Below are 64,879 nucleotides of genomic sequence, written 5' to 3' on the forward strand. Positions count from 1 at the left end.
TAGCTCTTATATTCTAATATATGTGCATGTTTGGTTGTTTGGTTCTTTTTTCTTGGAGACATAGGTTAAAAATATAAGGCCTCAAGTATTTATTGCCCCGATACAACGGACACATTTTTTTTGCATTAATATCATGGTTTACAGTTCTTAATTTTGGTAAAAAGTACACCTACTGGCAGTAGCTAATGAAAACTACTGATTAGCTCATTTAGTAGGTCACTACTCCCTATTTATAGTCAAACGTACTATTTTGCCCAACATGAACATTTTATTCAATAAGATGGAAATTACATGTAATTTATGTTTTAACATTTATAATTTGTATTGAGTGACATACTTATTCCAGTGTATGCTGGAGGGATAATTAATTAAAAACCATATGTATTTGATTTAAAATGTGGGGGTTTTTTTGTGTCTTTTTTAATATGAATAAAAAATAATACAGATTATTCAATTCTAAGCTAAGGAAGTGTCTTCTAACAATTGTCTTGCATTAGAATTATATATTAAAGTTCTCTTTGAATATGTAAACCTGTCAGTCACAATTAAGGTCAAATTGTATGGCATGATTTTTCTTTCAGATTAATAGATTTAGCTGTTGACACTTACAAGCGAGCCATTGAACTTCAACCAAATTTTCCAGATGCTTACTGCAATTTAGCCAATGCACTTAAGGAAAAAGGACAGGTAATGATCATAAATGTATGACTATTACTCTTAATAACATTGGATTAAGAATTGAACCTGATAATTCTTTTTACGTTCCTGATTGTCAAACATAATTGCATTCAATTTATTTTTCCAAGTGTATAACTATTACAATCAAACTTCCTTCAAAGATTTAATTCACAATACGAGGGAAATCCCCATTCTTCTGTTCAGCTTTTTCTGTTAGTAGCTGAGGGAATTCTTATATTTTATGACCATCAATTTTTAAAAAAGTATGTGTGCATGTTATTTTAATAAAGAATATCATTTACTGATTCAGCATCAACAGTCAACATAAACAGTTATTTTATTAATTTTAAACAAATTTTAAAAAAAAAAAAAATGTAAAATATTATATTTTTTTGCTATTCAAGTTGCAGAGATTCTAAAATGTTGACGTTGCTAATATTAATTGAAAATTGATTGGCAATGAAATTTTTTAAAACAAAATGTTCCCTGCAATAGAATGGCATTTTTTCCTGTCCTGACGTATGATCAAATTTTCACTAGTTGCTTGTGGTTGCTGTGTTGGTTGATTTGTTGATGGGAATCTTTAAGTTGAAGCACATTCCTTTTGATTCTGTCATTTTTTTCACTCTTACAAGATCTGTATCATTAAACTGAAAACTTCTTAATTTAATACAAATGTATGTTTTCCTTTATGTGCTTGATGACAGTCATTATGTGTGTGTTGCAGGTGGAGGAAGCTGAAGAGTGTTACAACACCGCCCTCCATCTTTGTCCCACCCACGCAGACTCTCTGAACAACTTGGCCAACATCAAAAGGGAGCAGGGAAACACTGAAGAAGCAGTGAAATTATACTTGAAGGCTTTGGAGGTTAAAACAAAGTTTTACACTTGAATTTCATTAACACAGTATTTATACTACTCAAAAGAATTTAAAGGTCGGACGATATTTTCGACATTATTTTCTGAATGTCAATTATATTAGCTAGACCATAATGTCACGCATGGTATTGTTCCATTTTGACGAAAGTGGGTCTAAGCAACCCATAAATGAATTAAAATCCACTGTCATTGACACTGTCGACTAGTTCTAATGGCGAAAATATGCTTACATTTGCACGTAAATTAGGGCGAAAGCGAAAGGTCTGCTAAGTGCCCATAACTTGCTTTTTCACAAAGCGCTTCATTTGCACGCTTTGCACGTGTATTCCATGTTCCCAATGCTGAATTTCTGTATAATTGGAGCTTGCGTTCGTGTATGGTGCACACTCCAAATTCGACAATGGTACGACTTCAACTGACTATCGAAGATCGAGGAAGGGCTATTGCTTGGCTTCAGGATGGCAATACGCAAAGAAATGTTGCTCTGAGACTTGGTGTCAGTCAGAGTGTCGTTGGCCGACTGTGGCAACGGTACCAAGCAACGAATTCTGTTCGAAATCGCCCACGTTCGGGAAGACCCCGAAGCACTACAAATAGAGAGGACCGCTACATCACCAATATGGCTCTACGTCAACGCACAACCACTGCACGCCGATTACGTGACAATCTGCGGACTGCGACTGGAACTCGAGTGTCTGATCAAACCATACTCAATCGTCTGAGAGCCAATAATCTACGCTGCCGTCGCCAGGCTGTTCGACCACCACTCCTACCACGTCACAGAACGGCCAGACGTCACTGGTGCATGCTTCATCTGCGGTGGCAACGTGTTCAGTGGGGTCGAGTGATGTTCACTGATGAGTCCAGGTTTAGTCTCCAGTTCAACGACGGTCGGGTTCGTGTCTACAGATGTCCTGGGGAGCACTTCGCTGACGTTAACGTTGGACAACGTCACCGGTTCGGTGGTGGCAGCGTCATGGTGTGGGGCGGCATCTCTATCCACCACAGGACCCCCCTCTATGTAGTGGATGGCAATCTGAATGGAATCCGCTATCTGAATGAGATTATCCGGCCGTTGGTTCTCCCAGGCCTTCAGCAGATTGGCGGCGGGGCAGTTCTGCAGGATGACAATGCCAGACCCCACTGCGCCAGGGTGGTAACGGACTTTCTCAGACAACAAGGTATCGCCAGGATGGATTGGCCAGCATATTCGCCTGACTTGGCCCCAATAGAGCACGCCTGGGACGAATTCGGCAGGAGAGTTCGGGATAACCATGCCCCTCCGGCCAACCTTCATGATCTGGGTCAACTTCTTATGGCAGAGTGGCAGGCCATTACCCAAGAGTTCTTCAGACGTCTGATCAACAGCATGAGGCAACGATGTGTCGAGTGTATTCGCGCCAGGGGTGGATTCACACACTATTAAACGAATGTTCTAATGTGTAAAATCCATGTTTGACAACCTTCAACTTTGACAGCATGTCATGTGACTTTCTTGTATACAGTGACGTTTATTTGTTGTTTTTTTTTTAATATGGAACAATAAATAAAAAATTTGGTGTAGTTTACATCATCAATCTAATACACTCTGAAACTTATTTGGTTATAAATTTTTGACCCTTAAATTCTTTTGAGTAGTATATATAAAAAAAAAAATTAATACAGTCGTAATTAATGTTTATTTGTGTTGCATTTAGAATAATAGTGTTTTGTTTGTGAAAGAAAAAAAACCTACAAAAATTGTGTTATTGTTTTGGTATTGCTAACTTTAAATGTAAGTGAGTGTCCTGTTACTACATTGGTAATGGTGTGGAATTCCAAGAGTACGTTTAATAAAAATGCATGAGATCTTGAGCAGCATCTTTAATTTTAAAACATCTTGACTTAGGTGTATCCCGAGTTTGCTGTTGCACATTCCAACCTTGCCAGTGTTCTGCAACAACAAGGAAAGCTGCATGAAGCATTAATGCATTACAAAGAAGCAATAAGGTTTGTTGAAATTAAATTCTGTCAAAAAATATTTGTTAAATACTTTAAAACTTGACTGTGGAATCTGAAAAACCCACTCAAATTCCTCCAAAAACTAGAAATTAGTGGGTACATACATCATAGCAATTTCTATATTGGATTTTTTTTTGTTATTCGTTGTCTTTGGTTGATTTTGTCACCTATTTTACTGTAGCTGTACAAATGTAAAAAAGTTTGTTATGTGGTCTTCACATATATTGCTAGTAAATAATACAACAGCTTGTGTTGTTTCTTATAGAATCTCGCCCACATTTGCCGATGCATACTCCAACATGGGCAATACACTGAAGGAAATGCAGGACATACAGGGAGCATTGCAATGTTACACACGAGCCATACAGATCAATCCAGCTTTTGCTGATGCCCACAGCAACTTGGCTTCAATACATAAAGACTCGGGCAATATTCCTGAGGCAATAGCTTCTTACAGAACAGCTCTTAAACTGAAACCAGACTTTCCAGATGCATATTGTAATCTTGCACATTGTTTGCAGGTAAGTACCGGATAATTTAATCACCATCACCATAATAATTTTAGTTAATTAATGGCAAATAAGCTTTTTGTTAATTGATTTTTTTTCTCTCTTTTCTAATAGCTTTACAGACCATATAAAATATTTTTGTAAGCAGTTGAAAATGAAAATGAAATTCTATTTTTATTATTCCCATCAGTTGGTTTCAAATAATGCCAGTAACAGACATTGTTTTCTGGTGATATATTTATAGTACTTGAAGTGTATTCTCCAATTATTTGGCGGATTATTTTCTTAGTGAATGGACTATTAAAGATGATTTCTTGCTCCAGCCAGTGCACTACGACTGGTACATCAAAGGCCGTGGTATGTGCTGTCCTGTCTGGGATGGTGCATATAAAAGATCCCTTGCTGCTATCGAAAAGAGTAGTCCATGAAGTGGCGCCAGTGCTGGCACCCTACTTGTGTTATTCCACTAGTATTGTTTTGCATGTATGATTTTGGATGTTCCTTTGTATTTACCAAATGTATACTTGTTTCATGACTAAGATCATTCTGTAGATTGTTTGTGACTGGACTGACTACAACAACCGCATGAAGCGTCTTGTGCAGATTGTTCAGGAACAGCTGGAAAAGAACCGTCTTCCTTCAGTCCATCCACACCACAGTATGCTTTATCCATTGTCTCACTCGATGCGAAAAGCCATTGCCGCCCGTCATGCCAGTCTTTGTCTGGAAAAAGTAAGTTCTGAAGTCGGTTACCATTTAAAATAATCCAGTGATATTCATCTAGACAGTGGTGTGCAAAGTTTATAGAGGTGTTAGAGACATACTCCCTCAGAAACTTTTATTTGAAAAAAGAAAATTTGTTTGAGCAGTTGTGGGTTTTGACCCCCGAATCCCCTACACACACATACCTGAATGTAATGGAAAATGTGCTAAGAATGATGTGGTAAAAAAGGTATTCATATTCCTCGTATGAATAACTTTCAAGTGCATTCTCCCACTTAATCCATTATTCATTAAATGTTTTGATATGACAGTCAAATTAACTACTATTTTATATTTTTTAATTAAAACATTTGCTTAAGTGGCTAAGAAAATTTTGAAAATTAATAACCAAAACTGACATAATCCTTCCGAACTTGACCTGAATGATTCGGCTAGTAAATTTTGGTACTGGATAGCTGGCATTATGCTTGAAATGTGTGCTAAATGTGTAATCTTTGATTTCTGATTTAGTATTTAAGTCTTTGTTGTATCCATCTGAATACATTTTACCCACTAATATTGTGTTTATAAGGCTTAAATTACAGGTTCATTCAATTATGCAAATTTGTGGTCTCATGGGCTAAAGCATTGAGCTTGTTTAGAGTACAAGTTCATTGACTTGGATGTTTGAATCCCTGACATGAATGCACACATTGTTCAGTTTGCATTGTTCACAACTGTAGATTCTTAAAAAATAAACTAGTTGGAACAATAGTGCTTTAACAAAAATGGTGCTTTTAATTTCTATTTTTTTAAATGTTCATTTTAGATGTCATTAAGTGAATTTGTTTAGTTTTTTTCCTCCATTGAGAATGTCTTGTTAGTAATCATATTTACAAATGTAGATTGGACTAATTTCACAATAATTTATATTAAGCAGTCAGCTGCAGTTGTTTTATAAACAGATTGTAAAATGTTTACTACACAAAACTATTTACAGATAAATGTGCTGCACAAACCACTCTATGACCACCCCAAGTCGATAACTTCCAGTGATGGTAGACTTCGTATTGGCTATGTCAGTTCTGACTTCGGCAACCACCCAACATCACACTTAATGCAGAGTATTCCAGGAAAACACGACATGGATAAAGTAGAAGTAAGTTTTTCAGTCTCTTAATTCAAATGACAGTTTATGATCAGCTTAGTATTTTTGTTTCCTATTTTCTATCCTTTGAAAATTATCACATTTTATGTATCTTGTTGATGGTTAAATGATGTTTTTTAAAACATCTACTATTGGGTGGCTTTACATTAAAAAAAAATGTTTGAATATAATGTAGTTGTAACAGTTAAGTACTTGAAAGTATGTCCTCGGTCATATTTCTTTTAAAAAGTAAGATCAATATGTCAATGGTGTATTTCAGATTTTCTGCTACTCCTTGAGCCCTGACGATGGAACAAAATTCCGATGCAAAATTGGACGTGAAGCAGAACATTTTATAGATCTCTCACAAGTAAGTTTGATACTTTTTTGCACATTATTACAGAACACCATACCTTTAGATGTATGATAACTTATTTAAATTGTTAAACTGTTGCTCAGCAAGTACCTTACACATTATTCTGACTCTAGATTGTCCAAATAAAAAGCAAAAAGAACTAGAAAATTGTACTGTATCTTGCTTTGTAAGATCTATTATCAGATGACAAAAAAAATAGATAACACAATCTTAAGTATAATTAATCATCAAATAACATTTCCTTGGAACATGGATTAAAAAGAATATTGCACGATGGTTAGGTGTTTTTTTTACATTTCTTTATAATCTATTTCACAAATTTATTTTGCACTGTTTTTTTTTTTTTTTTTTTTTTTTGACATTTCTTTATAATCTCACAAATTCATTGTTTATATTGCAGATTCCTTGTAATGGGAAAGCAGCTGATCGCATTCATGCTGATGGGATCCATATTCTTGTCAACATGAATGGATACACCAAAGGAGCCCGCAATGAATTATTTGCTTTGAGGCCTGCTCCAGTCCAGGTAGGTCGGACAGCCAAAACACCCTACATTGCATTGATAGTCTATTGTAATTTGATTATGATCATAAATGTGTTACTGAAAAAATATATGTACTAACAAAAATATTATGGTAATGATTATGAATGGTAAACATTTTTACTTATAAATATTTTTTATGTTAATTTATTTTTTGTATTACTACTTTTGACACTTGACTATACTAATGTAATTCTTTGTTGTTAGGCTATGTGGCTGGGTTACCCTGGAACAAGTGGCGCTTCCTTTATGGATTACATCATCACAGACAAAATTACATCTCCTGTTGGTTTTGAAGAACAATATTCCGAGACGCTGGCTTACATGAAGGACACTTTCTTTATTGGCGACCACAGTAACATGTTTCCTCATATGACCGAGAAGGTGATAGTCCAGTACCAGGACACACATGGAAAGGAGGTCAATTACATTATCAATGGAGTTGACTTGGAACTCATTCGAAACATGGCCTCAAGTATTCAGGCAAGTATTTCACAATAGACTTAATGCTGTACAAATAGCAATGGGTTTTTTTCATGTCTAAATCTTCAGGGCTGACACTGGTATGGATTTTCTTTGAGCCAACATTCAGATATAGTACACTATTTCCTTGAAAATGGTTCAAATGTTGTTAATTTAAGATATATTTTATCAGCCAAAGACTAAATATTGCAGCCACTTTATATAAAAATGAGCAGTTGGCTAATTTGGCAAACGTAGAGGGTGAGCCCTAGGCTTTGTATAGTGAAAAGTTTGTAGTAGTATTAGTTGGTTGCTTGATCGATCTTTGTTTTCTGGTTTTGTTATGGTCGTTAATGCTGTGTATACATATGTTAAACACCAAAGATCCATAGTAAATAAATGCTGTGGTGTTGTTAAATATTACTTTCCTTCTATTTTTCATCCATTGTTCCTGATTTAATTAAAATAACACCCTAGTACAAACTGATTTTTTCAACAGTTTACTTACGTAAAATGTATTTCAATTTCAATTTCAATATTTTTTTTTTCAGCTGGTGACGCAGCAGGCTCTCCATGGTACGACAACGGACGACGAATCTGGCCAAGCAGCTGTAGTGAAGACAGAGTACGCGATTCTTCCACATCCAGCCATTCAGTCTATGGTGACCATGGTCCAGCAGGGCCTGCCACACATTTCTATTGATGAAATCGTCGTTCAGAATGGACTCACGACTAGTCAGGTATGCCACAGTCTGTTGTTAATTTATTAGCCCCCTACTGGTCCAACTAGAGGAGACTTGGTTTCATCTCCATCCTTTGTCTGTCTGTGTTCATGCATCCCACATATAGCTTTCCAAATGTTTTTTCAACAATGCTTTAAGATATTGAGTTGAAATGTTGTGTATAGCTTTATTATGTACTGTTACAGATGAAATTTAACTTTCATGGCCATTTATTTATTTTTGTCAGTTATGACCCTTGAACTTAGGAGTTTGGAAAGTATGTTTTTTGGTAATGCCTCAAAACATCAAGTTGAAATTTTGTGTATGGCTTTATCGTGTTCTGTTACAGATCAAATTTTATAGCAATTTACCCATTTTTGCCAGAGTTATGGCCTTTGAATTTAGGAGATATGAAAATTTGATGGGCCCGCTAGGGGACATGTATTGCTTGTTTCATTTATAAATTTAAATTAGTTTGTAAAGATAACTTACTTGTAAAGAAAATACATTCTTCTGCAATAATACTAGGCAAGCATTCACATGAAGTTTAATTTTTTTTTTTTTAAATTGCAATGCGATCAATTGCAGCTCTTGTACAACTTTTCAGGAGAGAGTGCAGGGGGCGTAAGTGATCACACTACTTTGCAGCCTAAGTCTGATATTCAAGTAGATTTTTTGGTTTTGATTGCAGGTATAGCATGAGGTAGATTCTATGTTTGTGTTTCGTCTTCATTGTATGGTTAACATTGTCATATGTTTATATTGTGACTTGATATTTTTAGACGAATAACAAAGCTGCTACTGGTGAGGAGATCCCTAATGGCCTGATTCTGACGACACGACAGCAGTACGGACTGCCTGATGATGCCATTGTGTTCTGTAACTTCAACCAGCTGTACAAGATCGACCCCAACACGCTGGAGATGTGGGTGGACATCCTAAAGAATGTACCCAACAGTGTGCTCTGGCTCCTGCGGTTCCCAGCGGTCGGCGAGCCCAACATCATCCAGTCAGCCACCAATATGGGCCTGGAATCGGGACGCATTGTGTTTTCTAATGTTGCCCCCAAGGTATCAACAGTTTCTCTCGAGTGTCTTTTGTACATCTCAATTTTTTTTTTAATGATTTAAATTCAGCTGTTATTATAATGGTTGGTTGTTTTAAAATTAAAATTGTTTAATTTTATTAATACTGCCCAATCACTACATTATACATAACTGTCTCATATGGCCAGTCCTATCAGATTTTGTTTAATAACGGATTTCTAGAAACCGAACAATCGGTTACCACAAAATCTGAATTTGGTTTTTGATTTATACATTTTCAGTCAGTATGAAAGTTGGACTGTGTTTTTGTTGTAGCAGCCAATTAGTGTTATCTCACAGTGAATTTAATTTTTTTATATATTATTATTTTTGTTTTTAGGAAGAACATGTTCGTCGTGGCCAGCTGGCTGATGTCTGTCTGGACACGCCACTGTGTAATGGACACACCACAGGAATGGATGTTCTGTGGGCTGGAATTCCAATGGTTACTTTACCTGGTGAGACCGATTTTACTACAAGCATTTATTTTTGTTCTTTTAATTCTTAACCTTTAGTTTACCCGGTGGATAGTAACCTCTTGTATGTGCTGATAAACTGAAAATTTGTTTACATGCATGCAATATTTTATGGAAACGTAATTGGCCATATTAACGAAGCTTGTTTTTATCTTATATTCTTGAAACGAAATGTTTTCACAATGCTTAAACACCTTTGTAAATTCATCCCAATATTTTTCATCAAATCAGTTTTGTATTTAATATGTTATTGTCATCCAGACAAACTTATTATTTTAATTACAGTGATAGTGCTCTAAACCAGACACCCATTGGCCTAAATAGAAAACGCCCATTGGCCTTAATAAAAGGTCCTGTTTTTAGAGATATTCAGTTTAGAGAGGTCATTTTGTCATTCATTGAAATGTTTACAGTATGTACCATCATCTCGTGGAGAGGGATTTATATAGGCTTACCCGCCTGTATGCCGATCCACTTCATTTAGTTGAAAAAATATTGTTTAAAAAAAAAAGAGGTTCTCTTTTGTATTGATATTTAAAAAGGTATCATGAAAAACGTCCTGTTATGAGGATAATTCTAGTTTACAGAGGGTCAGATTTTGAGATTATGCACTACATAATACTTGTTTTCTTATTGTTTTTAAAAAGAACATATTCGTTATGGCCAGCTATTTGTTGGTGCGTAGCAGGGTGTTTTTCCCAGTGTAAAGTTTTGTATGTATTTTGCAGAGGAGACTTTGGCATCGAGAGTGGCCTCATCTCAACTCCACTCTTTGGGCTGTCCAGAATTGGTGGCTAAAAACAGTGAAGACTATGTCAACATCGCAGTTCGTCTGGGAACTGATCGGGGATAGTGAGTATTTCTCTCCTGGCTGTTAAATAACTTCGAAACCAGAGGCAGTTCAAGAATTGTACCAAAGTCAAGACTATAAACATTGTGCCTGTGTATACTGACGTCCAAAAAAACCTTTACAAGGCTTGAAATTGTATTATAGAAAACCAATAAATGGTACGGTGGGATATGAAAGTATCGTGCAGTTCAACATCTAAATGTTGGTGCACTTTGTCATGCATGTAAAGTGTTTATACGGTGGTTTCTAAATTGGTTCTATTCGATTAGCAAATATTAATATTGGTCAGATTATTAAAATTTTATGTATGTAAAGTTTCTTTTGGACGTCAGTATATTTACCCAGTGTGTCACTCAATAGTAATATCTGTAGTGTTATGGTTGGTCTTTAAAATTTAAAGTGTTTTGAACATCTGGGTCCTGCTGTGGAGACTATAAACACTGTCCAAATTAAATACAAACATGCAGACATCAAAACCACCAATATGTTATGCTTAATTAGATTCAGATAACTTGAAATGCATTTTAGAAGATCAACCACTCTTCAGCAGTTAAAGGGACATTCCTGAGTTTGCTGCATTGTAAGATGTTTCCGACTAATAAAATATTTTTACGATTAAACTTACATATTAAATATATTTTCTTGTTTAGAATATCGGTGTCTGTATATTCAATGTGTTTCTGGTCGTCTTAATATTTGTAAGAAGCCCAAACTGAAGTTTGTCTTCAAATAATTTCGTAGTACGAAAAAACAATATTATAGGAAATAAGATGAAATTTAACCTAGTACAAATATTAGAACGATCAGAAACACGTTTAATATACAGCCACTAATATTTTATGCAGAAAAAATATATTTGATATGTAATTACAATCGTTAAAAAGTCTGTTAGTTGATAACATCTTAACAAGTGCAGCAAACTCTGGAATGTCCCTTCAATATTACGGTGTTACAAAGACCTTGCTGTGTGAAGAAAAAAACCCCAAAAAATTCCAGTTTTGCCCAAGTTAGCGAAATCTAAAATCCTGTGGATTACATATACTTCCATTTCAATCATTTTACTACTTACCTTACTTATTTTGACTAGTTCACATGGGTAGAAATATTCATATACTTAATGATAAACATTTTGCTGAATTAAATTGATTACTTTATCATTTTCATTACAGCCTGAAAGCCATGACTGCTAAAGTTTGGCATGCCAGAAAGTCCAGTCCACTGTTTAACACGAAGATCTATGCCACCAACCTGGAGAATCTTTATCAACGAATGTGGCATGCTTATGAAAAAGAACTTCCAGTAGTTCATTCTTTGGAAAGTTGAATGCAGTGTTTCAGCTTAAGGGGGGAAAAAAACATTTATTTGAATCAAGTAAAAAGGCAACCATTGGTGTAAAGTTTTATTTTACTCCTTTATTGCTTTTCTTTGTTACCTGCCATTAGTTTATTTTAGTGCTTGAACAGTTTCAATTTTGTTAGCTTGCCTGTTTGAAAAGTATGTGAGCTTGGATGTGTTAGTTTCGTGTTGGTGCAAGTTTGCATTTCTTCATTATCTCTTCCATAATCATGCTTGGTTATGATTGTAGAAAATGTCTTTTTAATCACTGGATGAAGGAATATACCTTTTTTATTTTATGAGAGGTGGAAATTTACCTAATAACACTTGCAGAAAGGTTATGGACATGAAATAAGTGGATGCTTTTGCTTGGATAATTCGAGTACTTTACACATGGGTGATATGTATTGCCAGTTTTTACAACTATATTAATAGTAGACCAGTCTCCCCATATTTTATGCCAGTATTTGGCGCCAAGCATTAAAGTAGTTCACTTGTAAAGACCCCAATTCTGCAAACCTAAAACTGTATATAGATTAACCTTGGTACTACACCAGTGTACTGAACATATTCTTTGTTTCCTGTATATTTAATGCTCAAACTTTCTCTTTGACATGTTTGGTGACAAACTGTTGATTGGTAGCTGTCCTGTCTGTGTCCATTTTTAGGACACTTGTAAAGTATTTATTTGTAGTAGTGAGGCAGGTAAATGTGGTATTTGTAAAGCCATCTTGCCACAGTCTTGCATAATAGTGACCATCCATTGAGTATGCAATACATGTAAATAGTTCTAGATGCTAATCTCAATGTTTGTTGTTGTCTATAATTGTGCATTTTTCTGCTGTGTAACTGTGTTCAGAATTTTGACCCATCAACCCTCATTTGTGGATGTTTTATTCTGTATGGTTTATGATCAAACCCAAAATGTTAAGAATTCACAAATAAAAACTAGTGATTGTTTCTACTTTGGTTTGTGTTGTCTACTTTAGAGCAAATTGTAGGCTTAATTGTTCTGAATATCATACATGCGTGTGTGATACTGAATCAAAAAAGAAACTTAAGGTAAGTGATGGCAGATATTTGGAAAGGTTAAAAACAAACCAAAATATGTTTATATATTTGTTCTGTGGTGCATTTGTTTGGAAAATAAATGGCCCAAATTTTAAGATGGAAGAATTTATTCATAAAATATGGTAGGGATCATAAACAAAAATCACAAATTAATATCGGGTATGGCCATCTTGCAAATTTACTGCTTTAAATCGCTTTGCATGGAACTAACAAGTGTTTATTTCTACCTGGGGGTGGGACTTTGCCAAGTAGTAAGGAACTCGCTTGATGTGCTGTCCGTTTAGGATATATCCCAGTTAGTGGGCCCATTGGACTATCTCTCATTCTAGCCCCTGCACCACGACTGGTATATCAAAAGCTGTGGTATGTCCTATCCTGTCTGTGGGTGATGCATATAAAAGATCTCTTGCTACAAATGGAAAAATGTAGCAGGTTTCCTCTGAGGTTACATGTCAAAATTACCATGTTTGACATCCAATAGCCAATGATTAATAAATCGATGTGCTCTAGTGGTGTTGATTTAGTTTTCAATGTAATTTGCTTTATCCCTAGGCACGAGAGGTGTCAAAGTGTGCCAAGTCATATTCCTTTTAAATCCAATTTGTTTACTCCTTGACAGGGTGAGGGAGATTTAAAAATGTTTTCCCCACTATAGGGCGTTTTTGTTTAAAAAGTGGTCTTTGTCTCGTACACTCGGTATTACTGACAGTAGTGGTCGAAGGGGAATCATGACGCTAAAAATGGACTGGCTTATTTTTCTGACCTAATGCAAAAACACTAACGCTCCCTTAAGTTGATTTCAAAGTATAGAATAGGACCCCACCCATGTGTTAGACAAATGCACTAGTGTAAGAGAGAAATCCCACCCACCAATCCAATATGATTGGATACCATTGTATTAGATGAGACGATATGAGATTTATACAGGTTTTAAAACAATGTAGACAAAGCAACTACCAACCAGTCAAAAACCTCTAGGATGTGATATCACTGTTTATTAATAAAGATAGGCTTAAATGTAGCGATTTTTGTCCATACCCATGACCAATAATTATATAAGTTGTTGATTGTATACACGCGTAGTAGCTTTATGAAGTTCCATTATATGCTTCTAGCATAACATTGCCATTGAAGGAAGAAAACTATATGCGGAAACATGGTGAACACGTCTTATTAACTAGGTAACAAAACACCAGTCGGAATGTCCCGTACATGAACAGGTAGCAGCAGCCATCTACCTCCTAAAGACTGGCGTCGTGGTTAGCCATCGGTCTACAGGCTGGTAGGTACTGGGTTCGGATCCCAGTCGAGCCATGGTTTTTTTTTAAATCCAGATACCGATTCCAAACCCTGAGTGAGTGCTCCGCAAGACTTAATGGGTAGGTGTAAACTACTTTCACCGACCAGTGATCCATAACTGATTCAACAAAGGCCATAGTTTGTGCTATCCTGCCTGTGGGAAGCACAAATAAAAGATCCCTTGCTGCCTGTCGTAAAAGAGTACCCTATATGCGCGCTAGATGGTTGTTCTAAACGGCTTTCTGGCACTTTTCTTCTGGTTGACTGAACTAGAAGTAAAGCGGCAGAGAAGATGAAGAAAGGAAAATATTAATTTACCAGCTCCTATAGTGTTATACAATTACTATACTGTTATACAATGTTAGAACTGTTTAAGACTTTTGTTAATTGCAACAGAAAGATTAGCAAATGTATCGGTATGCTTCTTTCTAGTGGGCGGGACGTAGCCCCGCGGTAAAGCGCTCGTTCGATACGCGGTCGGTCTGGGATCGATCCCCGTCGGTGGGCCCATTGGGCTATTTCTCGTTCCAGCCAGTGCACCACGACTGATATCAAATGCTGTGGTATGTACTACCCTGTGTGAGATGGTGCATGTAAAAGAACCCTTGCAGGGCTTGACCTTAGCAGTAGCCCGGGGTGCTTTGGCTACCGATTTATTTCTTGGGCTACCAGATGTCTAACCCCAATAGTCTGCCGGGCTACTAGATCTTTTTGGCATCCAGTTACTCCACAATCAACAAGATACTTAAACACCTAAAAAAAAACCCCACCTGATACATGTTTAACTAAAAATAAATGATTTTGCTTTTTTTTTCTCTTAAATTTATAAAAATTACAGGGCTACCGATTTCTACTGAAGGCTACCAGATTTTATAACCTGGTAGCCCGTTGGGGCTACCACTGAAAAAAGTTAAGGGCATGGCTTGCCTTGCTGCTAATTGAAGAGAGTAGTCCATGATGACGTGACGACGGCGGGTTTTCTATCTCAATATCTGTGTGGGTCCTTAACCATATGGCATGTGTCCGACGCTATATAACCGTAAATAAAATGTGTCGAGTGCCGTCGTTAAATAAAACATGTCTTTCTTTCTTTCTTTTGCTTCTTAGTAGTGTTCTTAAACCAAGTAATGGCCAATGTTGACTAGTACGGTTGGTTTTTTTCTCCATCGCTATTGGTGTCTTACTATTGTTATTTTTTCTTCATCCTGTCCGGTGTTTTATGAATGGTACATCGAGGGATGTTGCATATTATATTATGGGGAAGTGAATTAAATAGATCCTTTACTGGTATTGGGAAGAAGTAACCTTTGAGTTTATTTTATGTTAAGGTTTCTTTTCCGGTTTGGAAAGCAATGATTGTCCGACACCGGCTGTCGGGAGGAAGGGTGGGGGGAGTGTGTGAGGGGAATAGGAAAGGTTATTTAATGACGCATGGTTATTTCATGTCTCGCTAACAATTTTAAAGTTCTGAAAACATTTAGATTTTTATACAGTTTTAAAATACACTTTGATATTCGTATTGTATAACAGTTTTATTTTTAATTTAATCCTATTCATATACTTTGTTTTAATCCCAATAGCAGATTATTTTTGTGCTGGGGTGTCAAAACATTCATTCCATCTCTCTGTCTCATCAACATACTCTCAAATCAATTGGTCCTACAACCCATCGCTGGTAAAGCGCTCGCTCGATGTACTGTCAGTCTGGAATCAATGCCCGTAGGTGGACCCAGTGGGCTATTTCTCGTTCAGGCGAGTGTAGCCCCGAGTACTCGGACTAAGAAAGCATATCGAATGTCCGTCTAGCTCTCTTACAGTCAAAGAAAAAAAAGAAGTTTTATTTAACAACGCACTCGACACATTTTATTTACGGTTATATGGCGTCAAACATATGGTTAAGGACCACACAGATTTTGAGAGGAAACCCACTGTCGCGCTTCCCACAGGCAGGATAGCACAAACCATGGCCTTTGTTGAACCAGTTATGGATCACTGGTCGGTGCAAGTGGTTTACACCTACCCATTGAGCCGTGCGGAGCATTCACTCAGGGTTTGGAGTCAGTATCTGGATAAAAAATCCGATGCCTCGACTGGGATCCGAACCCAGTACCTACCAGCCTGTTGACCGATGGCATAACCACGACGCCACCGAGGCCGGTTCTTACAAAGAGTACTCGGGCTATCTGACTGTAAGATAGCTAGACGGACATTTGGATATTTTACAGAGTACTAGGGTTGAGGTGCGTGCATCATAACTGGTATATCAAAGGCCGTGGTATGTGATATCCTGTCTGTGGGATGGTGCATATAAACGATCCCTTTAACTGCTACTAATAGAAAAACCACCGTGTGCTACCGACCCTGGTCGGGATGCTGCTGCTCTCTTGCACTTGCCAGCGCGACCGGTCCCTCCTCCCACTCAAACCTTTTCCTGTCCTGGACGGAGGGGTCGACACCTGCGCTCATGACAGGCGTGCGCTACAACAGCTTGTTCTGAATGTGCATGTTAAGCTCTATGACCTGACCTAATAGAAAAATGTAGCGAGTTTCCTCTCTAAGACTGTCAGAATTACGAAATGTTTGACATCCAATAGCCAATGATGAATAAATCAATGTGCTCTATTGGTAACTGGTGTCGTTAAACAAAACAAACCAATTTTGCTGAACCACGACCCACCCCATAGCTAGTGTGTGTTCTTAAACACTAGGTCTAGCGGGGGAATATTTGGAGATAACAGCACATATTACAGCCTACGATTCATTTCATTTCAACTTATGTTCGTGCTTGCATCCAATTAAGATTCAAGCATGCTGTCCAGGACTGTGGTTAGTGAGAGAAGAGGGTGTAGTGGTCTTACACCTATCCACCGAGTCGTTAAAACTCGCTCTTGGTAGGAGCCCGTAACGGATTGCGAACACTGTAGGCCTACCTACCAGCCTTATGTCCGATAGCTTAACCACACCACCGAGGCCGTTGCGAATGCGAATGCGAATAATGTTTACATGCTCATATACCACTAGAGTTTCGAGCATGTCCGTCCCGGGGCCCGTCTCTGGATAGCCAGGGGATTGTCCCGGGACAGAAAAAAATTAAGCGGACAATTTTGAAATTTACATCCAAAAATTAAATAGTGAGCCTTTAAAATTTTGATGCGCATCTCTAATATAATTAATAAAGAAAATTCTACTCATTAAATTTGGTCGCTAGATTAGATCGGGTGGTCAAAAAGAAATTAGATAAGATGGGAGGGGGGAGTTGAAAATGGGCAGAATTTTGAAATAGCAATTTAAAAAGTTAATAGAATTTAAAAAAAAAGAAAAAAAAAGTTATACGCCAAAAATAAATAAAAAATCGACTGCTCGGTCAAATATTTATATAATTTGGAGCATTTTAGAAGGACAGTCCAAAAATAAATAAGAGAAAGAAGAGGATCGGACTATTTAATATTAAAAAAAGAAAGTAATTTCGACAAACTTTTGAACGAAGGTCTAAAAGTTTAAAGTCCGATCTATATGTCCACGTGAGTGGCCTCGTTAAGGACGTTAGGGTGCACAGCTTGTAGGGACGAGGTGGGTTGCACAGCTTGTAGGGACGAGGTGGGTTGCAACCCGTCAAGAAAACCCCTAGATTGACAGTCAATAGACGTTTAAGGCGTAGTGCTGTGCTGAAATACAGATCTTGAGAAGCCGGATCCGTCTGAACGAGAGAGAGAATCAGACTAGGGTATAGTCCAGTCGTCATAGGTTGGTATAGTGGTGCGGACGGGCCCGACTTCGGAGGATACGAGATGGTATCACAATAAAACAAAGTAAAGTCTAGAAAATAGTAGTAGGGGCCGACCCCGCTTCCTATTCCTTCTTAGAGTGAGGCGGTCAATCGTCCAGTGCTGCTAGGACGGGCTCGGACATGTAGAGACTAAACGTGAACAACCGTGGCGTTCAGCAGAATGGCCGTCATACGAGTCACGAGAAAAGAAAGTCAACATAGTCAGACGGAGAAATGACGTGGAGGCAAGGAATCTTGCTAAAAAAGAATGCAACCTGGTGGTGCAGACTGTCGAAACGAGAAGCGTTCCAGTGTTCAATCAGTTCCAATGGCCGCATACATCCCAGTAGAAAACTTCACTTCGCTGATAAAAACAACAAAAGTGAAGGATCCCCAAGTCGAGCCGCGAAAGCACGTGCAGAGTGCACAACACGTCTTACCACAACGAACTCCAGACTGGGAATGAGGCCGTTGCCTACGATTCACAAACACCGGCAAAATGGGGAAATAACTCTGTAGATCTAGTCGGGGTGATTAATCACGATATCAGTGTGAACTCACGCTCTGCCTCTAAATGGGGATGAGGAAAAATCCACTACATCTGTAGACAAACGTTTTTACGAAGAAACAATATTAACGTACATGAACTAGACAGTGTTGTAGTTAACACAATTTGTATGTTTGTAAAACACAAGGATGCAGAGGAAATGTGGCCTAATGCGTCCGGCTCACGTCATTTGATAAGCAAGAATGAAGTTGACATACAAATCTACATGCAAAACCACCTCAAAAAATTGGATAAAACACACAACAAAAATGTGGTCAATAATATATTTTCCATGAAAACAAACACTTGTCAAGGAAACGTGTTTATGTTGAAACCTGACAATATGCTATAATTTAGTTACTGAACGTAATTACAAAAAGCACGAGTAGGTTAATAAATAACTACAGTAATGGATGAGTGCAGATACTCCTCAAGTATTTTGGTTTTAATAAAAATTAAAAAATTATACTCCTCAGAAAATTATAGTGCTGCCGATGTACAATTCTGTCCATCATATGTATTTGACATTTTTACACTAGTGGTGGAATAAGCTGCATTAAAAAAAAAAGAAATAAAAAGATATAAATGTGCAATCTTGCATATTATGAACTGCACTTTAATAAATTTATAAAATTTAGAAGTATAAAGAGATTAATGCATTTTTCCATGGGCAACTAAATAGTTTCCTCACATTCTGTTACATAATTATGAAATGTTTTTTTTTTTTCCCCCATACAGAAATACTATTTCAGTATGTTATTAAAATTCACACATCATGAAGTAAATATTAAGGTTATTTCCATATATTTACACAACCCTTTACCAAAATAGATAAAAAAAAAAGAAAAAGAAAAAAGAAGTCTGAATTGTCTTCTCTATAAAGTAGGATGAGAATAAAGTTAGGATTCCATGTGCACAATTGTGGCGAGCTTATGTGGCATTCTTATGCAGTATCCAGTTTATTAGATCCCATATATATGGTAAGCAATGCGTTTTTATATTCATTTCACACAAAGTTCTAAACATGGCTCCAAACATGTCAAAAATGTGAATGGATCAATTTTAGTTTTTTTGAGGAACCGTATTATCATTATAGCCACTGCATATAAAGTATTGCAGCTCAAGGGGCAAGGGGGTGCATGTGCTCCCCACTTTTCAGATATTTTGCTTTATATTTGCTTTATGATAGTGTAAGAGTAAGTGTGTAAATATACAAGTGTGCACCCCATCCACTTTTTCGCACATTCCTACGCCACTGTTGACGCATAACCAACAGCACAAGTCTCCGGACACATGAAATCATACTCATCTATAGTACACCCCATCAGTCTATAAACATGTTTTTTTTGGGGTAAATATCAGTTTGGTTTGACGTAAGAAGAAAAGTAAGTGTTTTAAAAAAACAAAACCCTAACTTTTGTGTACAATTTACAAATCAGTCGGTTCAGAAATCTACAACTTGTAGTAAATTTCATAGTATGAAAACAGGCATTCCCTGTTGGATGGACTAGTTAAATTTGTAAACAGTTTTCTGCCTAATGGGCAAGTCTGCCACAATGTTTGCCGTACACATGGAATCCTATCTTAACTAAAAGTTGCGTTAAAGTGTCAGACCCTAGTTTTTAAACACTAAGCAGATTTTTAAAAACTCTTTGAGACGTTTTTGATAACTGAAATCAAACATTACTTAGATTTTAACGTTTAGATTATTAATTTCTGTAAACCCAAAATGTTTCTGATCATCTTGGTGTTTTTAATATCACAAAATGCATTTTACTGATTTCTAAAAATGCACATGCATCTGAGAAGCAACGATTATAGTTGAGTTTTAGTTTATTTTAAAGGTATTTCCCCATTTGAATGTCACATACTCTTGTTTCACTCTCTTGTAATTATTAACTAAACTTAGTGTCCATTTTCACAGCCTGAAACTTGGGTCTGTGCCTTTGATCTGTAGATTTGTATACAACATAATATGCATTCATTTGAGATTTTACAAATATTTTTACTCAAGCCAGAGTTCTGTCCAAATTGAATTATAATGTTACGCGTAAATAGATGTACCTTGCAATCCAAAAGAAATAATATTGAAAGTGTTGGGGCGAATTCTCCCTGCTAAGTGATAAATTATATGCGGTTGAATATTTGGTTTTGTCCAAAATTAATTATGCAAATGTTACAACCTTTCAACCCCAAAGAATAATATTAAGTGTGTTGCGGAGAATTCTGCTTGCTATGGGTAATATTATATACAATACTGGCACCATCTTTTTATTACAGACTTCATGGCAATATTTGGCTGTACATGGCAATTCACCTATGCATGCATATTAATTGAATAAACATTCAAATAAATTTTGAAAAATCTCAACATCAAGAGGAATATGTACCAGCCATGTCGAGGGTTTCTGCCAGAGAGTAAAATTATGTAACCTAAAATCTTGAAAATTAATGGATATGTTTTTATAATTTGTAGTCTGGTGTGCGATGATAAGGGTACTGATGTTTAAAATTTGTCAAAGGGCATGACATGCAGTGTTCCAATTTCAAACCATTTCAAACCCATAACCATCCATTAGGGGCACTTATGGTCCCTTTATTTTTATTAGATATGTTAAAATTATTGTCCCTTTATTTTTATTAGATATGTTAAAATTATTTTCTGGCAGTAAGCCTGATGTCCAATTACTTTGTAATGCACATGCAAAAAAATCTATCTAGATTAATCAGGAACACGAAAGCTATGCACCTTTTACCCAAGGCTCAGGTTCATTCAAATTGATTTTGAAAGGCATTTTTGTATGTTATATTAATTTAAAAAAATATAAGAACTATTTCCTGAATGGGTATGACAAGAAATGATAGTGTGGTATTTTTTCTTTTACTAATTCTAAAATCTCAAGACTGAGAAAACATTTTCATGCTTGAGCTTTGTATAAATAGTCCTACAGTGCAAATTGCGAGTGTACACACTAGTTATTGTATCAATAGTCCTACAGTGCAAATAGCAAGTGTACACACTGCAGTTATTGTATGAATAGTCCTACAGTGCAAATTGCGAGTGTACACACTAGTTATTGTATCAATAGTCCTACAGTGCAAATTGCGAGTGTACACACACCAGTTATTGTATGAATAGTCCTACAGTGCAAATTGAATGTGTACACACTACAGAAATTGTATGAATAGTCCTACAGTATAAATTGAATGTGTACACACTAGTTATTGTATGAACAGTCCTACAGTGCAAATTGAATGTGTACACACTACAGTTATTGTATGAATAGTCCTACAGTACAAATTGCGAGTGTACACACCACATAATTATGACTGAATTGCATGGAAACCTATTTTGAATTCAAAATGACAAGAATATTGATGATGTGGAACTATCAAAATATTACTGTTTACATAAAATGTTGTTCATGCAGTCCAAATTGAATCCTAATAGTAAAAAATCTGTTTACAGAAAAAAAGAAGAAAGAAAAAAGTTGACATCACAAAAATATCTTGTGAATTAACATCGAACAAGAGTAAATGAACTCTGGGGTTATGAAAACTAACAAACCATACTTAAAAAATGGTAAACAGTTGTTTTGAACAACATAACTTAATGCATCTTTCTACATATATAATACTAATTTTCTTATAAAGAAAATTAAATTTCAATAAAAATTTAATTTAAAAATACTTAATAAACATAGAATTTTGTGTACCATACTTATGGGAAACAAAAAACCTTTCCGATTAATACATGCAAGAACAGTAAGTGACAAAATAAATTTCACATTTATTGCAAGAAGGCCAATTTGTTCAATGTGCTAAAATCACTTGACTTATGAGTTTTTGCTCCTTTTTGATTACTTTGGGTTCATTAATAAAAGAAATTAATACGTAGTGGTTCTAGCAAACCATTATCTCCAAAAATATGGCCTAGCCCATTAGTTCCGAGACTCTATAAGTTAAAAATGACAGAATAAAATTGAGAGCAATGTGTTAATTTTTTAACAAATTAACATCCAAGTATCAAAACAGATGTTTTTTTTAATTTGTTTATTTTCAAATAAACTGTGCAGAGTTCCAAAGACTGACAGAATATACACATCAAAGATGATCGTGAGTGATGAATGGCAAGACTAATGGCATAAACATTTCACATTTTTGGTCCTTTATATTTTACCTTTTAGACTGGACAAGGAATTTGCATAAAGATTGAACTACACAGCCAACATGCTTTTAATTACATGCAGTAGAATAGAACAATTTCAGTAGCACTTGCTGTTACTTTCTTAAAGCAAAATCCCATATCAAAAATCGTCTTGCAGTTTAACGTACAAGGATTATTGTAGAGGATTATTTGACACTTTTTATGGCAGTCTACCAGACCTGTCAACCCTTCTCTTAATCGATAGTCTCCTTTGTTCCTGCCCAGATGAATTTCTCTCCTATGGGATCTTACTCTTACTGTAAAATTCAATTATGAAACATACATCTACTTATACATGAAACAATGTTCAAAATCTTTTATTTATTGTGTAAAAAAAACAACTATCTCCTCTTTTCTTTGGAAGGTGTGTGTGTGTGTGTGTGTGTGTGCGCGCGCGTGTGTGTGTGTTACAAAAAAACCCAAATTGCTGGTTGACAGGTCTGCTGTCGACTTTAAGACTGATATTAAACTACTCGTTTGAAAAACTAAATGTGAATATACAAGTGCAGTATACTACATAACACTTGTGTGCACGTGTTAATAAATGTAGTCTGCAAGTGAAATAATCCAAGGAGTATCATACAGGTACTTAATTACATTTTGTTTCAGACTTTGGTCAGCAAGATAACTGCCAACTGTTAAAGAACTGAAGTATGAATTGGCGATTTTCAAAGATTAAATGGTCTAGTCTTAACGTCACAATATCTCCCCAAGCAAGCAAGTCACCAATATATAGTATAAAGCTTCTATAAAGCCATCAAAATGAGGTGGAACTGTATATTTTTCAGTGACCAACATATCCAGTACTAAAATCAATCTAGTGTCTTCAAATGTTGCAAAAGAGTTTTATTATTATTATATCTGTAATGTCAGTGGAAAACAAGCCCAATGCCATCCTCCTTAAAAAAAACCCACCTACTTATGATTGTCTTTTAGGTAGGATAAGCCTAATGCCCCTATTTTTAGCAAGAGAAAACTTGTTTTTAATAAAATGGCAATACATTATCACCACATTGATTGAAGAGACTGAACCGAATAGCTCACGGTAACGATGGTTCGAGATGAATGTAATTGTAGTAGTCGGGCTCACAAGATAACCGAGATACACATAATGACATTTGACTGTACTAGTTTAATTACTGAAAGAAAATGCAAAATGGATCACAGTATACAGTCACCTTTGTTGTAGTCTTAGGATTTCTTAATGGCAACTATTCTATTGAAAATAGTCCAGTGAAAAATGTATTTCATCAGACTTGTAAAGCTGGAATAATGGACAATTAAATACAGTAACCACACTAACGTAATTTTTTAAAAGATATTTGTGTCATTTTCTTTCTTCAATATATGGAACCCCCCTCCCCCCCACCAAAAAAAAAAAGAAGAAGAAAAATGAAGAAATAAGGACTAAAACACGAGTTATACTCACAGATGGACAAACTCAACAGATGTTATAGTTTTTAATAGAAGCTAAAAAAACCCAACAGCTTTTAGTATGTCAGCATAGCACAACAAACATGCTTCAGATTATATTTTTTAAATTTAATCCCATCCCTGGATCTGTTCATATTAAAATAGGATTTAAATTATGAATATGTTTTACATGTTTATGACATGACTGAAGATAATAAATGCCCAATATAATGAATACAATGTTAACTTTAATAAATAACGACGTGCATGAATGCTGAAAGCTCAGTTAACTTTGGAACAGTGGGTTTCACGCATTATTTATAAGCCACAAGGTCAAAAGGATTACATAATGCGACAAGATCCGACAACCCTCATGAATGGATCAACAGTAAGATCTTATAGCAGGGCTAGCTCTGGGTGAGCAAAACATTTAGCAAAATTGTCTATTAAAATTCAAAAATGGAAAAACTCAGCAGATATTTTTCTTTAAAATGTCAATTATTACCCGAAATTATTTCTCCAAATTAAAATAAAATTTGCCAACTGCTTTCAAAATTCACAATTGGCGAATTTGGCGGGTGCCAGAGCTAGCCCTATATAGCATGACCTTGACCGATGTCAGATTATTAACTTTTTAAAGTACATTGTACTGGAACCAATGGAGAGCTGACAACCAGAATTTATTATGTCCAAAGTAAAATTACATTACTTTTTAAATGTTTCAAAACTGATTTCTGATAACAATATTTTGAACACAAGACATTTCTACTTGTCAGGCCTCACAATATGTTAACGAACGAGCCGAGTCATTGAGGTATGCTAACTCCCGACCCCAGATGGTGTTAACGTTTGGTCCCAAATTAATAACATCTTTCTTAAAGGGACAGTCAACTCAAACAAGAGCCTTTAATAACTTACTGGGACTACAGCATTTTCCAAAGATCAACTACTGCCACTGGAAGATTTTAAGCCATCCCATTGGCTGTTCGGATGTTCGGACCAGTCTACTAACATAGGGGTAAAAAAGCAATTTGTTGAGGTCAGGCCAAGTTGAAAAGAAGAGATAGACTGCTGGTGTTCTGTGACCTTAACTATCACTACTTGACTAGAGATGTTCCTTTCTCCACGTCGAGTGTTGTTACATTCGGTTTCTTTTGCACTTTATAGCTTTGGAATGACCCAAGTTAAATACATATAGACTTGAATGCAACACAGAAATTAATAGATTCTGCATTGGCAAAAAGCACTAAGATGAATAACTACCATGATCAAAATGTGGTTCAGCTAGCACTTAAAATATCATTAAAAAAACCTCAACCCATAGTTAGACGTAATAACTTAACATATTTGAACACAGTGATCACTGTTACTGCAAGTTGGGTAAGTAACACCTATGACTTAAGTTACTGTAACTTACAGTATAGGTTTAGCAAAAGCAAAAACTCTAAGCAGAAAAACTAACAATAAACGTTAATATATTTTGAAGTGATGTGCGTATCCAGGGCAATATAATGAGAGAAAAAAAAAAAAAAAAAAAGGGGAAAAAAATGTGTCTTGAAACTGATGAACAATTCAGGAAACCAGTACATGTTTTTTTTTGCTCTGTCAGTTTACAGATACGACAAATATTTCACGACAACTTTAACAAAGCAATATCCTAGAGCCGTGACTCACAGCAACATTAACAAGTCATAACAACATGGAACCTTGTTATAACCACTCAACTTTGTTTGTTTTGCAGTTTCCTTGTCTACGTGATGAAATAACACTGCACCATTACAACTATTAACAAGCTAATATACAGTAGATCAATGGACCAGTTAACAAATAGTCTGCCGTTTCCTCTAAGTAATTCTCCGAAGGTGTCAATTTTGAATCTTCAGCTTACATGTATAATTCACAACAAACAGTTTTGTTCAGAAATTCAAAATCCTATTGCAGTGTTCATCAATCGACATCCATGTCGGGTTTGACGGTTTCCGACTGGCTGGCATTCTGCTCTGTGTTTTCGCCATCACCTTTCTCTCCATTACCAGAACCTTTCTGTCCTTCTTCTTTCTTTTCCTCCTTGGGGGGTTCCACTTTTGGTTTTGGTTTTGTCATAACTGGATTGGCCAATGTTTCTAGTGCCTAAAAAAATTCCAAAAAAGAGAAGAGGATGATGATACATTAATAAGAAAAAATTTTTTTCCAAAAAATTAATAAATCTTTAGAAACTAATGCAAACTGAACAGCAGGCAACAACATGTCAACAAAAACAAGCAGAATGCATTAACCAATCAGATTTGATCAACTATCACCTGAACATTTCTGTTCCTCCTTTTAATAATCTTCCATCGGATATTCGACATTTGGTTTAGGTATTGTCATAATGGGAATAACCAGTGTCTCTAGTTCCTAAAACATAAAATGTCTCTTATAATTGTAAACCTCAACTTAAACTTTGAGATTTACTAATTTTAAAAAAGATTTTTCAGCATTTATTATTAGATATATGAATTCTGTAGAATTAAACATGTTGCCTTTCTTAAAACAATCTGGTTTTACTCACAGTGGTACCCATTCATGATCAATTCTATGAATGTTAAAAAAAAAAGAGTCACTTTCAGTATGACTAGGTTATTTATTGATCATAACAAATCTTATAAAACTGTTGCCACAAAATGTGGCAAATTAACTGATACAGTTGTGAATGTAAATTAATCCTCTTTGTCAACAAAACAAGTTTTATGTTCACAGCCCTTGAGTTTTGCAATCATTAGTGCCACCACAAAACGTTGCAAAATTGATCTGCAAAGGCATTTTTATCATTGTGAATTTTCTTTGTTATTATTTGTATAAAATAGCCATAGCAAAGTTATCTGAATTTCGAGGGCCATGTTCAGGAGATTGCTAGCTCTTGATTGCTAACTAGACTGGTTTCTATACCCATATATTAAATACATATGATAATAAGATAGGATATATATAAATATATAAATCAAATACAGGGCTCGAACTTAATGACTGCACTGAAGGCAAATGCCGTCTTTGAGATATAAATAAAAATTACTGCCAACAGTAAAACTCAACAGCAGCAAAATGTATACACCTGGTGTATATTATCTGCCAGTATTGAACATTTATATATTTGAAATAGGTCTTCATACAGCAAAATAACCTTTCGTTCATGTTTCTTTGCTGAAAAAGAAGCTAAAAAAAAATCAAATTGACACAGGCAGGCTCAAAATTGCCGTCGGTAGGCCGTTTTACTAATGGCAACAATAATTTGTTTTTTTTTAAATGCCATGGGTCACAAATTTGTAAGTTTGAGTCCTGCAGTATAAATTTTCTAAAGTGCACCACTGGTCCTGTCCTTTTAGAAACACATATCCTGGTTGTTTTTTGTTTTGTTTTTTAAATCTATTTCAAGGTTTTCATTTGGATCAAAAACACACACAAATAACAGCTTACCTGTCTCTGCTGCATGATTTGTGATGCCAACACCACAGGAGTGTCATAAGGTTTAGCGTTTGATGTTTGGTTTAAGCTGCGTTCGTACCATTCCGTCTTCTCAGCTAGAGCTTTCTGCACTTTCTCCACATCCTTCTTGTCTATGTGGTTGTACTGCTCATCCTACAAAACAACAGTGTCACCATGGGGTAAGGACGGCAAAGCGAACAGTACTGTTCCACATGACTACCATAAAACCAGAAAAAGAAATGGGTACTCAAACCCCACCCTACTCACAATTTATGACACTTTAAAAGCACCTATGAATGTTCATGGTTCATACAGCCACTCACCACTAAAATTCAAGGCCTTTTTAAGGCTTTTTCAAGTCAGCAAAAACTTTTTTCAAGGCTCCTTCTGGGTTCATATACTTAAAACATTTTAATTTTCCAGGACTTTTAAGCACCATTTTGGTTCATTTTCCAGGACTTTTTTTAATTTTTCCAGGAGTCTGAATGCATTACCTGGAAATGATTTTTTTAACGACTCCCCATTAATCTGTTTATTCAGTGATTGTTATGTCTCAAACATAAGCTACACTTTATCTAGATATATCTCATGGATGCTAAAGTTGTAAAAATACATAAATAAAACAAATATTGTAGTATTTTTTGACTGTGTGTGTGTGTGCATGCATCTGTGTCTCACTGCTGGATCTTACAGCAAAACACTCCATAGCCATAATACATATTTAGCCACAATGTGGAAATTTTTTTGAGGCATTCAATTATTTTTGGTCAAGATCCATTTAATTTTGGTCAAGATTCAGAATTATATAACTTTATATAGATGGGACTTTTAGATTGCACCAAAGTCGAGGCAATAAACATTGTGCCTAAAATATATATGCCTAAAACAAGCAAGCCCAAACTGAGTATAAACAATGTTATATGCTAACCTCAAAAATATTTTACTTCAATACCATTACAATAATAAACTTAATTTGACCGATATAACTTGAAATGCATTTCAGCAACATCTTTACCAGCTGTTAATAACATTACTATATTAACAAGATCTAAGAGTGCTCTAACAGACAAAAAACCAGTTGTGCCCAAATTAATGAGATTTAAAACCCTGATAGAATAATAATCCATCAAAGTATTTTTTTTTAAACTTGTAATTCACTTACAAATAAACAATCAATAAACAATGTACTGGGGTGTTGTTATATAAAAAATAAATAAATAAAATGTTATGTTTAATTTATATTATCCAGATTTTTTAAAGTTTAAAAAAAAACCTCACTCTTCTAACCAAAACTATGAAAAAAAGAAAAAGAGTAATGTTTAAATACTGGTATTATCCAGATCTATTATTTAAAAAAAAAATTCAAAAAAATTCACTAGTCACAAAACGTCTAAACATTAATTAATACATTTACGGTATTACGTTTATAGGTCAGTGCTTATAGAGTACATGTACTTTAAATCATATATTTATTTGTAGCTTTTGAAAAGTACCTAATTACAAAATTACATAAATCATATAAATGTTTTATTTTCATTAATAATTATTTTAAACTCATTAGTGACATTGTGTTTCAAATACGAAATTTACCGGAATTATACCCGTTTCCGTGAGTAACTAAATGTCAATCACATTATTCATTGATAGCACACAAATAATCTCTTGAAGTATAGACGGGTTTATTGCCAGTGACATCAAAGTACTGTGCGTGGCAATGTTTATAATCACGTGATCGGTCCGCCATTAAGGGAGTAAAATTCGCACAATAATAACATGTGGAGGCATTGCATCTGGGCGCATTTTCAGTATTTATTACCATTTTAGTACATTTTGTGAAAGCAAAACCAGTATGTCGAATAATACAACCTCATTTAAAGATTGTAGATTCACATCAAAGTTGGTGGAAAAAAGGTATTAATCATTAAAAACGTAAATAATAAAGCATGTATATAGTCCATACACGCGAATATAAAAGCATAACGAATAATTTAAACTTATGCAAGCAAATATAATTTCCCTGGACACTTGTATAGCCTAATGTATTGAACATTAAAACAATATTTTAGCCTCGGCGGACGAGGGTATAAGATGACTATTAATAGTAACAGCTAAACGTTGACATCTACTCTAGATCTAAGGTCAGTCTATCTTTTTTCCAAAATGGTACACCACGTTTTTTTTACAAATGTACATAATTGAAATACGTTTCTATATTTTAGGATGCATTCAATGAAGTTTCACTTAATAACCATCACAATTATTCACACTTGCGTGTGTTTAATTTATTCGCTATGCTTTTGTATTGGAGTGTATAGGTGCTTTATTATATATGTTTTTAATCATTCACAGATTTCCACCGATATTGATATGAATATACAATCTTTAAATGAGCTTGAATTATCCAAAAGACTGGTTTTGCTTTTGCAAAACGTTCCAAAAGTCATAAAACCTGAAATTGCACCCAGCTGCAATGCTGTCACATGTTATTGTTGCGTGAATTTCACTCCCTTAATGGTGGCCGTACGGTTACGCCATCTATCGACAACGTCATAAACTGCTGGGCGACAATCAGAAAAAAATCCGTCTATACTCTTTGTTACCACCAATTTATATCACAAACACTCAAAACTAACCCATAAAATGATTGTTTATTTACTTAATTGGTCGTGTCATTGACATTTTGGAAGGCGCTGGTTACAGCTATCTACTAAATTATTTATCTTTGACAGTAGTTTCTAACTCACAAACAAGACTGCTGACAGTTACATAATTTATTCAACCAATCACAAGTTGTGTTCATTTATGTCCACGCCTTCTTACTGTGTATGTATTTTAACAGTTGACCAATGGCAGTCATGTGCTCTTAATGTGCACGTAAAGCCCCATGACTTGACCTAATGGCAGTCAACCTTTTATAATTACTGTTGCGTGAAGGATATAGTTTGGAAACCGGACGTCAAACGTGATTCTTTATAAACATATTTTCCAAATAATATTATTAAATAATTCCAATCTCTAAAAATCCCTTTATTATAAACCCTTGGATTGGTTAAATTCGTATCACGTGATGATAAAAAATGGCATTCATAGCACCATGAATCTCAGTTTAGCACTATTTTTGGCTATATAGCCAGAACTACTTTATGAATTATGTCAACAAAGGAATCCCCGAGGAATTTCCTTGAGATTCTATTTTTAGACATCAAACAGTAATCGTCTGCCGTCAAACTTGTAAACATCTAAAAATCTTCACATATAAATTATACCATACAAAATAGGTCGCTTCAGACATTTTTTATTAATGGTTAAAAGTTATTGAAATTACTTACGTTACATGTTTATAGTGAATTCAAAATCCCACAGCTAAAAATCTATTTTGTCGATCCAAAAAAAGTGTATAATTCCAATGGAATTTGGTCTTTTACAAAAGCGATTTCAAAAACTAAATTCAGTCAGTTCATGCCAACCATTAGCAGTAACGCGCATTCAACGGCATTGTAGTATGACGTACACGGTACACAACACATAGCCACTGCGATCCAATCTTTAAACGACTCGGGTTTTGAAACTAGGCATATCATGTACATGTCGGGACACAGGAACGAAGCTTCAATTCGAAGCTACAACAGAGAATGTTCCACTTTCCAAAAACGAAACATCAGCATGGCACTGTTAAATGTCACGAATACTTGATCGCACCACTTGAAGTCACACATGCCAAAACCATCCTGTGTTGCCACTTCCACAATTACAAGGCCAGTAAACACAGAAACTCGCGACACACCTGTTTCAGCCATTTCCGGAAACATTGAAACCACTTTCTCCATGTCAAATCTATCAACACATGGAATTTTCACGCACTCAAATATTTTATAACTGTAATTTCAACGTCGTAATTGGTAAATCTGGACAGTAATCAAAAAAAGGCGCCCATCCACAGTTCGTAGTTAAATATTCATACACCAACCGCTTCACATATAAATTATACCATACAAAATAGATCGCTTCAGACATTTTTATTACAGGTTAAAAGTTATTAAAATTACTTACGTTATATGTTTCTAGTGAATTCAAAATGTTTCTACTTGGTATTGACATTTAATGCAAAAAATTAATATGAATTGTATTAATAATTGTAACATTGTCATTCTCTCATTCGGCTATTGACGGAAAAAGCCGAAACTACCATAGGCATTCCGCTAATGTTGAGTATGAATTTCGTGTTAATAAAATAGTAAATAGTTGGAAAATAGAGTGCACTTTTTATTTTAAAGAGGTTTACATTAATAACATGGTTATGTGTTTGGAATTATAAGAATTGAACGTGAATATTTTTGAGTTTCATGCTAGTATGAACGCAAAACCGCTTTACACACTGTATGAATGGCGTAGCGCGAAGCCATTCATACTAAATTTCACGTTCAATTCTTAAATGATTTTTTTTTTTTTAAATATAAAATAATAAAATTCCAGGACTTTCCAGGGAGTTAATTCATTTTCCCCAGGAGCTTTAAGCACTTTCCAGGATGAAAATAAAATTGAGCCCTTTCAGGGTTTTCCAGGATGCGTGTAAACCCTGTCTTACAAGTTACATGTACATGTTGTTGTAAAAATGCATTGCCGCCATTTGCATACATACTTTCGGCATGTTACGGCATGGAAATTACCGACTGTCAAAGGGAAATAACTCTTCATTTTATACCGTGATCGATTTTAAAGTAATTTTCCATAGCTAAAAACTGTTTATTTGTGGATTATTATTTTTAAATATATCAAATAATATTAATAATAAGTTTATTAAAATATATAATTCACTACATATGATTATCTGCTAAATTCAAGGCCTTTTCAAGGCCAAACTACAATATTCAAGGCCTTTTCAAGGCAATTTTCAGTTTCAAGACCTTTTCAAGACTGCACCTCAAATTCAAGGGCTTTTCAAGCCTGTGCAAACCTTGATGTTGCAAATTTAAAATTTGGTTCAGACGCCCATTCACCCACCCCTATTATCCCATCCATCAATAACATTCAGGTGACTCTCACACCATTAACCCTCCCAAAAAACAAACCAAACCAAACCCCCCAAAATACCCCCCCCTCCCCACAAAAAACATTGTTAAAATTAATGATGCAATGAATGCATGCTTGATTTAATTGCCATCACCATTATAATAAACATTTTAAAAAGTCTGTGAAGCCAACAGGATGAACCAGGTATTACAAATAGAATAATACATGAGTGGCCGTTGGATATCATTGATCTCACAAGTTGTTTTAAAATGTATCTAGCGAAAGTGAGTTTGATACGGTTTTAAACGAGTTGTGAGATAAATGGTATCTAACGGACACAAATGTATTACCGTATATCTTCGCCTATAAGTCAAATTTTTTTTACCCAAAAATTATTTTATAACTTGGGAGAGGGGGTCGACTTATCAGAGGGTAAAAAAATTTCACCCAAAAATATTACAGTTTTGGGGTTTATTTTATAAGTTTTATTGTTGAAGTATGCCCTGTATTTATACTCAAAAGTATGTTAATTTGACACATTTATTTTTTTAAAACCTTTTTTTTTTTGGCATTGTAACGATTTTGGTTATTTGAAAAGGCATGTGATCTCACTCACATGCCAAGACAACAGTCCACTTAGTTAAAATAACAGTCGTCACTAATAGCAAAAATGTAAACAATACTAACTACCTGTTGCCCGAGTTTATTTTGAAATCTGGTCACTGGCATTAATGGTTGTTCAAACAATGTTTTGTCTGTGATTAACTTCATGAATGTTACTGAGCTTTCCCTTAAAATAGACTGATCTCTGCAGTTCACTAGAGCAATAGGGACACATCATTTGGTACAAAAACCAGTGTACTTTCCAGAGTTATCCTCCTTACATGTATTAATATGGCGGAAAAACAAGTGATTAACCGATGATACATGTACTTTCAGTTTTATTGTAGTGATCTGTTGTCAGTGTTTATAAATAAAGTTGTTGTTTTTGCACAAAACCATGCTGTATAGTGCCATACAGTAACAGTCAAACAGCTTTCACTCTCTACTAAGGGAATATTTCGTTTTGATGCTATGTAGTTTTATTGCGATGTACAAAACGTGAAAAACGAAGTTTGTAAAATAATTTTCTTTTGTTCAGATATTGTACATTTTTGTTCTCATGTGCTGAAAATAAGAAATACTTCAATATTTATACGTTGTTTATCATGGGTCGACTTATAAACGGGTCAATAAAAAAATGTTTTCAGGGCTTGAAATTAGGGACTCTACTTATAGCCGAGATCGACTTACAGGCGAAGATATACGGTATTCTATTTCTTACATATCCTCAAAAACCAGGTTTTAAGCCAATTTTAACATCTTTTTCGACTAAAGGTTATTTACAGCTGTTGCACTTGTAGCTGACTTATGCGTCACAGACTCATGATTGTCAGGTTAACTATACATCAGTGTCTAATCGATTTCCATCACGCTGGGTTTTTTATTGAATGTATGGCATTGGTGACCTGGTCATTACCTAGAAGCAGCCAGTCGTATGTCTCGAAATTGTTAAAACACGTACATGTGTTAACAAACAAGTATGTCTAATAAATAACACATGGTGTTCTCACCATTGGGTGTGTAAGAAATATGGTACTTACATTTTGACTCCACTGATCAATGAACTTTCGGACGTGTTGAATTGCAGATCCAAGCAAATTGAAGGCTTCTGGCCTCTCTTGAGCTTCTCTATACCTATCTGCGATCGGCTGACCTAATTTCTAAAAATAAGTCAACACACTAATATATAAAACATTGACATACTATTTATTATATATATATATATATATATTTTTTTTATCTCAATCTCAATTATTTCTAAATCTACAGGAAGAAACAAAATTATATTCTTCATTCTTCAAAATGCTTACCCAACCAACCAAAACATAGCTACCAGCAACTTAATGGGTCTAGGAAACTTCATACAAATCATACCAGAATACAATCCATAATAAATGCACAAGGCAAATATATATTTTAAACCCCCCAAAAAAACCCCAATTAATTCCCTGCTGAAGACAATTAAAGTAGAATCTCATTGGCTCGAACACTGTCGGTGCATCAAAGTCTGTTCGACCCATCGGGTAGTTCGAACCATGCATTCGGCCGTTGTCGGGTGCTTCTGTAACACAAAGATCAATCAAGACAACCTCACATATTTCCGTAAAACCGGATTGGTCGAGATGGTCCAATTGACTCATGAGTTGGTTAGTGTTACTTGCAAAGTTCATTCATCTAACGATTACCGCATTACAATTGTCTGTACCTGAAAGATAATTACCGATAGGTGCTAAATAAACAACATGATAAGTGTGAAAGGGTTGACGAAAACATTATACATAAATTATTTTTTATATTTCTTCGGATAGATGTAGCCGTTTGAGCTAAATATATTTAATTTTACAGTTTGGACCAATAAACTGGTTCGAGAAAGCTTCTGTTCGATCCCAGGAGTATTCGACCAATCAGCACCAAAATAAAAGGGTTTGATAGAGACAAAAATCGGGACATTGTTCTTGGTTCTAGAACACCGGTAGGTTCGACCGTTGGGCGTTCGAGCCAATGAGATTCTATTGTACCTTACAAGATATTTGAATATTCTTTATTTCAAAGAGGAAAAATATCAAAAGTCTGAGGTTTTCCTGTTCAATACTGGGTGTAATAATGTTGGACTTTTGAACTACAGTAATGATCCATTTTTTTCTTTAACTAATTTGATTACTCACCTTCAGCTGGGCAAGTTTGTCTACGTAGACTTGTTTTGACTGATCATCCCCGTCACCGTACAACCAATCCTCCGTCTCCATTAGCAGCTGATTGAAGGTATTGCGTTCCTAACAACACAAACATCATCATTAAATAAGCATTCTGAGAGTACTGCTAAAGCAATACATGTCCACTACATGACCCAACACAATTTTGTATCTTCTAAGTTCAATGGCCATAACTCTGTCAAAATAGGTAAATCGCTATGAGTCAAATGAGCTATACACAAACTTTCAGCTCAATATATTGAGGCATTGCAAAAAACAGTTAGGAATTTTTTTTTTTAGCATCTGCTAAATTAATTTAAGGGCCATAATTGTGTCAAAAATTGGTAAATCGCCATGAAAAAAAAAGAGTTTGTTTTATTGAACGACGCCACTAGAGCACATTGATTTTTTTTTATCTTATCGGCTATAAATCGCCATGAAAGTCAAACTTGATCCAGGTACACAAGGCATTGTCAAAGACACATCTGGAGAACTATTTGTGAGACAGACTGACTAAGAGAGAGAGAGAGACAGAAGGATGGAGATGAAACCTATAGTCCCTTCAGGTTGGACCGGTAGCCGACTGACAACAGAATGCAAGGAAAGAAAGAAATGTTTTATTTGACGATGCACTCAACACATTTTATTTATGGTTATATGGCTTCAGACATATGATTAAGGACCACATAGATATTGAGAGAGGAAACCTGCTGTCGCTACTTCATGGGCTACTTTTTTCGAATAGCAGCAAGGGATCTTTTATATGCACCATCCCACTGACAGGATAGTACATACCATGGCCTTTGTTACACCAGCTGTGGAGCACTGGCTATAACGAGAAATAGCCCAATGGGTCCACGGACAAGGATCGATCCTGGACCGACCGCACATCAAGTGAATGCTTTACCACTGGGCTACGTCCCGCCCCAGAATGCAAGGATGGCAACAACTTTACAAAAGTTCAATTTACAATTGCTCCCGATATTCGGCCCTATTACCAAAGAAACGAGATCTAGCTCAGTGAAAACACTCGCATGAGGTGCTTACATCGTAGGATCAAACCACCTCAGTGGATCCATTATCTTTTTTTTGTTACACCACCAACAACTAGTGTATCAAAGGCTGTGGTATGTACCGTCCTCTCTATGAGAAAGTGCATATAAAAGAACATTTGCTGCTAATGGGAAAATGTTGCAGGTTTCCTCTAAGACCTCCAATTTTAGACACCACGACTGGTGTATCAAAGGCCGTGGTATGTGCTATCCTGTCTGTGGGATGGTGCATATAAAAGATCCCTTGCCACTAATGGAAACATGTAGCGGGTTTCCTCTCAGACTAGATGTCACAATTACCAAATGTTTGACATCCAATAGCTGATGATTAATAAATCAATGTGCTCTAGTGGTGTCGTTAAACAAAAGCCTCCTAATTTTAGACTTGCTTATTTTTGGTAAAAGTATTATGGGCACTTGTATTGCCTCATGCTTGGTGCAACAGGGTTCATAGCCTTAAAGACCAAACCAATTCAAAGACTTTCAAAGACTTTTACCTGCCATTTTCAAAGACTTTTACACAGCGGACAACGGCAATAAAATGTGATAAAAATACCAAATCAGTTTGTTTACATTGCTGTCCATGGCAAAAACTAGCTTTTTTACATGCATCATGACAGATTAAACCTTGTAACTGGAAAATATCAAGTGCATGCAGCTGTAAAAGATATCACCATTACTTTGGCTAAGATTTATGAGAATGTAAAGACTTTTATTACAATTCAAAGACCTAAAAATATATATTTTTAAATTCATAGACTTTCAATGAATTTAAAGACTGCTACGAACCTGTGCAATCTAATGTCCAGTGTGTCAGAAATCAAGTTCTACTGATCAAATTATCAACTGGTTCTATATTCAGAATAACCACAGCTGGTCGCAAGTTGACTTAAAAACGTTCTACTGATCAAATTATTAACTGGTTCTATATTCAGAATAACCACAGCTGGATGCAAGTTGACTTAAAAAAATTGTTTTGTTAATGACACCACTAGAGCACATTGATCTACTAATCATCGGCTATTGGATGTCAAATATTTGGTAATTTTTACATATAGTCTTAGAGAGGAAACCCGCTACATTTTTTCATTAGTAGTAAGGGTTCTTTTATATACACAATCCCACAGACAGGATAGCACATACCACGGCCTTTGATATACCAGTCGTGGTGCGCTGGCTGGAACGAGAAATAGTCCAATCGGCCCACCGATGGAGATCGATCTCAGACCGCCCATGCATCAAGCGAGTACTTGACCACTGGACTACGTCCCGTCCCTGCAAGTTGACTTAACCCGTTCCACCAATAAACACGTACCGCCTCGGAGGCGAACTTCTCGTAAGGACCCCCAAGTTTATCTCGCATGTCGTACACATATTCCTCCACTGTATTCTTCGCATCGGCTCTCTCTTTCTCCAACTTGTCCTGCATCATCATCTCATTCTACAAGGGGAAACAAAATCAGTTTTACAACAGATTAACTTTAAACTATTTTAATATTAACACTAGGGTTAATGTTGCACAATAGTTTCAAATGACCCCCGCCCCCCTTCACAATGCGTGTAGAGTAGCTGCCGAAACCATACAGTGAATTTTTGATGAATAATATGCAATTTTTTTGGATAAACTGATGGAACCCCCCCCCCCCCCCCCCCCGAAACACTGTCCAGATGATTAAAATTCCAGAGAACTGTCGTCACTGCATCTATTAAATAACAGGCAATAAATATCAAATTTTCTTTAGTGACCTTAGTTTAAAAACAACAACATAATAATGATAATGATAAAATACAAAAAACACACAACATAACACCCCAAAATGACACAAAACAACTCTCATTTTTAAAAACCATACCTCTTTTTCAATCAATATATTGAGTTCATTCTTTGTTAACTGAGGTACACACTCATCTATGGGGAGATCTATTTGTCGAATGGTCTTCTTTGGTTTCTTTGGTTCTTTTCCTTTTGGTGTCGTCTTCTTTTCAGCTTCCTGACGACAACAACAACAGAAAATGTAACCTGCTAAAAGTAACAACTATGCAAACTCTTATTATTATTCAAATGCCCTCACAGGTCTTCCCAACTCCACGCCACTTCTGTTAGTATGAGTTTTGAATTAAAGCTGCAGTGTCTGGAATATGTTTATTATTTAAGCATTTAGAATAGATGATCCAGTTCTGTTTGGTACATAAAAGGCCCACCACATCACTATAGTTTCGCAATGCTCGCTTATCTACATTATCTAGGTCAACTGCAAACCCAATGGCCAGCTTGTTTTTCTTCAATTAGCGGAACAAAAGTAGAACTGGGAATTTACGCGATTTGCATCTCACATGATTCTGAAGAAATTTAACTGTCTTGATTGAGGGGTCGTCTCATACCTCCAAAATATATTTATATCCATAGCGGTATAGTACAATACCTTTCCAGGGGTCGGTGGGGGATTTGCCTTGAAATTTTGACAGTGACCAGCGGTTGGCATACGCATTACATGTAAGGGGGTGTTAATAATTATGTAACGCTCTCATTTCATTTTTTGAGACGAATCCTACAATTTGAACCCTACAATTTCAAATCCGCAAACACACCTGTTAACTGAAATTGACAACCGGCTGTCGTTTGTGGTTAGCCAAGCAATGGCCGCACAGGCGACGAATCGAGCGTATGCTTTTGACGTTCTCCGTTCATAGCGAACACACACACTTTTTTTTAAAGTGCAGTTGAACTTTTATTTGTGCATATTATTATTATACGGTAACCAGACATTGTAACTTTAAATACATGTAAACTGCACCGATTGGTTATTTTCACCAATATGTACACGAGATTGGAAGTACAACAACGTGATAACAAACTGAATGACACAAGTATGAAAATGAGCCAACTGAATGAAAAATGAATTCACTGCTATAATGGATGTGAATCTGAAATTTAAACATACAACCCTCTTTTAAGCAGAAAACGTCATCACTCAACCAAGTTTCCAGTGAGAAATTTGTCGTTTTGAACCTACATTTTTCAATGTCAAATTTTAAGAAAACAACTAATGTAAAACTTGTAATTGTGTATAATATTTTAGGGGATATCTTAATGAGTCTAATTACCATAATAAAATTTACAAAATAACTTAAGTTTTTAAATATATTTTTTTAAAACCTATGATCACGATCGTTCATATTATTGTTCATGACACTTCCATCCAATGTCAAGTAATACCAGCTATCAGCTTCTGCAAAATCTGCATCATCAGTTATTTTTTTTATGAATATAATCCTTTAAAAAACTTCAACTTTCATTAAATAATAATAATAATGTTTTAAAAGAAATACATTACAAATATCAAAAACATATTTTCAACATTGCGATAACTAAAATACAAACACCAGTCAAAAAAAAAAAGTCACTGAATGTGTTCCTTCACAGAATCGAGATAGATAAAATGTTGACAGCTGTGTTTAGAAAGACTGGTTACATCTCGACTACATTTGAAAACAGGTTTTTGGATTAGCTTTGTGTGTCTCGACTAGTTGAAAATGGGAGGGAAAGAGTTAAGCAAATGATTATTTTCCCCCACCTGTTTTTCTGGAGTCGTTGAATCACTAGTTTCACTGGAGCTTTCTGTGGGCGACTGTTGATCGGTCTGCATGTCTTCATCTCCAACTGAGGATTTACTTTCCTCATCAGTTTCTCCATTCTTTTTGCCTTCATCAGTATCCATTGTTTCTGTTTCGTTTTGCTTTTCTTCTTCATTTTCCAACTTTTCCACCAAACTAGCTGATTTGACTTCAAAAATCCCATGTGAATTAATCCTAATTTTTATTTTCACTTTTGAACTCTCTCCGTTTGCCTGAGGTACAACATTTTTCACAAAAAATGTTCCTGAAATCATAAAAAAGAAAACTTTTCAATCTTTGAACTACACTAACATGATGGTGCCGAGTGAATCTGATAAATGAAGTGTGACAATAAACTTGACCACAATTTAAAGTTTTGTTTTGTGTAATGATACCAAAAGAGCACACTGATTAATTAATCATTGGCTGTAAAATGTCAAACATTTGTTAATTCTGACATGTAGTCATCAAAGGAAACCTGCTAAATGTTTCTATTAGCAGCAAGCATTCTCCCCACAGACAGGACAGCACATATCATGGTCTTTGATATACCCGTCGTGGTACATCGACTGTCCAGAACAAAAGAAACCAAATTGAAGAATGGGTCCAGTGTTTATTAGGAATCGGTAGGCGGTGATTTTTTGCGGCTACTGTTGGCATTAACACAGTCAGTTTTTCAGCTTAGTATAGACTAAAAGAATGTTGTGGTTTTTCATTAGAATATCTTTATCAGTGATCAGATCCAAATGTCATCTTTCGACACATCGTCACCAGAGTCAGACACGAGAAGTTCACCAACCAATCAGAGAAAACCTCAGACCAGTCGGCTACATTCCCAGTCCTCTGCACCACAAAGTGCGACCATGGCAACAACATGCATCAGAGAATGGATTAAAGCTCTCATCATTTCACCAATAGTGTGAATTTTCAATTATAGTTTCATGTTGTATTAGAAAACCACAATCAGGTCCAAGCCAAATCCTTGTACATCATGATAATGAATGAATGAATGCTTAAAGACACCCCAGCACAAAAATACACATCGGTTATTGGGTGTCAAACAAAAGTAAGTATATGAATAGGATTAAAATTAAAAATACAATAACTGTTATGTCATGATAAAAATAATACTGGGCAAGTTATACCCATCAATATTTAAGTGAGAAAGGCTAAACTATGATACTCATTAGAGGGAAATCAGATGATTATTAATGACAAAGGATTTTGTTTTCCTTCACAAATGTCCCTGGCATACTAAGTAACAACTTACAGGATCATAATGTACATAAATATTTTTATAACAGTGATCAGATCCAAATGTCATCTTTAGACACATTGTCACCACAGTCAGACACGAACGGTTCACCAACCAATCAGAGAAAACCTCAGACCAGTCGGCTACATTCCCAGTCCTTTGCACCACAAAGTGCGACCATGGCAACAACATGCATCAGAGAATGGATTAAAGCTTTCATCATTTCACTGACACAGGGCACAATATTTCATGCTAACTGCAGTTTGGTTCGTGTGTCGGTTATGCAAAATTAATTTTATGCGAACTGCAAATTGGTTACGTCGTGACCTGTAGATGATCAGAAATTAAAACTTGCAAACTTCACCATTACAGGAAGTTTATTCATGCAGACATACTACAAGGCTGTGTTCAACCAGACCGAGTGGAAAAACATCCACTAGACTGGTTTATGCACTTCACAATAAACCAAATGGCCACATCAAGAACCAATCAAATAGTTTGCGAATGTTAGTGAAACGTTTGCTGGCTGAACTTTGGGCTGGTGTTCCGACAAATGTGTTAGACTGATTTTTAGATACTTGATGTGCAGCAAACCAGTAGATGACGTTATATTGCAACAGTTGTAACTTGCAACCAGTCTAAACTAAATGCTCAGTATAGAGTCGAGCCAAAAGTTTGAAATAAATGTGCATGGACTGCTGGGGAAGGCCAAAGTATCTGGTCTAACCACATTGTTATAACTTTTAAAAATTCAACAACTGGTCAACACGACAACTACGCACAACAAATCAGACTGACAGAAACCATCGTTTTTCAGTGTCATTATCAAACCTGTTCATATAGCCATCTGTTCAGTCAACCCATGTTTTTAGACGACACCTTACAATATACTGAATCTGGTAAGCCACTCACCTCTGTAACAAACTGTTTAAAAATGGCCACCTATTCTCCAAAATCATTGGAACGGCTCAAAGCAGCCATAAATATTTATCTCAATGCATAATATTTGAAAATATATAAATACGTTGAAAAAAATAAACACTTCAATATTTTAAAAAAACCAAGTACACTTTGTACTTTAAAAATTTAATTAAAAAAATTAATAAAACATTTTTTTTAAATTCAACATGCATATTATAATGAACATTTACAAATATAACTATAAACCAAGTTTCATTGATCTAGGACTAATAGTTTGCCACAAATGGACTTAAATGTGAAAACTCAACAATGAGCCAAATGCTAAAATACTTATCTTATTTAAAAATAGAAATTTTTGAAAATTAAAAACAGAATTTTAAATGCATTGAGATGAACACATGTACATGTTAACTATAAACCATGTTTCATCTGTTTAGGACAGTATGACTCAACAGTTAGTGAGAAATGGTGCTAAAAGCAAAAATGTAACTGCTAATATTGAAACCATTACTGCTTGTAAATTGATACCTAAACCTTGCCTTTTGACTGGGAAGGCAAGACAATCCGTTATTGACACAAAATTATAGACATTAAATTTCCAACCAGAATAATGTTAAAACATACAACCCAAAATATTTGTTGCTGTTGCACCTACATATAACAGAAGTACGAAATACACTTGCTTTATCCATATGTGAAACAGTGATCAGATCCAAGTGTCATCTTTCGACCCTTTGTCACCACAGTCAGACACGAGAAGTTCACCAACCAATCAGAGAAAACCTCAGACCAGTCGGCTACATTCCCAGTCCTCTGCACCACAAAGTGCGACCATGGCAACAACATGCATCAGAGAATGGATTAAAGCTCTCATCATTTCACTGTGAACTATAAACTGTGTGCTACCAGTACACTGCCTGACAACAAACTGGTCTGACCACATAGTTACAACTTTATAAAACATTCAACAACTGGTCAACAAGACCACTCAGCCCAACTAATTAGACTGACCCAGGGCCCATTATGGAATTTTTTTTTCTATTACCGTATATCTTCGCCTATAAGTCGATTTTTTTTCACCCAAAAATTATTTTATAACTTGGGGGGTCGACTTATAAGAGGGTAAAAAAAATTCAACAAAAAATATTACTGTTTTGGGGATTATTTTACAAGTTTTATTGTTGAAGTATGCCATGTATTTATACTCAAATATGTTAATTTGACATTTATTTTTTATAACCTATTTTTTTTGGCATTAGAACGGTTTTGGTTATGCGAAAAGGCGTACGATCTCACTCACATGCCAAGACAACAGTCCACTTAGTTAAATTAACAGTCATCACTAATAGTAAAAATGTAAACAATACTAACTACCTGTTGCCTGAGTTTATTTTGAAATCTGGTCACTGGCATTAATGGTTGTTCAAACAATGTTTTGGCGGTGATTAACTTCATGAATATTACTGAGCTTTCCCTTAAAATAGACTGATCTCTGCAGTTCACTATCTAGAGCAATAGGGACACACATCATTTGGTACAAAAACCAGTGTACTTTCCAGAGTTATCCTCCTTACATGTATTAATATGGCGGCAAAACGTGATACTTTCAGTTTTATCGTAGTGATCTGTTGTCAGTGTTTATAAATAAAGTTGTTGTCTGTGCACAAAACCATCTGTACAGTACTATACAGTAACAGTCAAACAGCTTTCACTCTCTACTAAGGAAATATTTCGTTTTGATGCTATGTAATAATGATAGTTTGATTGGAATAGTTTGATTATATTGCGATGTACAAAACATGAAAACCGAAGTTTGTAAAATAATTTTCTTTTGTTCAAATATTATTGTTCTCATGTGCTGAAAATAAGAAATATTTCGATATTTATAAGTAGTTTTTCATGGGTCGACTTATAAACGGGTCAATAAAAAAATACGTTTTCAGGGCTTGAAATTAGGGACTCGACTTATAGCCGAGATCGACTTACAGGCGAAGATATACGGTAGTCAATTTTCAGATATGTAGAGTACATCCATGAAAGCTATTCAAAAGTGGCCCATTTAAAGAAAATTTTATTATCCAAATACTAAAATGTGTAGCCACTTTGTATAAAAATTAACAACTGATTAATCTGATAATGGGCAGGGTGAGCCCTGCTGACTGTTAAGAAACCACCATAGTATTTTCATAGCCATCTGTTGAGTGACCCCATGTACTTAGAGGACACCTTCCTATGTACTGAACCTGGTGAGCCACTCACCTCTATAAGCAGCCACCTGTTTTAAAAGACCAGCTATTCTCCCAAAATCATTGAAATGGCTCAAGCAGTTACCTCTTTTATGCGATCATCCATCTATAGATATTCATCTCAATGCAAAGTGGATTCCTCCCCAAACTTTTTTTTTTTTAAACATTGGTCTATTTGCCGATAAAAGGCCTAAAATAAATTCATGCCACCCATCCTGAACATTGCTAAGTTACAACAGTAACTAGTATGACTGGTACGAAATGACTTTTCACAATGTTACGAAATGACTTTGGTACAAAATGACTTAATAAGTAGTATGGTACGAAATGGATGGTACAAAATGACCGATTTGTAATGGCAAGGCAACAGATCATCTGTTATTGGTATAAACTTATAAATATTAATGTCCGACCAGATTAACGTCAAAGAACGACCAAAAATATGTTTTGGTGATGCACATAAAAATGTATTAAATATATTTTAATAGTGATCAGATCCAAGTGTCATCTTTAGACACACCGTCACCACAGTCAGACATGAGAAGTTCACCAACCAATCAAAGAAAACCTCAGACCAGTCGGCTACATTCCCAGTCCTCTGCACCACAAAGTGCGACCATGGCAACAACAAGCATCAGAGAATGGATTAAAGCTTTCATCATTTCACTGGATACTACTGATGCATGATTATAAGAACATACATTTGAAGCTCAAAGTTCTTCTAATCTACTTAGATCTCAATGTATTAAGTATACATAAACAGTCTGCACAATGTTGGTAAATGACAGTTTCTATATTCAAATATACTATTCTTTTTTTAATTATATAATAATTATTTGCTGTTATAATAATAATTTAAAAAAAAATGAATATGATACTATTAAACAGTTAACAATAATATTAATTATTTTATCTACAATATCAAGTGTCCATTTCAAAAGCAAAAGATTATGAATCGAAACACTAAGTTATAGTATCAAACCTCCTTGGGGCACCCATATAGTTTTCCCAGTCCCAACCAGTGACCAACAACTGATATATATCAAAGACCATGTTATGTGCGGTCTTGTCAGTGGAAAAGTGCAGAGTATCAAATAATTGATTCTGCTAATGGAAAGCTGTTGCAAGTGTCCTCTGAAAACTCTTGTGTATAAAATTCAAACTGTTTGACATATGAGATAGCTAATGGTGTTGTTAATGTAACACACTTCAATGTTGATTAAGAGTCGGGGGGAGTGAAACGTAGTTCGATGGTACAGTACTTGCTTGATGCACGATCGGTTAGGGATCTATCCCCGTCGGTGGGCCTATTGGGCTATTTCTTGTTTCAGCCAGTGCACCACGACTGGTATATCAAAGGCCGTGATATGTGCTATCCGTCTGTGGGATGGTGCATATAAAAGATCCCTTGCTGCTAATCGAAAAGAGTAGCCCATGAAGTGGCAACAGAGGGTTTCCTCTCCATATCTGTGTGGTCCTTAACCATATATCCGAAAATAAAATGTGTTGAGTGCGTCATTAAATTTAAATAAAACATTTCCTTCCTTGATTAAGAGTCGGAAATTTCACCTATGGCCACAAAGAGCAAAATATTTCCACAAAACTATTAGCTATAAATGATATATCAGGATTCTTTTTCCTTTAAAAGTCTATAAATAAATAGCTGCTATCAGCAGTATAGACTAAAAGAATGTTGTGGTTTTTCATTAGAATATTTTTATCAGTGATCAGATCCAAGTGTCATCTTTAGACACACCGTCACTACAGTCAGACACGAAAAGTTCACCAACCAATCAGAGAAAACCTCAGACCAGTCGGCTACATTCCCAGTCCTCTGCACCACAAAGTGCGACCATGGCAACAACATGCATCAGAGAATGGATTAAAGCTTTCATCATTTCACAGACAGTATTAACCTTCAATTGACCCTCTGTCTTATAGTTTCACATTATATAAGAAACCACAATCAAGTCCCAAGTTAAATCCTTTTGTTTGTCGTATGTAAAAACAATATTGGTTATGCTACACCCATCATTATTTAAGTAAAGATTACAAACGAAAGGCTCAACTATGACACACAACAGATGGAAATGAGATATATATATATATATTCTTCAAAACAAGTAGGGGAACTCTAATAAGAATTAACAATTGCCAAAACTGTAAGGTATATTAGCTGTGGGGAATGGTTATATGATAATAGTGAATTAATTGGGCAAACATTACAACCGGTAGTTCAGTATAACAGTTTTATGACCACCAAAGATCTTGAAGGATGATTAGGGTCAGAAGTGAAATTTGAAAGTTGACGGGTTTTTTTTTAATCAGTAAATTGCAAATTCAAACAATAAAAATAACTAAAAACAAAACAATAACAACTGTATGAGCAACGGAATGAAAAAGATTGACAGAAATAATGTTCCACAGTGATTAATCGACCTTCCTGGAAATTGTCAATATCTAGAATGACACCCCACGCACAGGTACGGGCAACTGTGTGATGCATGTGCAAACTATGGAATGTGTTTCGGTGTGTTGATAAACAGACCTGAAATGTTCTTTACTAGGATGTCTGTGGTCAAAACGTATGTTCGGTCTAATAGTTGATATTAACATTAATATTTCATGTTCTGCTACTTTGTTTGAAAAATATATATATATATATAATTAAAAATACTGTATCAGTGTTTCTGCCAGAAAGAAATGTTTGGATATGGCGCTATGGAATCGAATGCAATCAGTTAACAGGGGGCTGTGGAGGGCCTCCCCCAGAAAGAAAATGGGTTAAGTTTAGGGTTAGGGTTAAGAAAATCATACAGTAATGATAGAGTAATTAATTTTGTCAAAACGTTCAACTTAAAAAAAACAAATCTACAAAAATATTTGGTTACGGTGCCATACCCATTTTACCCTCTTGTCAGAAACCCTGACAATGAATGACAGTACTGCAACTTACCTATTTTTGTGGTTGGATAAGGTATTTCATTCGGATATGTGTACTGAGCAGTCAGATGAAATGGTTCTTTTCGATAAAATGTCAACATTTTGGAAAAAGGTGCAGGATGAAACCTAGGAAACACTTCCATTGAACTGTAAAATAATAAATATTAACAATTAGACTCAACCTACTGAACACCGAATTGAAGAAATTGTACACAAAATATTCATTTTAACAGATGAACTGTGAATTAATTCTTTAAAAAAAAAGAAAAAAAAAAGAATCCAACAATACATCAGTTGGGTCCTTCAAGTAAAGTTAAAAAACCAAAAATTAACACACACAATAATGCGCAATTAAAAGAAAAATGGAGGCCTGTAAATGAGGCAGAGCACTTACTAGATGGCTTTGTGGGCCTCACATTAAACCAATGGTACAGGATGGAAAACTGCCCACATTTTGTTGCCCCAACACACCACTTATGTTATGACATACCTTTTTGTCACCCCAACTCACCAAACACACCACTGATGTTATGACATAGCTTTTTCTCGCCCCACCTGACCAAACAGACCACTGATGTTATGACATACCTTTTTGTTACCCCAAATCACCAAACACACCACTGATGTTATGACATAGCTTTTTCTCGCCCCACCTGACCAAACACACCACTAATGTTATGACATACTTTTTTCTCGCCCCACCTCACCAAACACACCACTGATGTTATGACATACCTTTTTCTTGCCCCACCTCACCAAACACACCACTTATGTTATGACATACCTTTTTCTTGCCCCACCTCACCAAACACACCACTGATGTTATGACATACCTTTTTCTCGCCCCACCTGACCAAACACACCACTAATGTTATGACATACCCTTTTCTCCCTCCAACTCACCAAACACACCAGTGATGTTATGACATACCTTTTTCTTGCCCCACCTCACCAAACACACCACTTATGTTATGACATACCTTTTTCTCCCTCCAACTCACCAAACACACCAGTGATGTTATGACATACCTTTTTCTCCCTCCAACTCACCAAACACACCAGTGATGTTATGACATACCTTTTTGTCGCCCCACCTGACCAAACACACCACTGATGTTATGACATACCTTTTTGTCGCCCCAGCTGACCAAACACACCACTTATGTTATGACATACCTTTTTCTCTCCCCACCTCACCAAACACACCACTGATGTTATGACATAGCTTTTTCTCGCCCCACCTGACCAAACACACCGCTGATGTTATGACATACTTTTCTCTCGCCCCACCTCACTAAACACACCACTGATGTTATGACATACCTTTCTCTCGCCCCACCTCACTGAACACACCCACTGATGTTATGACATACCTTTTTCTCACCCCACCAATCCAAACACATCACTGATGTTATGACATACCTTTATTCTCGCCCCACCTCACCAAACACACCACTGATGTTACGACATACCTTTATTCTCGCCCCACCTCACCAAACACACCACTGATGTTATGACATACCTTTATTCTCGCCCACCTCACCAAACACACCACTGATGTTATGACATACCTGTCTTCTTCTATGGGTCCCTGCCAGGTGAGGGTGATGGAATATGGTTGACAGTCGGTAATGCTGAAATCTCTCACTCGGAATGTTGGGGACAAAATCGCACACTGAAAGAAAATACAGTAAATAATCTCTATAGATCTAGTGATTAACACAGCGATAGAAATAAGTACAAGTACATCAATAAATCTACTTGTCCACCCACCAATATTTTCAAATGTCCAAATAAGTTGTCAGTGCAAGGCTGGTTTTTCACTGCTCAAAATGAAACATCATTATAAATAGGCCTCCATGAATACTTGAGTACTCGGGCACAGGTCAAGTCTACCAAGATTCGAGTCCGTTCAGAGGACTCAAGTACCCGTGCAAGGAAGAGAAGTTACATTTTAGGGCTACGAGACATTAAGTAAATCAAAAGACTAAGTCGAATGTGTGGAATGCAGTACGACATGATTTGGCATCCATGTTCAGCGACGGAAATAAGATACAAAATGCTATTTTACTTTAGTCCTTAGTCTAAGTGTCGGGTACTCGGGTACGGGTCAAGTTTGACCCTCGAGTACTCAAGTCTGATATTTTGGACTCTAATTATAATTATAATTATAAATGTTTACTTGTCTACTGGACAACCACTGAGGTTCATTTTGCTTGTCCAGGGAGTGCTTATTTTGGACACTAAACATATATGGTTATTTAAACATTTGGAAAAGACAAGACAAAACTCGCCTTTGCCATTATTACCGATGGAAATAATTACAGTAGCTAATGCATTGACTCTTTACCACTAGAGCACATTGCTTTATTAATTATCGGCTATTGGATGTCAAACAATTATTAATTGGGACATATAATCTAACAGGAAACCCGCTACATTTTTCAATTAGTAGCAAGGGATCTTTTATATGCACCATCCCACAGACAGGATAACACATACCACAGGCTTTGATATATTAGTCTTGGTGTAATATAATTAATGCAACAGGTCAGTGACTCTCAAACTGATACAAGCAATCTCAAATAATTTGCTAAAATAGACAGACAGACAAGACAGTTTATTCAGTAAAAGGCCTCTGGTCCAAAATACAATCAATTTACACAATTTAATTATAGTTTGAATAACAAATTAAAATAAATAATTTTCAAACCTGAAGAGCACAGCCCCGAGCAGTAGCTTCGTCTGAATTCAGCGTGGTACTGGGTTCCAACCCAAATACATCCTTCACCAACCGCTTGAAAGCGGGAATGCGACAAGAACCTCCAACTACTTCCACTGAATGAATCTCACCAGATTTTAAATCTGCAATGAAAAATCAATCAAAGCAAATGGTAACTAAAATTTCCACCCAATATTTCCACTCTTGACAACTCAAGTTGTGCATACAATGTTTAACCTTTTGACTACTGGATTGATTTTTGATAAAAAAAAGAAAAGAAGGGGTACTAGTTCATAACTTTTGCTCATCTATTTCCACCTAAAATGTTTATACATACATACAATATGTGCAAGGGTAAGAATTATTTTCATATATTTTTTCTAATTTGATGATACTTTGGGGAAGTTAATGAGGTTTAAAATAACGCAACAAAAAAACATTTTGATAAACAGAGCTTACTTATAAACACTTGTGGCCATTATTACCAATCAATGTTTTGCTGACCATTTATAGAATTTGTTAAGTGGCAAAATAAATTCCATATAAAATAAATATTTTCATCAATACTCACTGGTACTTTTTAAAATTTCTTTAAGTGCATATTCAATTCTTGTAAGCAGATCTTCTGATAGTTGTTCAAATTCAGCTCTGAGAAAAAGCAAGGTAAAATTTTTATTTAAAGCCCACAATCCACAAATGTCTTTCTAAAAGTTTTAATTTGAAAATTCAATGTATATTGCCAAAGATTTATAACTGAGATATTGAATTATGTTTTCAAACAGATTATTCTTTATTTCACAAATGTGCGGGATCTAGCTCAGTCGGTAGAGCAATCATCTAAAGGGCTTGTGCCTTAGGATCAAACCACCTGAGTGGACCCATCCTAACAAGTGCCCCATGACTGGCCATGGTATGTACTATCCTGTCTGTTGGGAAAGTACATAGACAAAAGATACCTTGCTGGTGTTTAGGTTTCCCCAAAGACTTCATGTTACAAATGACCATGTCTGACACCCAATGGTCAATGTGCTCTAGTCATGCCGGTGAACAAAGCAAACTGTTCTTTGACCGACAACTCTCCAATTAATAACTCGACTCCATTTTCTTTTGACATCAAGGTCTGTTTAAAACTTCTTCTTTCTTTTTTTTAATTATAAAAATGCATTTACCTTGACATTTTTGTGGATACATCCTTGTCATCCATGAAACATTCTATGCCCAGAGGAATGGGCTCTGTGTTGGCACTCATCTGTTTCTTCATCTTCTCAACCTGGGTCATCAGGCGGATGTATGCCTTCGGCTGGCTCTTGGGGTCAATGTTGTACTTCTCTTTAAAATCTTTACAACATTGGTCCAGAATAATTCTGTCGAAGTCTCTACCTCCGAGATAGGGATCCGAGTTCGTGGCAAGTACCTGCAGTCAATCACAACAATAATGATGTTTTAACACTAATAGTTACACTGGTTAAGTAATGCATTGTTATAAAGAAAGAAATGTTTTATTTAACTACGCACTCAACACATTTTATTTACAGTTATATGGCATCAGACATATGGTTAAGGACCACACAAATTTTAAGAGGAACCCGCTGTCGCCACTACGTGGGCCACTCTTTCTGATTAGCAGCAAGGGATCTTTTATTTGCGCTTCCCACAGGCACGATAGCACAAACCATGGCCTTTGTTGAACCAGTTATGGATCACGGGTCGGTGCAAGTGGTTTACACCTACCCATTGAGCCTTGCGGAGCACTCACTCAGGGTTTGGAGTCGGTATCTGGATTAAAAATCTCATGCCTCGACTGGGATCCGAACCCAGTACCTACCAGACTGTAGACCGATGGCCTAACCACGCCACCGAGGCCAGTGCATTGTTATAAATCTCCATTGCTATTTTTACGATACAAATAATTAGATCAGATAATTTAGTTTAACATTATATGAAAAATCTATAAAATTGCACTTACACAAAAAGAAAGAAATGTTTTATTTAACGATGCACTCAGCACATTTTATTTATGGTTATATGGCGTCAGACATATGGTTAAGGACTGCACAGATATTGAGAGAGGAAACCCGCTGTTGCCACTTCATGGGCTACTCTTTCCGATTAGGAGCAAGGTATCTTTTATATGCACCATTTCACAGACAGGATAGCACATACCACGGCCGTTGATATACCAGTCGTGGTGCACTGGCTGCGACGAGAAATAGCCCAATGGGCCCACAGACGGGGATCGATCCCAGACTGACTGCGCATCGAGCGAGCGCTGTACCACTGAGCTACGTCGCGCCCAACACTAATAGTTACACTGGTTAAGTAATGCATTGTTAAAAATCTCCATTGCTATTTTTACCGATAGAAATAATTAGATCAGATAATTTGGTTTCAAATTATGTAAAAAGATCTATAAAATTGCACTTACTTAAATGCAATTAGGGTTAATTGTTTGGTATTTATCCCCATTATTCCCAATCACTGTTTTGCAGATTACAATTTTTTTTTTAAAACAAAAAAAAGATTCATATCCCAATATTTCATGAATTTTTTTGGTAAAACAATCAAATTTTTAATGAAATTAACTGTCACAATCAGCTATTGATTCCTCAAAATCACTGCAACGTTCTGCCATTGTTGTCTATCAAACATTATTGAAGAAAACCACCTTTTCAACAAAAAATCCCATATATTTTCCATTGAAAACAAAAAAATAAAGCCACCAGTCTTAATTAATCTATTCCCTGTTGTTTTGTTGTTATTTCAGGTCTGAGTAAATACGAATTAGGGAATGCAAATTAAAAAAAAAAAGAGTACATATATCAAACCTTCAGTTTTCCTTTGTGGAAAGCGACAGCTGCAACTTGCAGTGAAGAATAGCCGAGATCAATAATAATGACATTCCGCGGTTTTTCATTTTCTGCTGGCAAATCCTGCTTGTAAATACCATAGGCAAGAGCAGCTGAAACAAAAATATGAATAAATTAGAACATACTGCTAAACCATTTAAAAGTCTTTCATGTTTTAGACACCAATCCACTGGATATGTAATAATTTTTTTACAAAGCAGGCAAATCTCACCAACTATATAACTTCTATGTCGACTACATTTCACAGATTATATTACAGATTAATTCAACTGATTAGGAACGTGCTTGACATTTCCACCTAGTTTGAATAAGCTGCCACCTACTTTGAAATATAATGCATGTCTGATGTGATTTTCATCTTGTATTTGTATATGGACTCGGCAAGACTATTTCATATTTTTAGAGTTTTAGTTATTGCAATCTGAAGACTACCCAGAGAAAAAGTTAAAGTTTGTTTTGTTTAACAACAGAGGAAATGCACTACATGTTTCCATTAGTAGCAAGGGATCTTTTACATGCACATCCCAGTCAGGATAGCATAAACCACGGCTTTTGATATCCCCAGTTATGGTGCACTGACTGGAACAAGAACAATGGACCCACCGATGGGGATTGATCCTAGGCCGATTGCGCACCATGGCCCCGTTTTACGAAGCAATCTTAGCGCCTAAGGTAGCGACCGTAACTTTTTCCTACAATCGACAGTCCGTTTTACTAAACGACCTAAGCTTACAATCACCTTAAGTTACTATTAATATTTACAATAGGTCTGCACCTATTGTAAGCTCTAAGGTCGCGATCTTAAATTAACGTTGAGGAAGGAAAAAAGACGAATGGAACGTGTTTTTTGCGATAGAAGCATAAAGTTCGACACAATCAACAAGGAGGAACTGATATGAAGGTATCGGATACCTCGGCATGCTGTGTGTTTCGAGCGGATTTGGAATGGACGACCTCTTTCGCCATTAACATTAAGGTCGACGACAGTCACTCTTCGCACCCTTGTTTTGGCTTCGTACACAATAAATATAACATATCTTACCGTAATTTCACTTCAGATCCACATTTCGTAAATAGTACAATTTTTTTAATTCCAGGATTTTTTTTCTTCTAAAAAAACATGTGCATTAGTAATGTTCAAACAAAACAATTTCAATAGAAATTTTGCATTGGGATTTTCCCAGTGTTATTTATTGTGTATGAAAAAGGAAACGTCATACACCAAGTTTATTGTCAAATTATAAGAAGATGGATAGTGACGTCATTGAAATACTGACGTCATTTAAATTCAAAATTAGCTATATTATTACAATGCTACGCCACATTAAAATAAAAACTAGTCTACTAACCTTGACCCCTGTCAAAATAATTCCGAGAGCAGACAACGCAGTTTACTTTCGGTTTGTTTTTATTTTTCATAATTTTAAACATAATTTTAAAATGATGAAATATATAAAAAGTACATTTTGTCAAATATATTATATAAAAAAACATACCATTGGATATGTTATATTTATTGTGTATGAAGCCGAAACAAGGGTGCGAAGAATGACTGTCGTCAATCTATAAATAAAAACTACAAGTTATTTATTTTTGAGCCGACTGTTTTCTAAATTGGACACAAAAATAGTTTTAAAATTTTTTTATTTCCAAAACGCTTTTACTTTTCTTCTTACGTCAAGCAAAACTGAAATTATTTACAAACAAACATTTTTGTAGGAGGATGGGATGGATTATAATATTTTAACCTTAGTTAAGATTGCTACTGTAGTAAGTTTTGGTTTACAATTGCACTAAGGTTACTTCGTCGAACGGTTGTAAACGTTAAGGTCGGTAGCGTAACATCAACCTTAAATCACTAAGTTCGATAGTAGCTAAAATCGCTCTGTAAAACGGGGGCCCAGGCGAGTGCTTTACCACTGGGCTACGTCCCACCACTACACACACAAACGTTTGATCCAGTGCACAATATATGTAACTCATTAACATAAAATCATGTTTCACCAAAACAAATATTGAACTAAGTGACTTAACAAATTAACATCACCACCACTATATCTGGACAAATCTGACAATTGTACTAGACAATGTCCACGACCTGCTGTTTATTTCCAGATCGCATGGTGTACCGACTGAACACTCGAGTAATGTTCTCATCTTTCTACTTACTGGCTGTGGTATCATTGAGGAGTCTGAGACAGTTAAACCCGGCCATCTGACAGGCATCAAGCAGTGCACGCCGTTCGGTATCCGTGAAGAACAGCGGAACCTGAAAACAAGACGAGACGATTCCTGTACTATGCAAAGGGTCAGTCTTATTCCAGTGTTCATAGTTTATTTTTCTATGGCTCTTCCTTACTGAAATAATGTAACATTTATGCGTTTGTACATGCACTGGAAATTAATTTGCAACAGGGGGTCTGTTGCTTACGCTACAATGTAATGTACACCTAATTCAAAAATATATTGCCTGAAAAAAGGGATCACACGAGTAGTTACAGCTAAGAGTGAAGAAAGGAAATGGTTTACTTAACGACGCACTGAACACATTTTATTTATGGTTACATGGCGTCAGATATATTGTTAAAGGCCACACATACATTGAGGGAAGGAAACCCACTGTTGCCACTTCATGGGCTACTCTTTTCGATTAGCAGCAAGGGATCTTTTATATACACCATCCCATAGACAGGATAGCACATACCACAACCTTTGATGTACCAGTCGTGGTGCACTGGCTGGAGCGAGAAATAGCCCAATGGGACCACTGATGAAGATTGATCCCAAACCGACCACGCATCAAGCAAATGCTTTACCACTGGGTTACATTCCGCCCAGCTAAGAGTGAATGCAATCAAAACCCTCTACCTACAGTGTCAGAAGTTGGCCATGTTCAGTGTTTGAAATAAGCACTTGTTCCTTTGTCCTGACAAGTGAAAATCTGCTCAAACAAAAAAAAACATACCTTGGTGGTTGTCCAGTGGACAAGTAAAACTACTCAATGAAGTTTCATTTTGAGCAAAAAAACACTGTCCTTGTACTTTATAAAACAGCCTATTTATTTGGACAAGTGAAAATATTGATGGATAAGTAAATTTCTTCTAGATGTATTTGTCCGGTGGACTGGTGAAAAATTCTGCTTATTTCTATCACTGATGTTACTGGCAGTCAATTTAACACTAGCAACTTTAAAATCACGAGAACCACCTATCGGTTATGTGGTGAACAATTACATTCTAAAATTAAAAGTACCATATATCAGTAATGAAAGTGAAAATCAGTTTATGCTTTTAAATACATTTGAACCACCAGTGTAGCACAGAACCATAGTTCAAGTGTTTTAAGATTAGGTACTAGTAGGCCTAAGTCATTGGTTACGAGAACTATATTCACGTTACCTAAGTAAAACTCACGTTAACGGACTTCCAGTTACCTAACATTTTGAAATATTGTCCCCTGCAATCCCACATACCAACTTGATAAATTTATATGAAATAGAATTATTTAATGCTAGTAGTAAATTAAATTTCATCTATAATTCTGTGTTCCTTTATTTCTTTCCATCAATCAGGTTTAGTGATTATAAAAATATTCTGAGGTGGGGATGGAGTCAACAGTGGAGACAAAAACTATGATATTCCATGTCTTTTTAACAATAAATCTATGTTCAGATCAATTTTAATTCATTTCTTAAGCCGTATTACAGACTTCAACATGAAAATAATTGAGGGGAGTGATTAATAGCTTCCCTAACTTTGATTATATGGGGAGGAGGGGGGGTGCGCGCGCATTAATATTTAACCCTACTGACATAAACAAAATATCAAATCTTATTTCAGATGTGTCAATTTAATTTGCTTTCATGTTAAAACATTCTGTGATGATTATAATCCTTTTCCACTTACAGACACAACAACATCAATGACTTTCGTCTTCAAGGCTGCCTCAGCAGTGTGCTTCAATTTTGTGAACAGCATTGTCGTCAACTGTACGGGTGTGAAAGCCTGTTTTTCTCCCATATACATGAGCTGAATAAAAAATTTTTTTAAATAAGTCATAAAACACATCATTATACAATGTAGTTCTAAATGCTGTGCATAGACCAAACAAGTTCCTGGCAGAAGCAGTTTTGATGCCAGATTAAAATCAGCTTGACAAAGACTAACTTTATTTGAACAGGAATGTGATACCCATTTCAAAATTAATTATGTTGAAATACCTTTTTAAAAGCTTCATATCAATACTACAGTTAAATAAATATGTGTCATCATTACTGTGAAGTATGGGTTACAATTTAAATACAAAAAAGTAAATAACTGCCATTTGTCATGGAACCCGGATAAAACCGTTTCTATTTATTGCTACGTTGCAATACAACATTAAACTATTTAACTGATACTAATCAGTGTTTATACTGTAACGTAATTATATTGGGCCTATTAAACACCGGACCAAATATATATACTGTAAATCATGTAATTAATATGTCATGATATTATTGCGTCCGTACATGAGTGAACAAAAATACGTATTTTTATTAATGCGTCGGGCATAAGTCCACATCACATAAAAACCACAGTTGTGTTATTATTATATTGTTTGGGCTTCATCTTTCATGTTAAAAGAAGTCGGTAGTTGTTTTGACAGCTACTACATAATCTGAAGCTAATCGCATGGTGGGTCAACCAGGAAGCTCTAATTACTTGAAGTAGTGTAATTAGTATAACTACACCTTATTGTTAAGGGTATGCCTTGCACTTTTGTGTGGTGATTGCTTCTAATTAATCCACCAGTAGGAATAAAAGGTAAACGGGTCGCTATTAGAGGGCACAATATTTCATGCGAATGCAGACGTATTATTCTAACAAATGTTTTAGACTGATTTTATACACTTGATGCGCAGCACAGTAATAGACGTTAACAAATGCGATATATTGCAACAGTGACAACTTGCAACCAGTCTAACTTAAATGCCATGTATAGAGTCGAGCCAAATGGTTCGAAGAAATATGCACGGATTGTTGGTTGCGGTTACTAGTATATAATTTTCTACTGTTTCATTTTTAAAGGAATATATTTAGTAATAAAATTTGTTGATTATGATTATGAGTATTATAGTAAAATCCTGCAAATTTGTTTGTATTGGGAATGAGACTAAACAAAATGCGTCAAGTTATTATTGCGTCGATGTGTTCACCACATTTTTCGCAATAATTACTTGCTCGCATTAATTTCATGATTTACAGTATAACCAAATATATTACACTTACAGATCAAATCCAGTCGACTTTGTGAACAAACATTTTATGCACAAAAAGGCTGAAATCGGGACAAAACCTGAATAGTATATATTTTATTTGCATTAACTGTATGTTAACTTTCCGTCTTTATTCATTACTGTTAAGAGAAAATAGTATTCCTAACCTAGTGATTTCCCTAGAAATTAGGCAAGGCATGGTAGACCAAACACTTTTGGGGCATTTTCACCATTTTGGGAGCACTTGTTTTTCATTAAAAACACACAAAAATTAACTGAAATAAACATTAATGTAATTTATGTGCTTGCTTTAATAAATGAATGACAAAAGATATAAAACGCATATTTTATTAATTAATAATACCTTTTTTGGTGTTTAATAAAGGCAATTTTATAATTAATTACTGGGCAAGAGCTCCACCCGTTCCCCCCCATCATTTATAATAGTTTATTAATGTGTTTTTTTGTGTGTTTTTTGTCGTTTTGTAGCATGATAATATTAGTTAGGGTTAGGGTTAGGGTTAGGGATATATATACCCCATCAAAAAATCCCTCTTTAGATCGATAACTAATGGGGGGAACGGGCGGTACACTTTCCTAATTACTAAAACAAGCTAGGGAAAACACTATAACCAGCATGGAGGTACATGTACCTGAAAAACAACATTGCCATCTTTATCCTCTCCAATTTCATTGGCACGGAACTGGTTTTGTTGTTCAGTGTGTACATCAGGATCAGAATACTTCCGTCCCAAAACACGCTTGAATCCACACACTGTGTTCTTGAAATTAGTTACTGCATGGTTTTGTGCATTCACACCAACAGCTCGGTTCTTCTCACTCAAGGATACATATGACCTATAATTAAAAAAAAATATATCTTAACAGGTGCAGAAATTGAAAATATTTCATTAGTCCACCTAACCAGAACCAACTGTTTCAACTTCTAAAAACAATGTTAACTGATATAAAACAAACTTTATTAATAAAATACAAATGTCACAATACAATGAATAAAATTATTGAAGTGTAAAAACAATCAATCTAACAAAAAAAAATCCAAAAAAATCTGAGCTTCACAATAAATGTAAATATCAATAACAAAATTTTTGTTCTCTATTTATTTATTTGTTTAATCTGTAAGCTAGTTAAGACCTGGTTGACTCCCCCAACGGAAATCATCATGGAGGATGAAGATGGACGCCTCTTTTTCTTTTTTTTCTTTTCTTTTTTAATACACACAATGTTGACTACAGGTTCTTTTTTCATCGATTATGGATATATCCTTCAATTTAAACATTGTTATGCAACCATTAAAACTTGTAAACATTGCTAAACTCCACTTACGGGGTGCGTCGGTCACTATATTCGTTCGCTATTGTCTCGATACCACCTGCTCGCGCCACAGCAATGTAGCAAGACGACGTTCCGAAATCGATTCCAACTACAGACATGTTGAAACTGTTAAAACTTTGTTACGAAACGTTTACTTATCCACTAAAATACCAAAATAACAGTATAGACCCCCATACAAGTTATAGCCTTCAAACCGGCTTGAGAAGATACTTAGGAAGAAGATTCCAGAAACACGTGAATCATAACGAACCGTCGAGAATATCGTGGTTGATTCTCTATCATATTATCTACACTACCAGCTATAACAAATTGAGCCATTGGTTGACCAAATCCATATTTAATATTAGGCTAAAGAAAGAAAAAATAAATTCTATGAAAAACAAGGAACCTCCATAAGACATAAAAAAGAGAAGATAAATGCCATTTTAAAAATTAAAATACCACAAAAGTTATTAGTACAGTCATTTATGCAATTTGGTCGTGTATGCTATATATAGAACGTCCAGTTGATCCAGTATGCCAAGATTTTTCTAATTACACAGTCACTGGCATCCATATCGGCTCCCGGGAACCCGTATCTAAAAAATACTAGCGTAGGTGGTTGCAACAGGTTTTTCTTCCTTTACAGACCTTGAATATTGTAAACAAGTTCACGTTAGTAGGGGCGTAGGATGGGGGGGGGGGGGGGGAGGTTCGGACGACCCCCCACCCGTCCCCCCGCTGAAGCAAATGGTCCGCTTTCAAACTAAAACATACAGGTTTATACATATGGAGTTTTTGGTGGTGCAAAAACAAAATAGAAAAAGGTCCACTTGGTTCATATTCGACCCCCCCCTCCCCCTCCCCCCGGTCCAGATCACGCTACGCCCCTGGTCAGCTCCTAATTGTCCAGTAATTTGGGGAAATGGGCTTTAAAACTAAAGGCACGTTCGTGATCCAAATAGGCTACTATTACCAACTTTCACTTTCTCCTCTGCACATGGGTGTTGGGGGGTGTCTTTTTCTTTCTTTTTTTCTTTTTGTCGTTGTGGGGTGTTTTGGGGTTTTTTTTCTTTCTTTTTGTTTTTGGCGCGCATAGGTAATTTTTAAGGGTATTTTGTGCTTTCAACCGGTTTCGAACCTTTTCTGGCCGTCTAGCTCTGATTTCGTCTTTCATAATCAGAGGTCGACCTATCGATCATAGCCTATCATAGTCATATATAACTAGCAACATACTGCCCGGGCCCACCTAGCTGTTGTGTACGTGTCCTACCTACCTGATTTCTTCGTCCTCAACACTAATGACTAATGAAGTTGGCCTTCCCCACGGCACTAAGACAGAATTAGCATCAGGCGAGCGAGGCTTATGGAGGGGGGATATACTGAACTGGGTGGGGTTCGACTCCACAACCTCTCCCCCGTGCACACGCGCCTGATCATACGTCTGTCACTGGCCCGTTCCAATGTGGCCAGATTGAGAAAGCCACAGCCCAGACACGACGGGGAACTTGGCACATGTTTGGCACGGATGGTCACAAGAAACAATTACGTTTCACAGTTAAAGAATCCGGGATATGGACTGGAGTGTTCAAATGGACGGGGGTGGGGTGGGTGGGTTGGGTTGAAAACAAACATTCTGATAGTACTGCTAAAGTAATATATGTCCCCTATCGGACCCAACACATTTTCGTATCTCCTAAATTCAGGGACCATAACTTTGTGAAAAATTGCTCGATATCTTTAGGCTAAATTGCAAAAAAAAAAAAAAAAAAAGTCCGGAAAACAAATGTTCGTAATAAAGTGGGTGTAATAAATAGAGAATACATAGAGAATAATACACGAGTGGCCGTTAGATACCATTTATCTAACAACGAGTTGTTTTAAAATGTATCTAACGAGCGAAAGCGAGTTTGATATGTTTTTAAATAACGAGTTGTGTTATAAATGGTATTTAACGGACATGAAATGTATTATTCCATTTCTTACATATCCTCAGAAAAACAGGTTTTAAGCAAATTTTAACATCATTTTCGACAAAAAGTTATTTACAGCCGTTGCACTTGTAGCTGACTTAGCGTCACAGACACATGAATGTCAGGTTAACTATACGTAACAGTCTAATCGATTTCCATCGTGTATGTTTTCATTGGTTGTATGGCACTGGTGACCTGTTCATCATCAAGAAGCAGCCAGTCGTATGTCTCGAAATTGTTAACACACGTACATGTGTTAACAACAATGAGTAACCAAAAATAACGCATGGTGTTCTCACCAACGGGTGTGTAAGAAAGTTCTGTTCTGTTCTGAAACACTGGTCGAAGCTGGGAATGCACGTAACCTAATCTGATTGAAATGCGAATTTCTGGTCTACAACCACCGATGACAATTATAGACAATCATAGACAATTATAGACAATCATAGACAATTATAGACAATCATAGACAATCATAGACCAGATGAGCTCATTTTAGTCAGGCTGGGAATAACCTAATCGGTTCACCGTAGAGGATATCGACCCTAACTTTAATACAGACAGACAGACATATTTATTAGTTTATTAAAGTCTCACCTCATTACAAAAGAATAAAATTTAGCGTATAAATACAATCAATATAAATTATACGCTTGTAATAAGCCACTTTATACTGAGTTATGAGAGACTATTCACCAAAAGTATCTAAAAGACAAATGAATACATCACACCCCAAGCGAACATATTTTACTCTTGATGATTGTGAGCTAGTTATATAAATGATTAAATCTCATTTTTAATAAGAACATTATTTTATGAAACTGTCAAAAAGGAATTCCAGAATAATATGTAAATTTAGAAAGTTCTGGTAATGCAAAACTTCCTAGTGAATTTGGTAGCTGATTTAATATTGAGAGAGAAAATATAAAATATGTCTCGTTACTATATATAAACAACTATAGATCAAGTGCTAGAAATGTTTACCATTTATTTTCTACAACTAAAAGTCACATTTGTATTATTTGTAAATTATGCAGATATTTACATATTGTCAATGAGTGACCGGCCTCGGTGGCGTCGTGGCAGGCCATCGGTCTACAGGCTGGTAGGTACTTGGTTCGGATCCCAGTCGAGGCATGGGATTTTTAATCCAGATACTGACTCCAAACCCTGAGTGAGTGCTCCGCAAGGTTCAATGGGTAGGTGTAAACCACTTGCACCGACCAGTGATCCATAACCGGTTCAACAAAGGCCATGGTTTGTGCTATCCTGCCTGTGGGAAGCGCAAATAAAAGATCCCTTGCTGCTAATCGGAAGAGTAGCCCATGTAATGGCGACAGCGGGTTTCCTCTCAAAATCTGTGTGGTCCTTAACCATATGTCTGACGCCATATAACCGTAAATAAATGTGTTGAGTGCGTCATTAAATAAAACACTTCTTTCTTTTATTGTCAATAAGAGAATCAGTCTTCGGGTTAATAGTAAACACGCAATATGCCCAGTACTACTACAGAAAACACTGTAAACTAATTTTGTTCATATTTTCTCCACTTGACATTCTGACAATCTGTGCAGTCTTTAGACAATAAAGACTTGTTTAAAGTTGTTTTGTCATTATGTAACACGTTAGTCGACATCTTGCTGTGCAGTAGACGACGAAACCAGTTGATAGAAATAGGTGCAGTCGTGGAATGTCGTCTTGATGAATTAGTATTGTCTCTACTGAGAAAAAAAAGAAAGAAAGAGTGAAAACGAAATAAGAAAAAGAAAAAAAAAATCCTCCAAAACTAAATACATGTTTTTTTTTTTTTTTTTTTTTTTTTTTTTTTTTTTTACTTATTTTAATTTATAGTTAATTTTACGCAGTGGTGTAGGCAGGATTTTGTATTGGGGGTGTAGGCAGGATTTTGTATTGGGGGTGTGGTGGTGGTGGTGGTGGGGGGGGGGCGCCTGTGTAGTGGGATATGACACAGGAACCATTTTAATGCTATTAATAAGCGAAAAGGTAAACATTTCCCTGGATTGGGGGGGGGAGGGCATGACCCCCTGCCCACCCCCCCCCCCCCCCCGGCTCCCCGGCTACGCCACTAATTTTACGCCATATTTCGAAATCATAAGTTTACGGTAAACTTAAAAACAGAAACATTTTAACGACGCCACTAGGGCACATTGATTTTTTATCTTATCATCGGCTATTGAACGTCAAACATATGGTCATTCTGACACTGTTTTTTTTTTATAGAGGAAACCCGCTGTCGCCACATAGGCTACTCTTTTACGACATAACAGAGTGTGATGTCATAACAGTGACATCATAACTGAGTGTAATTTCATAACAGAGTGGGATGTCATAACATTGTGATGTCATAACAGTGTGACGTCATAAAGTTAAGTTAAAGGCAGCAAGGAATTTTTTACTTGCGCTTCCCACAAGCAGGATAGCACAAACCATGACCTTTGTTGAACCAGGTATCGATCGCTGGTCGGTGTAAGTGGTTTACACCTACCCATTGAGGCTTGCGGAGCACTCACTCAGGGTTTGGTGTCGGTATTGGATGAAAAATCCCATACCTCGACCGGGATCCGAACCCAGTACCTACCAGCCTGTAGACCGATGGCCTAACCACGACGCCACCAAGGCCGGCTAAATGAGTGCGATGACATAACAGAGTGTGATGTCATAACACAGTGTGATGTCATAACAGTGTCATAAACAAAGTGTGATGTCATAACAGAGTGACATCATAACTGAGTGTGTTTTAATAACAGAGTGTGATGTCATAACACTGTGACGAAATAACAGTGTGACGTCCTAACACTGTGACATCCTAACACTGTGAAGTCCTAACATTGTGACGTCCTAACACTGTGACGTTTTAACACTGTGACGTACTAACACTGTGACATCCTAAAACTATGAAGTCCTAACATAGTGACGTCCTAAGACTGTGAGGTATTAACACTGTGACGTCCTAACACTGTGACGTCCTAACGGTGTGACGTCCGAACACTGCGACGTCCTAACAGTGTGATGTCATAACATAGTGTGACGTCATAACAGTGTGACGTCATAAGTGTGAGGTTAAGTTTGTTTTATTTAACGACGTCAGTAGAACACATAGATTTTTTAAATCTTATCATAGGCTATCGGACGTCAAACAGATGGTCATTCTGACACTGTTTTTTTTAGAGGAAACCCGCTGTCGCCACATAGGCTACCCTTTTACGACAGGCAGCAAGGGATTTTTTATTTGCGCTTCCCACAGGCAGGATAGCACAAACCATGGCCTTTGTTGAACCAGGTATGGATCACTGGTCGGTGCAAGTGGTTTGCACCTACCCACTGAGTCTTGCGGAGCAC

The 64,879-nt window shown here is 36.0% G+C and overlaps 2 protein-coding genes across 3 annotated transcripts in view; one reads left to right on the plus strand and one right to left on the minus strand.

Annotated features, from left to right (window-relative positions):
- LOC121375838 (UDP-N-acetylglucosamine--peptide N-acetylglucosaminyltransferase 110 kDa subunit-like) overlaps window positions 1-12,723 on the plus strand; it is a 23,892-nt gene extending 11,169 nt beyond the window's left edge. The window contains exons 8-21 of the mRNA XM_041503507.1: window positions 582-687; window positions 1,406-1,546; window positions 3,446-3,546; window positions 3,824-4,079; window positions 4,620-4,799; window positions 5,770-5,928; window positions 6,197-6,286; window positions 6,693-6,818; window positions 7,041-7,316; window positions 7,847-8,035; window positions 8,800-9,087; window positions 9,443-9,560; window positions 10,307-10,430; window positions 11,598-12,723. Coding sequence (XP_041359441.1) covers window positions 582-687; window positions 1,406-1,546; window positions 3,446-3,546; window positions 3,824-4,079; window positions 4,620-4,799; window positions 5,770-5,928; window positions 6,197-6,286; window positions 6,693-6,818; window positions 7,041-7,316; window positions 7,847-8,035; window positions 8,800-9,087; window positions 9,443-9,560; window positions 10,307-10,430; window positions 11,598-11,751 — 2,308 coding nt within the window. The 3' untranslated portion in view covers window positions 11,752-12,723. The remainder of the gene's footprint in view (window positions 1-581; window positions 688-1,405; window positions 1,547-3,445; window positions 3,547-3,823; window positions 4,080-4,619; window positions 4,800-5,769; window positions 5,929-6,196; window positions 6,287-6,692; window positions 6,819-7,040; window positions 7,317-7,846; window positions 8,036-8,799; window positions 9,088-9,442; window positions 9,561-10,306; window positions 10,431-11,597) is intronic.
- An 11,377-nt stretch (window positions 12,724-24,100) lies between these two features.
- LOC121375613 (heat shock 70 kDa protein 4-like) lies at window positions 24,101-59,838 on the minus strand. Of its 2 annotated transcripts, XM_041503156.1 has the most exons (17): window positions 59,559-59,835; window positions 58,865-59,069; window positions 56,860-56,982; window positions 55,124-55,223; window positions 52,913-53,046; window positions 51,257-51,501; window positions 50,659-50,735; window positions 50,079-50,230; window positions 48,937-49,040; window positions 47,379-47,512; window positions 39,961-40,265; window positions 38,239-38,376; window positions 37,701-37,826; window positions 35,307-35,414; window positions 34,182-34,301; window positions 27,520-27,681; window positions 24,101-26,196 (listed from the first exon to the last, which is right to left on the minus strand). In XM_041503156.1, the coding sequence occupies exons 1-17, from the start codon at window positions 59,663-59,665 to the stop codon at window positions 26,014-26,016; spliced, it is 2,523 nt and encodes an 840-aa protein (XP_041359090.1). In that variant the 5' UTR covers window positions 59,666-59,835; the 3' UTR covers window positions 24,101-26,013. The 2 variants fall into 2 exon arrangements, with proteins under 2 accessions (XP_041359090.1, XP_041359091.1); XM_041503157.1 differs by lacking the exons at window positions 24,101-26,196; window positions 27,520-27,681; window positions 34,182-34,301 and adding an exon at window positions 34,313-34,846 and having other exon boundaries at window positions 59,559-59,838.
- Between the last annotated feature and the right edge of the window lie 5,041 nt (window positions 59,839-64,879).

The sequence above is a fragment of the Gigantopelta aegis genome, chromosome 6 (assembly GCF_016097555.1).
Source record: "Gigantopelta aegis isolate Gae_Host chromosome 6, Gae_host_genome, whole genome shotgun sequence".
In the NCBI taxonomy this organism is placed as follows: Eukaryota; Metazoa; Mollusca; class Gastropoda; order Neomphalida; family Peltospiridae; genus Gigantopelta; species Gigantopelta aegis.

Coding starts and splice junctions, on each gene's coding strand:
- LOC121375613 (XM_041503156.1), bottom strand. CDS start 59,665: ATGTCTGTAGTTGGAATCGATTTCGGAACGTCGTCTTGCTACATTGCT. Junction 38,377..39,960: donor CAACGACTCCAGAAAAACAG/GTGGGGGAAAAT, acceptor TGTTGTCGTCAG/GAAGCTGAAAAGAAGACGAC. Junction 27,682..34,181: donor TTGATCAGTGGAGTCAAAAT/GTAAGTACCATA, acceptor GTTGTTTTGTAG/GATGAGCAGTACAACCACAT.